This window comes from Podarcis tiliguerta, assembly GCF_965153285.1.
Source record: "Podarcis tiliguerta genome assembly, chromosome: 9".
Lineage (NCBI taxonomy): Eukaryota > Metazoa > Chordata > Lepidosauria > Squamata > Lacertidae > Podarcis > Podarcis tiliguerta.
In genome coordinates, this window is record NC_139542.1 from 6217558 (window position 1) to 6278505 (window position 60948).

Consider the following 60948-nt stretch of genomic DNA (forward strand, 5'->3'; position numbering starts at 1 on the left):
TTTCTCTCTCTTCCTCATCACACTAGATCTCATGGATGTCCATTGAAGCTGGATGTTGGAAGATTTGAGACAGATAAAAGAAAGTTTTGCACAATATGTATTCTTTGTAGAAACCTTAGTTCAACAAAGGCTCTATGTAGTTTTGAGAAAGGCAATGTCTCAAGGTAATGGGGCCTTGAATGGTTCACCTTAACTTTTAATATTTAAAACAATTGCATTTCAATTCTCTCCTTCCTTGGAGGTGTTGCAGGAATTTATGTATAGGTTGGGGGGGGGGGTTGCCCCTCCAGCAGATATCATGCACATGCAGCCCACTACCAAAATCAGCACAATCACTTTTGTGACTTTTGTGATTTGTCCCCATAAAACACTTCATCACAGTTTCTTCCTATCTATTCAAAGGGCCTTTGCTGCACGATACCAAATGTAAGAATTCACTGATAGATGTATCAATGTACGGGCTCACTGGGAAAACCTCAGAAATTCATATAGACATGTGAGCTCAGCTACTCAGCAGCTCCTCTGCCTGAGTGATAATTCCTGGCATCCTGATATGTGAGTGCCAGACAGGTAGCCATTCCAGAAATAACAAACCCAGATGAAGACAAAAGGGTGTGATTCACTTGGCTGGGAAAGAGGGAAATGTAAATATTTCTTTTGTTACACTTGATGGGTGTTTGGTGGAGGGCAAGGAGAACCATGGGGCAGGGTCCAGGATGTTCAGATTACTGCTACCAGAACTCCCCTTTCATGATGTAACCATGATGTAGTTTGGGGGAGGTGTAACATGGGGATTAGCAGGTAATAAAAGTTTGGGGGCTCTTTTGTTCAGGACTTCCATCTTGCTTCGTCTTGCAGTGAGTTGAACTCCTGTCGTGACATTTTCAATAAAGACCAAGCCTACTGGCTGCTGTTTTGCTCCAATTTTCCTGGTTGGTGTCCTTGCTTTTTTGTCCAAGGCAGTGGCGTAGCATGGGGGGTGCAGGGGGGGCCAGCCGCACCGGGCGCAACATCGGGGGGGGGGGCGCTCGCACTCGCAGCTCTCTGTCCCTACCTGGCTCACTCTCTCTCTCTCACTGCAGTGCTGGCTGTGCGAATCTGATCCGAGCCGCCAGGTCGCCGCCCACTGTGGAGGGGGGGGGGTGCCAGGCGTGCGGTGCGGTGCGGAGAGCGAGCGAGGGACTATCTGGGGGAGGGACAGTGCAGCGGGGGGCACAAATTACCCCGAGTTAGGGGGCGCGAATTACTTGCCTTGCCCCGGGTGCTGACAACCCACGCTACGCCACTGGTCCAAGGGAGCCCTCGGACTTCTCTGTTAACAGTTGTTCTTAAGGAGAGGCTGGACGGCCACCTGTCATGTATGATCAAGATAACATCCCTGCATTGCCGGGGGTTGGACTAGATGACCCTCAGGTTCCTTCCAACTCTACAATTCTATGATTCAGGTTTAATTTGGAGGCTCCTATGTGTTTTATATCGCTGTGTTATGCCCTGGTGCACTGCCTTGATTTTCTTTGGGAAATCAGGTGGGATAAGTAGTATTGTTTGGCTGGTGTTGGGAAAGAAAAGGTTTCTAAACGCTGAGTGGGTTCCAAGGGAGCCAGGTGAAAATGAACAGTGAGCAACAGAACCTGCTGCACTGGTGCAACCCTACACCCCAAGAGTAGATTATATCAACCTCCTCTAATGGGATTTCAGCCCTCTGGACAGGCCAGTCCCAAAACCCTCCCTCCCTCCATGCATCACCACAGTCAAAGGTGTCAGCACAAACTGCTATTGTGCCTGGCAATCATAGTGATGTGGCTCTGTGGCACGAAGAAGTAACTTGGCTCCAGGCTGTGCCATTAGGCGGTGCTTATGCTGAGTCAAGCATCAGGTGTCCATTGGCGCAAGCACAGCTGAACACTTTGAGAGACACAGAGCGGGCGACTTTTTGTTCCTTCTCTGTCTCCGTCTCCAAAGCAGCTTGTCGCCAGGACCTGTCTTGCGAGACTTTAGAGGGCTACGCCCAAAGAATCCCGTCTGCTCTCTGACCCTCCAGCTGTTCTTTCTACCTGGACAGCTCCATCCAGCTTGTCTCTGCATTTCAGCAACTTCCTTTCCTGTCCTGCTGGGGTTGTTGGTTCCAGCTCTTGCGACAAGCTGCGCCTAGACTGTCGGTGGGGACAGACTATCACCTATCAGCTCTGGTGCTCAAAGCCTTGCACTGGCTGGCCATGTGCTTTTGGGGGCAGGTTCAAGGTTCTTGTATTAATTCACAAGTCCCTTAACAACTTGGGTCCAGGACACCCGAAGAGACCAAAGGACTGGAGGACAAGTCCAAGGAATGGGAACAAACTGGACCAAAGGTCGGCCCAGGAAAGGTCTGGAAAAACAAAAACACATTTTCCTGGAGCCAAAACATTAAAGATGGGTCTCCCTGGGGGTGGTGTTTACTACAAAAAAGTCCGGCTGCAAACAGGGCCATTGGATTGGCACTGGTTACATCATCAAGAAATCTCTTCCCAGTCCCTGGAGCTGTTTTGCAACAGCTTTTAAAATGACCCCTTTTCATCTTAATAAACAATTGATGGAAAGATGTACAAATGTGGTGCTTCAGAAAAGGAACAGAAGAACTGGGTGGGCCAGCTGAAAGTCAGGTTGGCGGGGAGAGAATGAGAGCTAACCGAGGGTTTGACTTGAAGAATGCACATCTGTCATGCAGGCAGCAAAGCTGGGCTTGTTCCGATGGTGGAAAACCCACGCTGGCCTCTCTTGAAGTGTGACGTCTGCCTCTCTCCATCTTTATACCTTTTCCCCGTCTCAGCTGTTTGTGACATCATTCTTGGCAATGCTAGAGAGGATTGCGAATCAGAGGGGCATGTCTGAGTGAAGAATGAAACTTTCTTCAAGCGCTTCAGTGCTATAAATAAGGAGAAGCTTCGGATATCAAGGCGGCGCCATTTTCCTTCTAAACTTCCCCCCTGCCCTGGAGGAATCACTGGCGGTTTGAAATTCTGGTAGGATCGGTAGGGAGCAGGTATCATGTCATTTGCAAAATGCTGCTTAGCACCGCAAGGTAGAACAGATGATCTCCTTGGCCTCAATACATCCCAACCAGTACTAGCCGCACATTTCACCAGTATCAAGCCAGCTCGCCTGGTTTCTGATTCCTATGGGTGTGCTCATGTTGCCAGTTTATTGCTGGAATTACTGGGATCACTGCAGGCTTTGCTCTTGCTGCTGTAGCGTTTGCACCAGACGGCAGTAGCCTGGTGCTGCATTTGATTCCCTGCTCCTGTCGCTGCAGAATTTGCCCCAGACTGTGCTGGTTTGGTGTCCTATTTTCTTCTCAGCCCGAGGAGTGAGCAGAAAGAGTTCACTCTATAAGTGCCAGCGTGGACCATACAGAAGAAGCAAAGTATTTTCATACCAGGACAAACGACTGCTGTTTGATAAGGTAGGTGCAACCACATCCTTAACAGATATAGGGCACTTCCAGCCCGTTTGGGGTGGGATTCAGTCATGCACTGGTATATTCGGGTTGCACAATTAAAGCCGATTTGGAGCTGCTGTTTTGCCAAAAAATTGGGCTTTTTCCTATAAGGAACGCAACGGTTGGGAGAACTGCAGAATAGCGCCTGCTCTGATGCAATGTCATCTAGCCTCTCTGCAAACAAATCAGAACAAATGCTCCTTAAATAGCCAACAGCCTCTAATCTCCCTGCAAACAAATCACACTGAATGCTCAATGAATAGGATGCCTGGAACTGTCCTGTAGTTGGTAAGACTACTATCCTGCTGATACTTTCTTGGGGGTAGGGAAATGGGAAACTGCCTTATATAGAGTCAGGTCAATGCTCCATCTAGCTATACCAAACTGGAAACAGGTCACCAGAAGAGGACATTTCCAGAAATACTTGGACATGCCAGGAATGAACTGGGGGACTTATTTTTTATGCAACGCAGGATGCTCTACCGCCGAGCTATGGTCATTGGTTGAGCTCGGCAGGACTTACTTCCAAGGCTTGCGCTGCAAGAGTGTGGGCTATGAGACACAAAGTCTTGGGTTCTAATCTCAGCAAAATGAAATGCAGCTTGGGCCCATGAAGATTTACCTGGAAGGAAATCCCACTGCATTCAGCAATACTATTTGCACAGAAATCCTAAGTATATTTATGTAGTAATTGACATTAAAGGTAAAGGACCCCTGACAGTTAAGTCCAGTCATGAACGACTCTGGGGTTGCGGCGCTCATCTCGCTCTATAGGCCAAGGAAGCCGGCGTTTGTCCGCAGACAGTTTTTCCGAGTCATGTGGCCAGCATGACTAAGCCGCTTCTGGTGAACAAGAGCAGTGCATGGAAACGCCGTTTACCTTTCCGCCAGAGCAGTGCCTATTTATCTACTTGTACTTTGATGTGCTTTCAAACTGCTAGGTGGGCAGGAGCTGGGACCGAGCAATGGGAGCTCATCCTGTTGTGGGGATTCGAACTGCCGACCTTCTGATCGGAAAGCCCTAGGCTCAGTGGTTTAGACCACAGTGCCACCTGCATCCCTAGTAAGTGACATTAGGCAAACCATTATCTAAGCTGCAATTCCTCCCCACCTCCACCTCTATAGCATGGTGGTAATTATGCTAGCCTACCTTACAGGACAGTTGTAGATTACTGTCTGTAAGATGTTTGGAATAGTTGAAGGGCTCTAAATATAAGTCAGCTAGATTTGCGGGACTACAAATAATGGCAGACATTTGATTTTTTAAAAAAAATATTGGCCTCATCGCCTGCCTGCTTCCTCAAGGTTCTTCCAGAGAATCAAGTGCTTCAGTTTGGGGACCTGCAAAAATCTGTTTTAGATCTGCATGGAATTCTCTTCAAATCAACTTAGCTGCCAATGGAAATAAGCCATCCACCTGTATGAAAAAATAATAACCTTTCATTGGTTCTGGCATGCACGACGACTCATTTTATGCTGCCTGAAAGGGTTTTGGCACTGAACTGTTTTAGAAAAGAGAAATGACGACTTTGTATTCAGCAGAGTCCTAACAATTTTGTCGTTTGTGTACTAATGCATGCTGTTTGCTAAGATTAAAATCTGAGAATTAAGAAATTCCTTTGGTTACACTGTGGAGTTTGAGGAGGTCAGGGTGATGTGGCAATGGGACGGCCAACTCACATCCCGCAATGTTGCGTCTTGTACACACCCAGATTTTTCCCATCCCTCAAACTGGGATTCAAGACACCACTCCTTACCTGATAAGCATCCTTCCTGTTAGAAGATGAGGCTACCTTCAAAATGTGATTGGTTTTCTCTCCCAGTTTGCATAAGCACACTGTCAAACAATGCACATTTATGCCAAGGCTGTGCATGCTCCCATTTACTCTGCATCCAGTGTGCTCACACCGTTGGTTTGTGGCACTGTGTCCACACAGCATCAGCCTCAACCCACATCTATCCTGTATCTCAAGAAATGCTGTGTTCTGATGCATCCCAGCCTCTTTCCCAAATGACCTTTGATCGGAGTTGAAAATGTAAGCAGAAAATGAAGACACCCATACTACTTCTTTGCCCACAGGTGTGGATAGACAGTGGGTGACTTGAAAACACATCAAACTGTACCAATGTCTATCAAGATGTGCAATTGCTATTTGAAACACAGCGTGAAAAACTCCCTGACCTCCTTGCATTTATGCCGGTAATGTGTGCGTAGTCCAAAGATGTTTTGACAGCAACTTCCTTTTTTTTTAATCTGTTGTGCATACATCTGCAGGGGAAAGAAGGAGTCCCTCTAACAGTGAACTCCGGCCAACAGGACTGGAGCCAAAATGGGGCCAGTAAGAAACAAGAGGGTCTGCTTAAGGGAAGTACAAAAACTCTTTGAAAAAGACCTAAGTGGGCAAAAATCTCCCCAAAAGGAGCCCAGCAAGGACTGATCACGCCCTGTAGCCACAGAATGTTAACTGTCAGTTGGAAAAGAAAAAATAGAAAAGGCATGTATGCAATGGAATATCCTGGAGAAGGGCCTGCCTGCCTGGAACCCTGAACAAGAGAATAAGAGAATCATACAATTGTAGAGTTGGAAGGGACCACGAGGGTCATCTAGTCCAACCCCACCAGGCAGGAATCTTTTAGTCCAACATGTAGCTTGAACCCAAAACCCTGAGATAGAGTCTCATGCTATGCTGACTGAGCTAGCCCAGGTTCAACTCTTCTTAAAGGTAAAGGGACCCATGACGATTACGTCTGGTCGCGGACGACTCTGGAGTTGCGGCGCTCATCTTGCTTTACTGGTCGAGATAGCCGGCGTACAGCTTCCGGGTCATGTGGCCAGCATGACTAAGCCGCTTCTGGCGAGCCAGAGCAGCGCACGGAAACGCTGCTTACCTTCCCGCTGGAGCGGTACCTATTTATCTACTTGCACTGGTGTGCTTTCGAACTGCTAGGTTGGCAGGAGCAGGGACTGAACGGGAGCTCACGCAGGGATTCGAACCGCTGACCTTCTGATCGGCAAGCCCTAGGATTTGTGGTTTAACCCACAGTGCCACCCGCTGCAGATCCCGCTGTTAAACTTCTGTTTTTAAAAACAGACCTAGGGCAAACTCAGAACATGCTAAGAGGCACTTGTCCTTAGGTCCTTTCTTTGGTAGGAAACACACTTTGAATGAAGTGTGATGTAATAACTGGAGCGCACTGTGTTTGGATGCCGGAAACCCGAGATTCAACTTCCTCCTCGGCTCTGACGCTTGCTGAGTGAGTCACTCTTTCTCTGCCTAACTTCTTTCTCTGCCTAACAAAACGTTGTTCTGAGGTCCTTGAGAAACAAGCAACAGATGTAACAAACAAAGAACTGGTTCTGCCCAAGGGAATGGCACTTTGTGCATGCTCTGATGCTGTATCCTTGGGTCTTTTTCTTTCCTCTAGGAGGGAGAAACAAAATCCCACTTAGAGGATAGTCCGTGAGAAGGATGTGCTCTGAGCCACCAGGTCCTTAGGTCGTTTTCTGGAGAGGAGAAAAAACATTTATGGGAAAGGCATCTTTGCATGTGCCTGAGTCATACATAGGTGGGCAGACTTCAAACTTACTGGATATTTTTTGTTACTAGATCATTGAGATTCCCTAGCTGGATGCAGGCGGAAAACAGCGGTGGGGTATATTCTTAGAATTATAGGGCAGGGTGCCTCTGAACAGCGTCAGAGCTGAGTGCACAGTCTCGTCCTGCAAAAACCCACTCCTGGTTTTCACAACAAGCTTTCCACCTTCAGAGGAAGACTATTTTGCTGCTGCTTTTTCATTGGAATGGCTGATTTAGTCTGAAATTACCTGAGAGATCTATTAGCAGATCCTGATACACCTTCAGCAATTCCCATGCTTGATCTGAGGTACCTACTCAGCTCACCCAACATGGTAAAATCAGAGTTAATGATTTACCACGGTGTAAATGCACTGATCTTGGTCACTTTACTCTCTAGTTGCTCAAAGGAGAAGCAAGCAAGCAAGCTACAATCCCTGGCTTAGTCTTAGCATTCAGACAACCCACGACTAGCGAGCCAAGAACAAACATTGTCTACAGATCGTGGTGTTCTTGGGAGTAAATAAACTCCTGTTCGGATTTAACATGACTGTGGTTTATTTTCCCTGCACAAGCTTATTTGTAAGATTTCTCACCTGGTCCCAGGGTAGACTAACACAATATAGTATAGCTATGAAAACACATAGAATTGTTACGATCCTAAAAGAAGTAAAACCATTAGACATTGAAGCGAAGGGTATAAATTCAACGAAACAGGCAGGTCCCACAAAAATGAAACACCTTAACGTGTCAAAGGCCAAGGTAAAGAGGCAATTCTACAGCATATGCTGGAAGCTGTACAGTGAAAATGGTAGACACACCTCTGTAGGGAGGGAGTTCATAGAATCATAGTTGGAAGGGTACCCAGAGGTCATCTAGTCCAACCCCTGCAACGCAGGATTCTTAGCTAAAGAGAGATGACCACCCAACCTCTGCTTAAGAACCTCCAAAGAAGGAGAATCCACAACCTCCAAGGAAGGTGAGTTCCACACTTTGGGGGCTGCCACAGAGAAGGCCCTTCCCCACACTTCTGTGGGGAAACTGCTGAGAGTGCATGCTATGTGGATGATAAACCCTGCGGAGGTGGGTAGGGATGGAGAAGCAAACCAGGCAAGGCCGGTGCTTCTGCAGCAAGCCATTAATTGTGATTAAGAGTGGTAGACTCGTAATCTGGTGAACTGGGTTTGATTCCCCGCTCCTCCACATGTAGACACCTTGGGCTAGTCACACTTCTCTGAAGTCTCTCAGCCCCACTCAGCTCAGAGAGTGTTTGTTGTGGGGGAGGAAGGGAAAGGAGAATGTTAGCCGCTTTGAGACTCTTAGGGTTGGGATAAAGCGGGATATCAAATCCAAACTCTACTTCTTCTTCTTCATTTGGGACCCCAGTTCCAAACAGCCCGAGTCAGAATGGCCAATGGTCATGGAATGATGGAAACTGTGGTCCAAAGCCATAACAATAGAGGACCACAGGCTTCCTACCCAATTTAAGGGGGTGTGGGGTGGAACTATGGGTGTCCAAAAGTCCGGGAATTTCACACACACACACACACGGATTTGTAAATCTGTCTGTGCTTGGCTACCCAGAGCTGAAATACATGACCTTTCACGTGCCCTTTCAAGGGCATTTCTAGGGAATCCCGAACTTGGCAGAGAGAGAAGGCAGGTAGCAGAGCCACAACACACAACCATCCATCATGCGGCAATGGACCATGGATACTGCTTTCCCGGTGCTGGATCACACGCAGGTTCACATGTAGCCCAGAGGAAAAGATCCATGCACACGAAAACTTATGCCCAGATCAAACTTAGTTGGTCTCTAAGGACCAACTGGACAATTTTCTATATTTATTTATTTTTGGAAAAGAAAGAAAGAAAGAAAGAAAGCAAGCAAGCAAAGACCTGAAATATAGGACAAAACTGTATCCATGCAGGCCCTAGCATTTTACACTGAAATACGGGACAATCCTGTGTTGTAAAGGCCAGGTGGGTGCCATGTAGCTGCATGGCCCTGGCGCCAAAACACAGGGGTGCCCGGCCCCTCTTCGTGGGAGGTGGGGAGTTTTGTGGGTGCCCCCCCAAGGAGCTGGCACCTATGGGTGGCAACCGTAGGACTGGATTACCCTTGGGGTCCCTCCCCAGTCTTAAGGAAGGGCCCTGTGGCCGGCAAACCACCGCCAGAGGCGGGGGAACTCTGCACGCGCTCAGGGACCCCCGTGCGCGCGGATGCAGAAGAGGAGAAGGAGGGAGGCCGCTTGGCTGCGGCTCCGTCGGCTCCCTTTCTCCGCTTTTGCCGGCGCCACGGAGGCCCTTCGGAGCCAGGCCGGGCCCCGAAGCCGGGCCGGCGGCGGCGGCGGCGGGCCCGCCCGCGAGGAGGAGCCCGGCGGTGGGCGGTCCGTGGTCGGCGGCGGAGGCGGAGGAGGAGGCCGGGCCGCCGAGGAGCAGGCAGGCCGCCGGTCGTCGCCTCGCCGCCGCAGAGCCAGCAGCTGCCGTCGTCGCGGGGTCCGCAGGGCGACGCCGCCAGCACCGCCCGCAGCGAAGCCGAGAGCCCCGCTCGCCCCACCGACCCACCGCCTGCCCGGCCGCCCGCTTCTCCCCCGGCACCGCAAGAGAGAGGTAGAGGCGGACCCCGGGGTGCCCGGCACCCACAGCCGACTCCCCTCTCCTCCTGGAGCGCCCCTTCCTCCTTTCCTCCTTCCTTCGCCCCCTCCTCCAGGCAGCCCCTTTCTCTTCCCATTATTGGGGGGCAGAGGGGGAAGGGGCCCCCTACTCCCGCGAGGCAGGGGCGCCCCCACTCATTTCTCCGCAGGCTTGAGTCGCCCCCCAAAAAGAAACCCCCTCGAGGTACTCTCGAGGACCGTTCTGGGGCGTCCCCCAAATCTTGGGGTACCCCGGAGATAACCATTGTGAGTTGCCCACCCCAATCCTGGGGTGATCTTGAGGAGCATTCTGAGGACGACCACCCCTCAGTCTTGGGGTGCTATTGAGAACCGTTATGTGGGGGCTCCCCCAAATATTGGGGTGCCCACTGAGACCCTTTAGGAGGAGAGGACCCTTCCTGCCCACAGTTTTGGGGAAGGGGCTCGTTATCCTTTTATCTAGGGACACCCCCTAGATCTAGGTGTGAGTTTGCGTCGGGCAGTAAAGGCGCCCCCCTCCCCTCTGCTTTATCCTCAGCTTGGGTGGGTGAAGTTCTGTTTCTATTATTCCAGGGGTACCCCCTCCCCATTTCTAATACGATGGGGGATGTGTGGTGGCCTTATTCTCGCAAGAGGCAATAAAACTCCCCCCAATTTTCAGACTGGGGGTGGTGGGGGGAAAGAGTTCTCCAGTTATTTCTTTGGGGGGGGGGCGATGGGCTATGTAGCCCCTCTCCTCAATATCTCCTCAGTCATATCCGTGTGTGTGTGTGTGTGTGTGTATTTTACCTATTGTCATATGAGGTAGCAAAGCTCTCTTTCTCCCCCTTCCACTTTGATCACTTCTTAGGCTTTTCGCTTTGGGTGGGTGCGAGAAATGGGGATGTTCTTATTTATTTAAAAGGGGAGAGGGGTTGCTGTTGCACAGTTCCTCCCCCAGAATCTGCTTGGGAGCCTAGACTGCAGAGGGGTCCTGTTGGAGACTGCAGGTACCTATCCTCCCCTTTCTCTCCCACCCCTCCCCAATTTAATTTTTTTTTTTGGGGGGAGAATAGCATTCCCCTTATCATTTCAGGCATTGAAGCCCCTGCCCCCAGTATCTTCCATGCTCCCATTAGCTAGGGTGCTGTGCTTGGGGTGCTGCTGTTATTCTTTAAGACGATGAGCGAATCCTTTTGTAAATGATTCGTGAGCCTCACTGAAGTTCAAGGTTGTGTGTATGCTTTTTTGGGAGGGGGTGCATGGGGGCGGATGTTTGTTTTGTCCCTTACTGCAGACAAGTGCCACCCCATTTGTTTGACGGCTCGGATTGGGGACCAGAAACCTCCCTGCTTGCTTACACCCACAGAGGATCTCCTTCCTTTTCTTTTCACCTTAGTTCCTAATGACACATCTCTCTATTTTTCTCCCTCCCTCCCTCCCACCGCCCCACCTCCTGCCTTTTTTCAGGATCATTTCCTCTTTCTGTGTCTGCATGAGAGCATGTGAGATTCCAATAGCAAGAGCAACAACATACCCAGCCCTTTCCCAGAGAATAAAGACTTCTTTATCCTCGCGTTAATTGCCCTCTGATATTATTTCTCTCTCTTCCCCTTTCCAAATGTCACAAAAGATGAAATACGAGAGCAGTCAATTTCTGCAAGATAACATGTGTACGCTCATTTACAATCAGTTGCCCGGGGTTGCTTCTGCAAGGGATGCAGGCGCTCAAGATGATGGACACAAAAGCAGAAAGAGAGGGTTTGTGGTTTTTTTTTTTTTAATTCACATGCACCAAGCTCCTTCCCTGCCCCCACTAAATTTATATTAAAACCAGAACAAATGTGAGGTTCTGTGCTGCTCTTTAATAGGTAGATGGTATTTGTCAAAGCTGCAACGCTCTTAAGGGGTGTGTGTCTCTGTGTTTTCTCCTCTTCTGATTTCTCCTTTACACCCCGCTAATATTAGGTATCCCGTTTGCCTAAAATGTGAAGGAATCATTGAGCATAGTAGGAGAGATCGGTGGAGTGGTAGATTTCCCACCGTTGTGCTTTTCTTTGGGGTGTGTGTGTGTATGGATTTGAAGGAAGGAAAGAAGGCAGACATCTGCAAACAAAGCCTTGCTCCTCCCGCCCCCCAATAAGACTGCTAGAGGAGGGTTTCGTCACTGGCTTCAGCGGCATCAGCCTGGCATGCTTTGTGCTGAGATAATGTGCTAGCCGGGTGTATGTACAGCATTATGTGCTGATGGAAACGTTCCAGAGAATGCCTCATCTGCGAGACGGTTGTAGTTCAGCCAGCTCAAATTGCTGATGTATATGAAAACAGCAGACAAGAGGGGAAATAAGTCTGAGGCATACTCAAGATCTTCCATTAAATGTTTGATAACAAACTTAATCCGTCGGTCGCATCTAGTCCAGCGCTCTGTTTCCAGTAGCGGTCAGCCTGGAACCTCGGTGTGTGTCGTTTTCCTTTGTTATCCCTCAACACCCCCCAACATCCGGTATTCAGAGTGATGCTGTCTGCTGTGCCCTTTACCTGTCATTGCTAATAACCGTTGGAAGACAAATTCAAGCACGATGGACCTTTTTTGGGGGGAAGCCATGTAAGGTTCAGCCTGCATGTATGGGGAGGTGTATAGGTTCTGGCAGCTGCATAAGGTTTTTGGTTTTTTTAAGCATGATGTGACATCGTTGTTTTAGGGTTACTGTGCAAATAGCAACCATGGAAGTGGGTGGGTGGGGGGCACCCACAAAGCACCCACATTTTTCAGCTGTGCTTTGCTGAGAAAAGGTGTCTCCCTGTGTCGATCAAGCCCCAGCCTTGTTGCATGTGGGGATTTACATAGCACATTTCAAGTACACCTTTCAAAGCACTTGTACATAGGTAATCTCAGTATCTCAGTCATGCTAATGATGCTTTATTAATACAGATAAAAATAAGGGGTAAAATGGCCCAGATATATGGACTAGGCAGTTGAGCTGGGGTGTTGCACATTGGCTCTTATTTTATTTTTTACTGGCTACTTCCAACTTTCTCCTGGTATCCTCGTAACACTCTTTTGCAGTGCAAACCTATATATGTCTACTGGGAAGCAAGTCCTAGCAAGTGGGTCTAGGTTTGCAGCCTTATTCTCCCAGTAAGAACCTGAATTGCTGTGGATGACAAAGGAGCAGCTGGTTACCGTAATTTCACCTTACTTTTGATACCCCTGGATTTCCTAGAGTGAGTTAATAAACGTGGGTGTGTTTGGAGACCTTGTTGCGGATGATATCGTGATCGTACTAACATGTGCAGCCCAAGCGTAGTCACATTGAGTGATAAGTTCCACTGAGTTGGATGGGACTTTGCTCTCAAGCAAGCACACACAGGATTGCTGCCTCGGTCTCCTGAACACCATTGGTGTAAGGCAAAAATAACCGTGTGGGACCAGGGAAGGAGCTGTGATGGTGTTGGGGTGCTGTTTGGAGCTGAAAAGCACTCCTCTTCTCCCTCGTTTCTTCTCTGCTGTAAATCCCACATGCCATCTCGAAGCTGCTTTTCTTTCTTTTCATCTTTTGGAAGCAGCACCCCCTATTAATACATGCTTGCATGTCATGTGTGGTTCACCTCTTAGTATGCGCTCATTTGGAGAGGTGATATAATGCCTCTCTTGGCTTGCAGGTTCAATTCTTGGCATCAATGAAACCCAGACTGTGTGTCTGTGTGGGTGGTACTGACTGGGTAATAATAATAATAATAATAATAATAATAATAATAATAATAATTAATAATATGCCGCCCGTCTGACTGTGTTCCCCAGCCACTCTGGGAGGCTCCCAGCAAGGTATTAAGGTATAAGGGAGCTTCCTATTAATCTGCTCTTTTACTTTCTCATCTGCTACTAAGACCAAAGTTTAGGTCAGAAGGCTGTCCTCCTTTTCACCCTGTTAATCTCATGTTTGCATAGTGTCGCTTTGCTTGGTGTGAAGCACGTTAAATAATAACGTGTGGGGTTAAGTTAAGGACACAGTGGATCTATAGAATTTGGTAGGTTGTAAAAAAAGCTCGTGCTTCTTTTATATCTTGTTTTTGTATTGACGCTGATCATTCTTTGTGCTATGTATTGAGCTTTCTTTCGTTTTCAAACAGTGCCCTGGCCGGATAGGTGACAATCTGTAAATGATATTAAAAAATAATACTGTAATGCATTACTAATGGTTGGAGGTGGATCAGAACACTTGTTCCATTTTACAGACTGGGCTCAGAGCACAAGGGCTGCCGGCCCAATGACTGCACAGCTAATTTAGAATTACCACAGCTGATCTGTTGCGGCTGAAAGAATGCAGTCTTGTTTACAGCTGGTTAGATATTTAAAATATTACAGTATTTAAACATGTGTTGATTGGAGGTACTTGGTTAAACAGCACATTGGTGGATTATCCAAAACACAATGTCTGAATCAAAACAGCTGCACCAATCTGGCTGCAATTTTAAACACACTTGCTAGAGAGTAAGCCTTACTGAACTCTGGGGGAATATATTTCTGCATAAATGTGCTTAAGACCATGCTGCCAGTTGATGTTTTAGCTAAAAGTGGAAAATTGCAGGCGCTCGATGGCTGCTAAGTAATGTTTATGTTTAGGGATGTCAATATCTTTTGAACCCAGGTTTTAAATCAATTTTCTCACTTGGATATGGTGGTTTTTTTTTGGTGTCTTCTAAAAATAGAAAATGTGGTCTAACAAGCAAAAAAAAAAAAAAAAAAAAAAAGCCTTTGGTTTTCTGAGAGAGTGTAATCTAACTGAGCATCTAAACTCCTGTTCTCCTGCTCCTCTTGTTATACATTAACATTTCGAGAAAAGGTCAGCACATTTAAGTCAATTGATAGGTCAAATACTGTCAGTTGACCGGTCAGTTGGCCACCTGTTTAATGATCAGGGTCAGATATTGCCAGTATTCCACGAAGGCATGGATGTTCTGCTGTCGGATTGCCCTCGACATTTCATCATGGTCTTTTATTTTGCCAGCAAGGAGCCTTGTGAGAGCATCTTTCCCCCGAGTCAGGCAAACACCTAGCAGCAGTGGAAATCTTAATATGAGAGCAACCCACTTGGATTGGAATGAAGTCCCATCTAGTCCGTCGCTCTGTGTTTCCATTGTGTCTAGGCAGAAGCTGCCAGGAAGCCCAACGGCAGAACCCAAAGGCAATAGTCCTTGCCCCCTATTGCCACCCAGCAAAATCTGGGAGGCTCCATTTATCTGAATCTGTCCAATCTCCCTTTTAAAGGTCACCTGAGCCGTTATAGCCCTCGTCACATTTTGCGGCAACAAATTTGGTAAATTTATTATTGTGCTGTGTTCGGAAATATTCAACTTTGTTCTGAATTTATTGGCGGGCAGTACCATTGTGTGATTTGCGGAACTAGAGAGGGAGAAAAACTCACTGTCCACTTTCTCCATGCTATGCATCATTTTTGCACCCCCTTAGTCATTTCTTAAAAAAAAAATATACAGTGGTACCTCGCAAGACGAATGCCTCGCAAGACGAATGCCTCGCAAGACGAAAGAGTTTTTTGAGTTGCTTTGCAAGATGAATTTCCCTATGGGCTTGCTTTGCAAGACGAAAACGTCTTGCGCCTTTTTCTTAAAACCGTCAATGCATTCCTATGGGAAACTGTCAATGCATTTCCTATGGGAAACCGTGCTTCACAAGACAAAAAATTCACAAGACGAAAAAACTCGCAAAACGAATTAATTTCGTCTTGTGAGGCACCACTGTACCTCAAACACTTTAGCTTCCACTCTCTGATCATTTTTAGTTGCCCTCTTTCCACACCTTCTCCAGCTCTCTGATAATCTTTTTGAGATGGAGGGACCAGAACCACACGTTATATTATAAATGTGACTGCATTTATCAGTTTCACCACATTTTAAACTTGGTTCCATTGCAACACAGCCATAGTTAACTATTTTGCTTTTGCGATTAGCATGCACGATGACGGAAGTATTTAGTTATTGTTCTAATAAAATGAGTGCTTTAAAAATCCTTGCCTGTTCTTTAACTGATTCCGGAATACCCAGTACCAAATTATTTCTTGATGGGTTAAATGCCCAACCATATTTTGAGAGCATTTAGTGGGATGTATTATAACTTAAGATCAATTGAAAGAACCTAATGATTGATGTTATCTCATGTATATTTTGGCCTAAGGGGTTTGGCTTTTAAATTTACAATGCTACCCTATCCATGTCCACTTGCATGTAAGTCTTAGTGAGTTCAATGAGACGTACAGGTATGCTTGCATAGGATAGCAGCCTTAATTTAATTTATTTCATTGCATTTAACTTAGAGATGGAGAACCAGCCCCAGCAAGTATGGACAATATTTTGGGGGGGGGGGATGCATTTATTGTCCAACAGTCCCCCTTTCCAAGCTTAAGAAGAAAAGAGTCTGCCTCTTACATTAGGGTCTTAAGGTAAAGGTAAAGGTACACCTGCCCGTACGGGCCAGTCTTGCCAGACTCTAGGGTTGTGCGCCCATCTCACTCAAGAGGCCGGGGGCCAGCGCTGTCCGGAGACACTTCCGGGTCACGTGGCCAGCGTGACATCGCTGCTCTGGCGAGCCAGAGCCGCACACGTAAACGCCGTATACCTTCCCGCTAGTAAGCGGTCCCTATTTATCTACTTGCACCCGGGAGTGCCCTCGAACTGCTAGGTTGACAGGCGCTGGGGCCGAGCAACGGGAGCGCACCCCGCCGTGGGGATTCGAACCGCTGACCTTTCGATCGGCAAGCCCTAGGTGCTGAGGCTTTTACCCACAGCGCCACCCGCATCCCACATTAGGGTCTTAGATGCCATCTAATCTTGTAATATTTGCTGTGGCTCCTGGATTCTGTTTCCTTTAGGTACTTTTTAACTTCTAAGCCAGGGTTCTTAGCATTTCGAATCTATCTTTTCTACATGAACCACTTTTTCTACCCATTTAAATTCTTCTCCTCCTCTGAAAGGTGACCTTGTGACAGCTGTTACTGAGAGAGGGAGAGAGAGCGGCTTGTGCATATCTCACCAGTAATTTCCACGTCAGACGTGTGCTGTTACAAATCGAAGCGAATTTGAACGATGAAAAAAATACCTGGTGGTGCCCCACAGCCAAAGTGGTTCCTCTTCCATTTACTTCAAGGATTTGCTAGCCTCCTGGAAAAGCTAGTTGTGTTAAGACACAGCTTCAAAGGCATTCTGTTTAGGACAGGCAGGCATCAAGCGCAGTGGCTGAACACAGGGCTTTGTGTTTTGAGAAAATACGTCTCCTTGGGGCCCAGCTTTCTTCAAAGCCCTTGCGTAACCTCCACTCTTCTACAACCACAGCAAACTTCAACACACACCTTATTATGCTTGCTTCTCCCAACAGCCTCTTTTCTGTTCTCTTCTAACTTTATAGTCATACCTCAACAGTGTAAGCTTGTTGGGGCAGGGATCTTTTTTGGTGATGCTGTAAAGCACTGTCCCACTAAATCACGTTGTTCAAGGAACATTTATTTATGTAAGTGGGCAGTCATCACCACTTGCTATTGTAATCCAACCCCATATCATTGCGGCAGTTTTTGTCTAGTGTGACGCAGGGCCTGAAGTTACAGGCTGGTTCGTGCAGGTATCCACGAAGGTGAATATCTGAAGCCTCTGAGTGCCTGTAGCATCCACTGAGCGCCTTCTCCCAGCCCTCTGAGCAGCATTATTGCCTGGTCTGGCAGCAAAGAGAAATAAGGGTGCTGTGGAAGGCATACGAACCAGTTCCTCTCTGTTGTAAGAAGATTCCGGGTCCCAACAGAGGTTGGTTTATGCTGTTGTTGAGATTGCTGGAAAGGGGCACCCTGTGAGTGGCTGTAGCAGCTGTCAGAGCTGCTAGCTACTACAGTCAACCAGAGGCATCCAGATATGTGGAGTCTTGATCATGGGTTGCTGTGGAGACCATTTCTAGGTTATTCCGTTTCCATAAACTTACAGTTAAAGTGGGTGGACCTGGTACTTAGGTGTAGTCCTGTCTTTATATGATACTATATTAAAAGGTAAAGGCAAAGGACCCCGACAGTTAAGTCCAGTTGCAAACGACTCTGGGGTTGCGGCGATCATATTGTTTTACTGGCCGAGGGAGCTGACGTTTGTCTGCAGACAGTTTTTCTGGGTCATGTGGCCAGCATGACTAAGCCGCTTCTGGCGAACCAGAGCAGCGCACGGAAACGCCGTTTACCTTCCCGCCGGATTGGTACCTATTTATCTACTTGCACTTTGACGTGCTTTTGAACTGCTAGGTTGGCAGGAACTGGGACCGAGCAACGGGAGCTCACCCCGTCGCAGGGATTCGAACCGCCGACCTTCTGATTGGACAGCCTTAGTCTCAGTGGTTTAGACCACAGCGCCACCCGTATCCCTATGATATTATATTATAATTTATTAAATCTGAATACCCACCTGGATCTGTAGATCTCAGGGGGGTTCACAACATAAATAAAAACACAATAAAAACACCACCACCACAAATCATTAAATCCCCTTCCCACAAACACATTTAAAAGGGCATAGGATGTAAATCTGATCAACCGAAGGCCTGGTTAAAAAGGAATGTTTTTGCCTGGCGCCTAAAAGTGTATAATGAAGGCAGCAGGCGAACTTCCCTGGGGAGAGCATTCCACAGATGGGGAGCCACTGCAGAGAAGGCCCTGTTCTTGTGTTGCCACCCTCCGGACCTCTCGAGGAGGAGGCACATGAAGGAGGGCCTCAGAAGATGATCTCAGGGTCCGGGTAGGTTCATATGAAAAGAGGCAGCCCTTGAGGGATTGCGGTCCTGAGCCATTTAATTCAAAACCAGCACTTTGAATTGGGCCTGGAAACTAATTGGTAGCCAGTGCGATCGGACCAGGATTGGTGTAAGATGCTCAAACCGTCCTGCTCTGGCGAGCAACCTGGCCGCTGAATTCTGCACTAGCTGAAGAAGGGCCTCAAATGATCCTTGCAGGGTCCACATAGGCTCATATGGAGAGAGGTGGCACTGGAGAGCCAGTGTGGTGTAGTGGTTAAGAGCGGTAGTCTCGTAATCTGGGGAACCGGGTTCGCGTCTCCGCTCCTCCACATGCAGCTGCTGGGTGACGTTGGGCTAGTCACACTTCTCTGAAGTCTCTCAGCCCCACTCACTTCACAGAGTGTTTGTTGTGGGGGAGGAAGGGAAAGGAGAATGTGAGCCGCTTTGAGTCCCCTTAAAGGGAGTGAAAGGCGGGATATCAAATCCAAACTCTTCTTCTTCTTCTTCTTCTTCTTCTTGATTATGTTAGCAGGCTCCAAGGGGTGCTGTGGATTTAGTTGCCCCAAAATGACTGTGATCCCCTCCGTCCACAGACGGGACCTTAGCATCCCCTGCCTTTTGCTGTGTAAGCATAAAAGAGCAGGAAATGACCAAAGAACCACATTACTGTTGCAGGGGCATCAACGGCTAAGCGCTATGTTGCAACTCTTGCCAGAGTGTACAATTTTCAAACTGCTGATAAGCTCTCTGTGCATCGAAAGGGGAAGAAGCTTTAGTCAGCAGTCTCCTTGAAATGTTAGATATTCTAAAGGGGATTTTAAAAAAAGTTTAAGCATGTGATTTCCCTCCCCCCATCCTTATCACTCCCTTGATTAAAAAAACCCCCACAGTTCCCATTCCCAGGGGCTAAGGTGGTTGCCCTCTTTCAAATTCCTTTCAAATTTGGATAGTAGTTGAGCCACCCCTCCTTGTATTTTATTCAAATGAGGACCACCTGATCTAATTAGCTGCCTTATCAGCTGGGGGAAGCTAGCCAGGGATTTAGATTTGGAGCAATCTAAGGAGGAGGGTGGCACTGTGGGTAAAAGCCTCAGTGCCTAGGACTTGCCGATCGAAAGTCGGCAGTTCGAATCCCCGCGGCGGGGTGCGCTCCCGTTGTTCGGTCCCAGCGCCTGCCAACCTAGCAGTTCGAAAGCACCTCCGGGTGCAAGTAGATAAATAGGGACCGCTTACTAGCGGGAAGGTAAACGGCGTTTCCGTGTGCGGCTCTGGCTCGCCAGAGCAGCGATGTCATGCTGGCCACGTGACCCGGAAGTGTCTCCGGACAGCGCTGGCCCCCAGCCTCTTTGAGTGAGATGGGCGCACAACCCTAGAGTCTGTCAAGACTGGCCCGTATGGGCAGGGGTACCTTTACTTTACCTTTTAAGGAGGAGGGAGCCCACTGCATGAGCTCAAGGAGAACCCCAGCGGATGACAAGCAGCTGAGTGAGTTTGGCAGCAGGGCCAGGAGGCCGGGGCAATCTACCCTGCACCATTCGACCTAACAAATCCCACGCTCCCAAGTAAACGAAAGTTGATAAACTACAAAAAAAAGGTGCTTGGGGTGGGGCTTGCTTCAAGGAGGCTCGACAGCTGTGTGGCTTATGGCTGATGTCTTGCACAACAGGCCACACACCTTTCACCATTTTCTGCTTGCTTAAAATCGCCGTTCAGGGACGATGAGCATTTCCACAAGCTTACGGCCTCAAAAGGCTGCAGGCAAAACCCCGGAAAGTGCTCTGCTGCAGCTTGAAAGCTGCAATCCCAATTAACATTCTGCATCAAAGGCCCAAAACATGTCATTTAGGTTTGCTTTTTCAAAACGTCCCATAAAAAGAAGAGGAGCTGCTTGGACATGCTTTGGTCTTTACACGTGCGCGCGCGCGCGCACACACACACACACTTATACTTGATGTTTGTCGGCCTTGATCACGAAGGCTTGTGAGACTTCTGGAAGAGCTAAACTTGGTTTTTATCCTGTTCCTCACATCTCCCTATTTTGGGAGTGAAAACACTTTCTTGGAAGATGCGCCTGTTGAGTTACCTCATCTAATTCACATAGCGTGCTGGCAGCGTGCAGGTAATTAGGCTATTCAAGGAGGACAATCCTCATTTCAGCAGATAAAAGTGAAATATCGAGAATTATGGGGCAGTATTCTGGCGGGGAAGAAGGGTGCCTGGGAAGAAGGGTGCTCAGGCCTCTTCCCAGAGGAGAATGTTGTTGTTTAGTCATTCAGTCGTGTCCGACTCTCTGTGACTTCATGGACCAGAGCACGCCAGGCACTCCTGTCTTCCACTGCCTCCCGCAGTTTGGTCGAACTCATGCTGGTAGCTTCGAGAACACTGTCTAACCATCTCGTCCTCTGTCGTCCCTTCTCCTTGTGCCCTCCATCTTTCCCAACATCAGGGTCTTTTCCAGGGAGTCTTCTCTTCTCATGAGGTGGCCAAAGTATTGGAGCCTCAGCTTCACAATCTGTCCTTTCAGTGAGCACTCAGGGCTAATTTCCTTCAGAATGGAGAGGTTTGATCTTCTTGCAGTCCGTGGGACTCTCAAGAGTCTCCTCCAGCACCATAATTCAAAAGCGTCAATTCTTCAACGATCAGCCTTCTTTATGGTCCAGCTCTCACTTCCATACATCACTACTGGGAAAACCATAGCTTTTACTATACGGACCTTGTTGGAGTTGGTGTGGCTCTGGAGAACGCAGCCTTCGAGTCGGAGTTGGGTGTGAAGATCTGTAGTTTGGTCCCAGTGGTCGGTACACGTGCAGTTGCAGCCAGAATCGGCAGGTCCATCCAAACAGAAATGTATCACGGCTGACCTTTGGGCTTTTGAACGTGCAAAGCCCTTGCAGCTTTGAACTTGGCTGACCCAGCACCCTGTGAGTCAGGCTGCCATTTCTCTTCACGGTTTTCAGTGAAGCTAGGGGCAAGAGCTTGTGAACCCAAAGGCACCAGGCAAAAATCAGTGTCTTTCCTGCCTCCTCTATTCTTTTAAAAAACTGAGTAATTGTGGTTATAGCCTGAGGCCAACGGGAAGTTCGCCAGAACTCTATAGGCAAGATATGCTTATATATATATATATATATATATATATATATATATATATATATATTTGTTTTGCTGCTGCTACTGGAATAGCTCTTTCAAAATTGTGCAACCCAGGCGATCTCGTAGGATATTTGAAGGCGTTTTGGCTTTTCACTGACCCTAGGTGTACCATGCCTCCTTCAAGGGCCCAATTGCATAGCCGTCTTTATAAGATGTGGCATTATTTAGGGGGTCACCTTACCAGCAGAAAAGTGCATTGGAAAATGAAACATTGGTGATCGTAGCAATATGTAACAGAACCCAGAGACTGTCTAGAGTCAGCCGGAACAGCTAATCCGTGGCCCAGTGAGAGGAATGTGATAAATGTAATAAACAAAATCTCCTCTTACAAAAAAGGAAGTTTCAATACGACACACAGGAGTTTCTGGATAGGGAATGATGTTGATATTTGGGGGGCGGGTGGGGTGAGTGTGCTGATTTGGGGTTTTTTTGGATAGAAAATGTGCTGGTCTGAATCTGAAAGCCATAAAATGGAAGTGCCTTAGAAAGCATTGGGGCAAACCCAAGTGAGCTCTATGCACAGAGTGTTATGAGATGTTCTAGAAGGCCCAAGTGACTTTCATTTTCTTTTCTTCTGCCTGGTTGGGCAGAGCTTAGTCCTTTTAGCAGCTTAAAATGATTCGGGTGGAGATGTGTTGCCTTTGAAGCTCATGCCACATTAAAACTTGTTAGTTCCCAAGGTGCCGAAAGAGCAAAAAATAACATGTCTGTTATGGGGGGCTTTGTCAGAAGCCTTACCAAAATCAAGATAAACTACGTCCATAGCATCCCCCTGATCCACCACGATTGTAACTCTGTCCAAGCTTATTTAGGATCGTAATTTGTCCAGCTTCAGAAGGAGTTAGGAATGCTGGTTGTATATTGGTTTATGTTCTGTGCCTGCAGCTATGAGGTCAGATAGTTTTTAAACTAGTCATGGTTTGAACTAACTGCCTGACAGCCATAGGCAAATAGGAAATCCAAGCAGGTGAGTTAAGAGGCCTGGAATGCTCTTTTCGGAAGGAAAGTCTCTTTCTTTGCAACCAGCATCAAAATGCAAAGGTCAGGAGGGACAGAGTGGCTCCCCTCCTTTTAAATAGCCCGTTAGGAGGCTAAGAGAAGCCAAATGGGGAACATGGAAATGCAGGCGAATAGTAGGCTGCAAATTTGGTTGTCACTATTGGCAAGTAAACATTTGTCTGCTGAATGCAAAAAAAAGTGGTGCATTCTAAGGCTTGTAGAGATCTGATTGCACTAGAATCTAGAAATCATTGCTTTTTGTAGCGCTTCATAATTCCTTTCTAAGAACATTGAGCGTGAACAAAAGGAGAAGCTGAGAAGCTTTTTGGTTACTCTTAAGAGGGGAAAATAAAAGGCAGAGGAACAAAACAGAGCCCTGTTTGGCGTACAACAGTTGGTATTAAAATGCAAGTTCAAAAATGCCAAAAGGAAATAACCTAATTAACACATGGGATGTATCGCCAAGTAATGTGGTTGCAAGCCAAGAATTTAGCAGGGTTTTGATCAGATATGATTGCATAATCAGATAACATCCACTCCGGTGTATTTACAATGAGGAGCTGTTTCTGAGGGCATAAGAAGCGGCTGCGTCGGAAGACAAGCCAGGTTGTCTTCAAAGCAAGAGAGCATTTTCCCGGGGAACGGAAAACAGCAACTGCTTGGCTTTTGGCAGCGCAGCGAAGTTTGCCAAAACGTTTCCCATTAGAAGTGCAATGTGCAGGGTGATGCTGTTTCTCTCGCTTCTCTTCAGAACATCTTTGTAAGGTAAGGTAGGGCTATGCCTCTTAGGTAGATGGATACCTGTGGGCTGCTTCTTGGTCCGACTTTTCCTATGCATGCTTTTATTTAGGGCGTACATCGAAAAGGTGACTTGGAAGGAGAGTCAGAGTGGAACCTCTGAGCTACATATCCCTGCAGAACTTGGGATGCGGGGGAAAGTTGCAGGTTGGTGCATGACAGCCCTGCCCTGCCGCATATTGTGACTTTGGAATTTCTTGTAGCGTTGCAATTAATGGATGGGCCCTTGTCACTTTCTGCTGTACATTCTCTTGGAAGCGCCTTCGTTTTCTCACGCTTAGCTATACTTGTAGAAAAAGCCCGAGACTTTGCAAACAATGGGTTATACCCAGGTTTAGTCATATGAGTTGGCATGTTGAAATCCGTGGGACTGAGCATAGTCATCCCTGACTTAAATCCCCTTGATCTCGGTGGGTCTGCTGTAAGCATGGTTAAATCTGGTTTCAACTTGATTGCTGCAGTCTGGAGGAGTTCACCGAAAGCTTCAAACGGATGTGTAAGTACTTCTTTAGGGTTTTCTCTGCAGTGATTCACACACACAAAACCACAGCACTTTGTGTTTTAGAGACCTACTCAGGAACGTTAAGAGAACCTGGCTTGGTTCAGGGATTGTGACCGGTGAGTCTGGGAGCTTAAGAGTTGCATTGTAATAACACATCTAAGGGTTACCTGTGATTGTAGGAAATTTTGGTATGTGTGCATCCTTTTTTTTTTTTTGTAAGTTGTTCTGAGCAAAAAAGCAATTAACAACAACAACAATGCCAAGGCACTGTTACACACACTACTCTTCCGCAGAGAGTGTGACATTTTAGGGACACAGTGCTTAAGCTAGTTTAGTTTCTTCCGGAGGGAGAGATAATGGAATAATAGAATTGCAGAGTTGGGTCTGAGGACCATCTAGTCCAACTCCCTGCGATGCAGGAATATTTTGCCCAAGGTCAAATCCATGACCCTGAGATTATGCTCTGCTGACTGAGCTATCCCGACTGGAGCTCTAAGGTGCTTCCGTAATAGTTGCGTTTTTAACAACAAAAATACAAGCTGAGCATAGGTGGACGAGGTAGTTTAATCACTCCCTACAGCAGATTCACTGCTGCGCTTCAGAATCCCTACTGAGGCATTTCCCCCACAAGTCCTTTCCAGAACCCACCCCTCTCTACTTGCCTCGAGTCTCTAAACTGCAGTTTCTTTGTACATACCTACTAGGTTCTATTGTCTCCAGCTTGGAGTTGGGGAAAGGTGAGCCTTATTCAGAATATTCCATAAAGGTCTTTGTATTGAGAAATGGAGACCTCTTGTCCTGGCCCTTAACATTCATGTGTTAATGCTGTGATGAATCATCGCTCCAAGGCAAAATCCACAATGACCGCTGTTACGTCATGGTGATGGGATGTCATAACGTTGACCTTTCGATCTAGGCTTTTATTACTTGAGAATTGGTTCGGGGCAGTGCTAGGTGCTGTATAACTGCACCTGCCCTGCCCTGTTGTACCCAAGAGGGAGGAAACTGAATCAGTTGCTTGCCGAACCCTGCATTAATGTTTGTGCTACCCATAGTTCCTGTTGCAGCCCATCTCATGCACACTACGTGAACATGAGTTCCCTTGGAAGAGGGGTTGATAGTTAAACTGCTCTGGGAATTGTAGCTCTCTGAGCAGAACAGGGGTCTCCTAATAACCCTCAACAGATTCCAGTTCCCAGGATTCTTTGGGGGAACTCATGACTGTTTAATGTGGTATGATGCTGCTTTAAATGTATAGTGCAGATGGGGCCTGATTGCTGGTCCATCTGGCCCAGTATTGTCTACCTAGCCTTCCCCAACCTGGTGCATTGGACCACAACTCCCAATATTCCCAGCCAGCAGTGTTGCTCGCTGAGGCTTGCTGGGAGTTGTAGTGCAGAAAATCTGGAGGGGAACGGGTCTGGAAAGTTTGCTGGGTTGTGCCTGGCAGTGGCTTTCCAGGGTCTCCAGAGGTCTGCTACTATGGTCCTCTTGAACTGGAGAGGCCAGGGATTGAAATTGGGACCTTCTTCACATACGCCACATGTGCTCCACCACTGATCTGCTGCCCACCCACATCCAAACCACAATGCAGTGCTGCTCTTAACTCTTTCACAATCCCTGCTGCTCAATTTGGCCACCTGCAAAACATCCCAGCGGCACAGCTGAGTATCTGAGTCCACATGGGGCTTACACTTCTCCCTTCCTGCAAATCCTCTCCTTTCATAGCACAGAAAGCATCTGGATCTTAGTTCAAAGGTGGCTTTGAAGATTGGATTGGTGTAATGGTTTAATTTCGTTTGAGGCCGCACTTGTTTCCTCTTGATCTTTCAAGGCTGCCACGCAGCAGCTGAGAAGCCTGTTCATCTGCATGGTGTTTGGTGGCGTCTGTCTTTAAATTTGCCTTGGAACAGGTGATATAAAATTCCTGGATCTTTTCCTCTGTGCTACATGTGAACCTGGGTGTGATTCAGTGGTGGGAGAGCAGTATCCACAGTCCATTGCCAAATGATGGATGGTTGTGTGTTGTGGCTCGGCAGCAGAGAGCTCTACTCATATTTTTCTGCACACCATCTCTTTAAAAATGAAAAATCAGGGTAAGAGTGTCCTAGCACCTGAGTAGGGATGCAAACAGCTTGAAAAATAAAATGGAAAGGGAAGGAAAAAGTCACATGAAATGGTCAGGCATTTGCCTGTGCTGAGTTGGGGCGGCATTGCCCGCTGGAGCAATACACTGGGAGAGATCTCTGCTTCTAAAATAATCAGACTTAAAGTGATCATAAAATGGTGAACGATTGCTTATCGTAAGCTCCCAAGGAAGAACTTATCTGTGATTAACTTCTGGGATTTTCTGCTGCAAGGTGTCAGGATCGGCCACCAGCTTAGATGGCTTTGGGGAAAAGGTTGGGATAAATCATGGAGGATAAGTCGATTAGCAGTTGTCACTCATGTAAGTTCAGTGCTCAAGAGGCGGTAGACTGCTAAGTCAGTGGTTCTCAAACTTTTTTCCGCTGGGCTGCACTTTCAGAATAAAAAATTGCCTGTGCCACACTGATTTCTTAATTGATAAGAAATACACTGGAAAACACAACTAGGACTGTCCTCAGTATCATTTGATGCTCTTGCTCTCATTTTGAAAAAAAAACTTTCCATAGTTTGCAATTATATTTTTTATACTATGCTATACTATACTGAAATGTTTAAATGTTCTGTAGATTATCCTTGAATCCCCCACACTTGCTATCCTTTTCTGCCACACCAGTGTGGTGCACCATATCTGTTGAGAACCATTGCCCTAAGTGCTACACAGAATCACAGAATGCAGGAATCTCAACTAGATCAATGATAGATGGCCACCCAACCTCTGCTTAAAAACCTCCAAGGAATGGGAGCCCACAACCTTCCGAGGGAGTCTGTTCCACTGTTGAGCAGCTCTTACTGTCAGGAAGTTCTTCCTGATGTTGAGTCGGAATCTCCTTTCTTGTAACTTGAAGCCATTGGTTCGGGTCCTACCCTCCAGAGCAGGAGAAAACAAGCTTTGTTCCCTCTTCTATATGACAGCCCTTGAGATATTTGAAGATGGCTCTCATATCTCCTCTCAGTCTCATCTTTTCCAGGCTAAACATACTCAACTCCTTCAACCATTCCTCATAAGGCTTGGTTTCCAGCCCCTTGATCATCTTGGTTGCCCTCCACTGCACACATTCCAGCTTGTCAACTTCCTTCTTAAATGGTTGACAATGTTGGGAACCAGTAACAGGGCAGAGCTTCTAGGTGGCATCTACCCAGCTTCAGTTGCAAATACAAGTCTGGATTTGATGGAACTTTGCTGCAACCCAGCAGGACTCTTCTAACGTTCTTTGCACTCTTGGGATACGTGCCTGGGAGACTTTGGGCTCTGCACGCTCTCCTGAATAGCGATGGATGCGCTGACTGGCCTGGGAAAAGGAATGGCACATTCCCGGTAAATATTGTGATTAGAGCGCTGGGAAAACGTGATCTCCAGCAGTTCTGAAGAAAGTGTTCCATGCGACAGCTGTGTGTGCATTGGCACCTGCCGTTTCCTCTCGCTGGTTTCCAGACCCTGAGCATCTTGTGAACTCCACCCGCCTCGCTTCTTCCTCACACCCAGCTGATTTCACATTTGTCCCTGCCTTTTATTTTCAGCTGAGTCACAATGTTGAGCAGCAACGGTTCATTTTGAAATTTAAATGACTGCGCAAACAAGCAGCACAATTCAGCATTGCTTAGCTAAGCAGTTTTGGATGCTGCTTTTTTTTTTAAAAAAAGGCACTTCACTTGAGAATTGCTGCCAGCCCGTCCCAAAACCACCCTGTGGAAAAGGCCGGTTTTTGACTCCCTCTCCTTTCTCCCCGGGGTGAGGCTGGCAAAGGAAAGAGTGTCCTGTCACAGCCCTGCGGTCCCTTTGCGGGCAACCTTTCATTTTCCTAGAGAAGGTTGTGAAGGAGGACGAAAAGTCCTTTTATAGACTGGCAGACTTTGCTTCCTCCCGAGTCTTTAAAAAAGCGAGAGAGCAAAATGTCCAACTGGAAAGACTTCGTTCATGTGCAAATTTCCCTTCCCTTTTAAGAAATAATAAGGAAGTTGACCCCGGGGAAAGTCGCCCATTCTCTTTTGGGTCAGCGTTTCTACGGTTTGCTGCTCAAAACAAGGCAGGTCAGAATGGTCGGCCAGTAAGACGCCAAAGAAATGGCCACCACATTCATTGAGAGCCAATTTGCTCCAGTGTTCCTTCCTTTGAAGCACGACTTTATAAATAATGCATTATAGACTAGTGGGTGTTTTCAGACCTCAGACGACCCGGTGTGTAGAACAGGGGTAGCCAATGCAATGTCCTCCGAAAGCTCCCATCAGTCCCACTCAACATGGCCAATCATCTGGGATGCTAGGAGTTGAAGTCCAAAACAACTGTGGAGGACTACACTGGCTACCCCTCCTGTAGAATAAGTTACCGTATTTTTCGCTCTATAAGACACACCAGACCACAAGACGCACCTAGTTTTTGGAGGAGGAAAACAAGAAAAAAAATATTCTGAATCTCAGAAGCCAGAACAGCAAGAGGGATCACTGCACAGTGAAAGCAGCAATCCCTCTTGCTGTTCTGGCTTCTGGGATAGCTGCGCAGCCTGCATTCACTCCATAAGACGCATACACATTTCCCCTTACTTTTTAGGAGGGAAAAAGTGAGTCTTATAGAGCAAAAAATACGGTATCCTCTCGTTTTGGTCTCCTTCTCCCTCTGTGCATTGCTCATTCCTGTCTTTATCCTTTTCTTTGAAATGACTTAAACAAAGGAGAACGGTGATGGCATCAACCTTTCATTAGGTTCCGACTCACCAGTTGCTGATCCATGGAGTTGATGGGTGGAAGTCGGTGTTGCGCTAAAGCGGTTGTTCTATCAGTGTGAGCATTTCTGCTTCTCCGACTGAGTCATCTCCCCTCTCCTCCCCACTGTGCCCTCTTCCAGGGCATCTCCCCACCTAAGCAGATTTGGGGAGGATGCAAGGGTCGCAGGGGAGAAAGAACAGGGAGAAAGCCCTATTGCACTAGCCAGACTTAGTTACACTCTTCCATTAGCTCAGCAACTTAGCTGAACCCAGCCCGGCACTTTTTAAACATTTCCGTAGACTTCCAAATATGACGTGTTTCACCCATGGTACCGTAGATTTGGATAAAGGAACTCAAAGAGAGCGCCCCCTAGTTTGGCTCCCTGCCAGTGCAGGAGACCCACTGCTGCAGGATCCTTCCCCTCTTGCTGAAGAGATTGCACATAGAGAGCTGTATCCAACTAAGCTATTCTTGGAGTAGACCCATTTAAATTAATAGACACAAGTTCACCGTGCCCATTATTTTTGGAGGGTCTACTCTGAGCAGGACAGACAGTGGAGACAAGCCGTGTCTGCTCCTCTGCTTTTGCCTGAGCTGATCTCTCCAGTTCTGTTTCCTTTTCTTACTATGGCCCCCTTTTTCTTTTGGATTTTGACTGCAGCTACTGCCTCTTTCTCTCGTCTTCCTAATCCCCAGCTGGACTGGATAATGAGCTCCACTTTTGCTGCTAAGTGACCAGGCCCTGAACCCAGTTGTTGGCCCTCATATGTGCTGCTTTGCCAGAGGTTCCTCTAACTCGGGCCACTTACGTATCGTCATTTTCTGAGATCTGAGGGCCCTTGTAGAGCATGCCCAGCGACAGGAGGCGGGGGGTTATTTGAGTTCTCCAAAGACATGATTCATGCCTCTTTACCTGGCAGAACATGCCTTAATTTGAGTGTTTGGAGGCTTCTGCCTGTTCTGAGTAGTGTTTTTGGAAGTGCCCCTTGGCAGGTAATATGCTCTGCCCATATGGTAGCAATCAATTCCACCCTCGTAGTCGGAAGCGTTCAGACCATATGCCAACGCGCTTGGTGGCTTGTTAAATAAACTTCTGCTTGTCAACAACTTCGCTGGGGTTTTGTGTATGCGTGTGCTGGAATTGAAAGTGGCCTTGTGGTGATTTGGCTAGGAACAAGTTCGTTTTGCCCCAGGGGCATGGCACCAGTGAAACTAGGTGGAGAGCAGTGGTGGGAATCTGCAAGGCTTTGATCAGCATTTATATTAATAGTTCTTCAGCCCAGAAATTATTCATTTCCTCTCTCCCTTGCTCCTCTCAAGTAGTGAGTGCTGGTGGGAGAAGCTGCCTGTGTGGCATCTGATGCCAAAGGCTGGCAGAGTTGGGCATCTGTCGGGACCTCCCCAGCAGTTAAGGGGCCCACTCCCCAAGAGCATTCTTGATTCTTGCGTTCTTGATTCTCGCTTGACTCTAGGCCCAGTCTGGCTAAGCCCCACATGTGAGGTGCGTCTTCAAATCCTCTTTGTGTTCTTTGAGAGAACACTGGGGGCACTCTCTGAGTTTGCATGTGCCTCCAGGCTCTGCCACATCTGGACTGCTTATGGGGGCCTCTCAGGCAGAGATGCCCAAAGGCTTCCTAGAAGCTGACGCCATCCCTGGCTGATGAGCTTATTATTCTGTATTGGGTGGGAGTCAAGACAGTACAGGGTGCTTTACCGCAGACAAGACAAATAGAGCCCTGCCCTGACAAGCTTACAGTCTGAATTTCAACATCCTGTGTCTGAATGTTCCAGGCTGGGAAACAGTCAAACATCAATTAAAACAACAGGAAAACAGATAAGCAGATAAAGCTCCTGATATTTATATAAACAGCCTGTTATTTTTACCGGCTCTTTTTTATCTGTGTTTATATTGCCTGTGTTTTTGGTTTTAGAATTTTATGATTGCATCCCAGCCTGATATCATGTATTGATGAAAGGTGGCTTTAAAACATTTTCAATAAATAAATAGATTAAAAAAAATTATCAGCACATCAGCTGTAACTTAATACTCCATCCCAGCTGTTATTTATTTCATGCCCGATTCACTTTTCCTGTGATCGTGCTGGTCTGCCTCAAAAAATCATTCGTAAAGACATTTCCTCGTCGGAATGTGTTTATTAAACAGTTTTACATCCTGCCTTTTCCACCACTTAGGCCTTTGAGGCGGCTCAATGAAATTGCTTACTGTCTCAGCGGTGGGACTTCCACATGTAGATCTTATCAGTGCTAGAAATTCCCCAGGCGCCAGGCGCGTTTTGCAACTGGCAGTGGTCCAATGGTGACCACGTGGAGATACCTGGATGCCAAGCTGGCAACTGGCATCTCCATCTGGCTGGCCCATCCATCCTTCTTAAGCAGGTAAGCAGAAGAGCTTATTTATTGCATTCATATCTCACCCTTTGCCCCAGGGAACACGTGGCTCACTCCCCTCCTCAGTAAATCCCTACAACGACCCTGCGAAGTAGCTTCAGAGGCCGTGACTGGCCCAAGGTCGCCCAGTGAGCATCCTGACGGAGTGGGGATTCGAACCCTGATCTCCCAGGTCCTGGTCCGGCACTCTTAACCACTACACCACCCTGCCTTCTTATAATAATAATAATTTATTATTTGTACCCTGCCCATCTGGCTGGGTTTCCCCAGCCACTCTGGGTGGCTTCCAACAAAGATTAAGTATACATTAAAATGCCACACATTAAAAACTTCCCTGAACAGGGCTGCCTTCAGATGTCTTCTAAATGTTGGGTAGTTGTTTATCTCTTCGACATCTGATGGGAGGGCGTTCCACAGGGCTGGCGCCACTACCGAGAAGGCCCTCTGCCTGGTTCCCTGTAGCTTTGCTTTTCACAGTGAGGGAACCGCCAGAAGGCCCTCAGCGCTGGACCACAGTGTCCGGGCAGAACGATGGGGGTGGAGACGCTCCTTCAGGTATACTGGGCTGAGGCTGTTTAGGGCTTTCAAGGTCAATACCAACGCTTTGAATTGTGCTCAGAAACAAACTGGGAGCCAATGTAGGTCTTTCAAGACCGGTGTTATGTGGTCTCGGCGGCCACTCTCAGTCACCAGTCTGGCTGCCGCATTCTGGATTAGTTGTAGTTTCCAGGTCACCTTCAAAGGTAGCCCCACATAGAGCGCATTGCAGTAGTCCAAGCGGGAGATAACTAGAGCATGCACCACTTTGGTGAGACAGTCTGCGGGCAGGTAGGGTCTCAGCCTGCGTATTAGATGGAGCTGGTAGACACAGAACTGACCTGTGCCTCCATGGACAGCTATGAGTCCAAAATGACTCCCAGGCTGTGCACCTGGTCCTTCAGGGGCACAGTGACCCCATTCAGGACCAGGGAGTCCTCCACACCCGCCCGCCTCCTGTCCCCCAAAACAATACTTCTGTCTTGTCAGGATTCAACCTCAATTCTTAGAGTACTTCTGCTATGGGGCAGCTCTATAAATTGAGTAGGTAGGTCACTATGGGGAAAACAAACTGCCACATAGAGAAGGATCTGAAATGTTTTCCTTGAAGCTTGAATTCGTTCTGGGTTGTTTGCTCTGCCCCTGCCAGCCGCTTGCATGATCCCATGTCCTGCAGAAGGTTGTTGAGAAGGGAATGCAGCTCTCGGGCTGAACGTTTTTCCCCGCCCCTGCCTGAAAGCATCTGGAAAACTTGTCCTTGTGGGTTGTGTCAGTGCAGTTGCATCCTCCGCAATGGACTGCTTGTCCCTCTTAAACAGCCAGCGTTGAAAGTCAAAAGCATCGGATCTACAACGCAAAACAATTTCAGTTCACAGAAGCTTCCATTGCCCTTTTCACACTTTGTGGTTCCCGACGGCCACCCTGTTAGCATCTTCTCTTCCTCAGCATTCCTCACATTCTGCAACCTGCTCTGAAATGTTGACTTTTCCAACTTTCAAATTTCCCCTAATGTGGGGCGCTAAAAAGTTGTAACAGGACTTGGGGAGTTCAAAAGATATTTCGGTTAGATTAATATAGTTTAGTTTTGCTTGGCAAGTGTGATATGTGTAAAATTGCATGGAAATCATTAAGAATGATTGCAAAGTATTTGCAGTTATGTATGTATGTGTGTTTGTTTATCAAGCAATCAATTAATCATTACATGACATATTCTGAAGGTAAAATTAAAATTGTTTGGTTTTCTGAAAGCAATTTGTGTGCTTCTTCATCAAAGATAGACTTACTAAGCTAAATGTTGTCCACTCACAAAAACAACAGCAGATTTTAATTCCTCACACCCAAAAACGTTTTTAAGACCCTTCATTTAAGAAATATGCAAAAATTAAGCTTCGCCCCTTAAAATGACGCACCATACTGCAGCACAGTCCAAGGGGATGAACTTTCAGGCTTCTTTGATTCTCTTATTTTAATATGCACCTGTCCCTGACTCAGTATGTATATTTTAGACAGGATCTAAGCCGCCCGAGGTTCCTTGCCATGAATTCGTTTGCTACCCGGGGGTCGGCCAGTATCGTCCATCCTTAGTATTAGTTACTTATATTACAGGGTTGTCACAAAGGTGGCTACTATGAAGCATTTGAGAGTAAACTTGCACCTTAAAAATGCAGCTATATGGTCGTGGTCTTGCAAACATGTGTGCAAATTTTGGGAAGAGGTGTTAAAGGAAATTTCTGAAACAGTAGCCCTTTAGAACCCAAACTGTGTCAGTCTTGGATGCATCAAAGACAGACTTAGCATGTAAACCACTCATCGTTTTGCTAGCTGCTGGTTTGACCATATCAGAGGGCTGGGAAAAGTCATTGGGCTTTTCTCATTTGGTTCAATGTGGTAGCGTTTGTTTTTATTTCTGAGAAATTGACTCACAAGCTAAGGGTATCTCGGGGTGCAAAATCCATAGGGTTTTGCAGCTATTTGTTACGTATATAACAGGCCAATCAGGAATGGCAAGTGATGAAATACGGCTTTATATGGCATTCACAACACTTGTTTTGTGCTCTCTCTGTATCAGGCCAGTTTTTGTTGTAACATCTAATACATTGTGTAGTCTCTTGAGAATGACTTTGTTTTTATGAGGTACCTTGTGTGAACCTTGTGTGTCCCCCCTTTCCCTTTATTTCATTTCATATTTCTCTTACTGTTATTTTAACTTCGCAATAAAGTTTTGGAAACTAATAAAACCCTACATAGAACAATTCTGGCTGACACGTTCAGTGCGACAAGACTCGCAGCCTGCAGCAGGTGCCTGGGGTTCACCCAGGCTTCCTTTGTGGAATGCCGATTAACCCGGGAAAAGGGACATTGCACAAAATGTTTTATTTGTCATTCCTGGAGGTTGGAGGGCTGCCTTCAGAAGGAGGGAGAGGCAGGGCAGGATCCTGCATGTGTCTCTGCGCTTCTGTTGCCCACTGGTGAGAGCACACGGCGTTCTCTTCCAGGCAGTGTGCTGTTTGCCTAAAGAGACAACCTGCGATTTAAGTCCAGTGAGTTGATAATGACTTAGTACATTCCCATCCTGCCTTTCTTTCATCACAGAACTCCAGGCTGTTATATGGGGTTCCCACGGCAGTCATCCACCCAGGCGCTGGCCAGATCCAGAACTGGTTGCCTTCTGCAAACTGGCTGCATAAAGCGCCAAGATTTCATCACTCCTAAGAGCTTTTTCCCCCAAAGAGAATGCCAGACAGGGTGGACCGTGCTGCTCCTGGGCTAACTTGCCTAAGCAGGATGTGCGTGTGTCATATTTGTAGAGCTCGCTCCGTATGTTTGTGTTCTGCATTTGGGCGGATGAAACCTGAACAGAAGTGGTGTGAGCTGGCTGGAAGGGCAACCCCCCCCCCCGCCCCTTTACAGGTCAAAAATGCCATGCTTCTCAGCTGCAAGATTTAGAGCAGGCAACGGGCCACTGTTAGCTTAAAAAGCCCCTGGGAAAAAACAGAAGCACGGACCCTGAATTGGCCTTGGTTCTGGAGCCATGTCAATTCTGCAGTTCTGCAGTTTCAGCATGAGCGTGGAAATCAGCACCAAGCTCCCCAAGAATTGACTTCCACTTTGGGAAATGAAATAGAACACATTTGTATGGGAAGCTTCGGAATCAGATTGTTTTGCTCAGTCATGTCTACACTGGACTTTTTAAGGAGGCATTTTCATTCCTTGGCCTTTCTCCGCACCCCCTCCTTCGAAAACAACCTTGGGTTGATTGTCAGGAAATGCTTGGGGGCTAGTTGGGCAACTTCTTCCGCTTTTTCCTTTCCTGGTGGTCTTCTCAAGTTTCCAGGTGGCCTTATAGGAATCATCAGATAGGATTGAGAGTCGGATGCGACTTTGAACTCACTTTGGGCTGGACTCCTGCCTATCTGTTAGTAATGGAGCTGATAGCATTGTCTCTGAGTACCGGCTAATCTAATCATAGTGGAATAGAATTTCTCCAGCCCACACTGGAACTTTTAGCAAGTTGGGAAATGGTTACAAAACTTGCCAGCCCCCCTCCCTCATTATATTTGTCATTTGTGGCACATGGAATGCCTAGGTGGTGAGAGGGGAGAAAAAGAAACAACTTTCTTCCAGTTTGCTCAAAGTTCCCTACATGGTTTCCTGGAGGTGATTCCTACTTGCTGCAGGTAACCAGATGAGTGGCTGATTTGCAAGTTCATTAAGGTAAAGGCAAAGGGACCCCTGACCATTAGGTCCAGTCGCGGACAACTCTGGGGTTGCGGCGCTCATCTCTCTTTATTGGCTGAGGGGACAGCATGTGGCCAGCATGACTAATCTGCTTCTGGTGAACCAGAGCAGTGCATGGAAACGCCGTTTACCTTCCCGCCAGAGCGGTACCTATTTATCTACTTGCACTTTGACGTGCTTTCGAACTGCTAGGTAGGCAGGAGCAGGGACCGAGCAATGGGAGCTCACCCCGTCGCGGGGATTCGAACCGCCGACCTTCTGATCGGCAAGCCCTAGTTCATTATAGACCCATTATTTATTGAAAGCCCCTTTCTACAGTTTCACACTAACCCGCAGAACTAGTTGTGTGGAAAATACCCAGTGTGGGTGTACCCAGTGTGGGCACCCTGAAAACATTTTAAATTTCTCTCAAAATGTGAGTCCTCAGCTATCGCTTTAAACAACAATATTACATTTTAATGCAACCTGATAAGCCTTCAGTTTGTTTTGAAGCCAAGCCTCACCATAGTTCTTTCTGCAGCGTGATGCTGATATTGGAGGAGCTCGCTGGTCCAAGCTTTCAAATTCTTCCTTTGGGTTCTGATAGCACTTACGCAACAACGTCTTTTTAGGGTTCTTTTGATGTCAGCATCTCATTGTGGCACTCACGGATGTCTTGGGCAAGCCGAGCTTGTCTCACTGAATGAATTGGCCCTTGATGTTCTCCGCGCAATGTTTGTATTGATCGCCTCATTCCATTACTTTCCAGCTTTGTTGGCTAAAGATGGGTGAGATGAAGCAGGCTGTGAAAACACCGCTTTTAAAAACAACCCAAATCTGTCGCATTTGGTTGATACAGGAAATTGCACAAATGGCATTTCAGAAGCGTGATGTGTTTGCCAGCCGTGGTCTGGTTTCCTTTTTTATATTTGCGTAGCTTTTGAAAAATTTGTACAAACAGGTGGGGGCCAATGAAAAAACAGCAGAGGGTAGAGAGGAAGGGGAAAGAAAACATTTTCTTAACACCTCTCTGCTTTTGCCTTTGCACCTCACACCTGGGAGGCAGACTCTTTGGCTCTTCTTTTCTGTCTTCCGCAAGCTTCCTGTCTCGAGCAACTTTCAACATCCACATGGGATGTCTGTAAGACGTTACTTAGAATCATAGAATTGTAGAGTCCGATGGTCATCTAGTCCCACTCCCAGTGTCTAGCCCTGCAGCCTTTATTCAGCTGACATGTCTCTGGGATCTTTTCATATTGCCTGCAACTTTTCCCCAGGCCTCATCCTGCCCTGACACAACGCCTCCTGCAATATCTTTGTCCCAGCGAAACCGACAACTTCCTCTTCCCCCACAGAAGATGACCGCAGACATTCTCACAGCTTGGCCCCTTGAGTTGCTGCAATCCTGGGAGACACCCACGCGTTTTCTCCATTCGGAGTTGCAGCCTTTGCCGCTGCGTGTGCAATAATACTACACGGATCTGCAAGAACTAGTTGGGCTACCAATAGCCCAAGACCAGAAAGCAACAACAATTCCCCTTCATCTCAGGACTTGTCAGGCAGGGAGGATCTCGTCTCTTGCAGCACCTCAGATAACCAACAGCTGGGTGGGATTTTAGATGGGCATGCTATTCCAGGTTTCAGCTGAGAATTCTCTGCTACTGTGTGGTTCTTTATGCACTCATAAGCGTGGCACACTGTGTAATTTGAACTTGAAATGCTCCTGGCTCCAAGGCCCTATCATCAACTTAGCTTACATGCCACTTAACTTGTTTTAGAAGTTCAGACCTTTTTTTGGCACCGCGTCCTCAATTGTCTTTCCTGTGGATTTGCACAGCGAACGAGGAAAGGGTTGTGTCTAACCAACGGAGTCTTCCCTGTCTGGATCAGAGAATGGGGGGGGGGGGTATGGGCATCTTCTCTGTATTTATGGCCTGCCAACTTTCCCTCTGGTGTTTTTTTTTGGGGGTGGTGGTGGTGGAATTTCAAGCTGGCTTCATCAAAGCAGGGGGTTTAGTGGGTGCTGGGATGTTCATGGGTGCTGGGCTGGGCGCTGATAAATTGACTGCATTTGCTGCCTGCTTAAAACCCTGGATGAGAAGGGCACATGTCTCATGAGCTGCCTTTGGCTCTGGTGGGTGGGTGTGGCTGCCCCCCCCCCCAGTCCTCTTCACCCAAGTGATTGGCCCTCCTGGAGGCAGGGAGGCCTGTTAAAAGAATTTCCTGCAAGGTCCCTGGTTAATAAGTTCTCTTCTGGACTCTGAAATATTTCTGTGTGTCTCCCTTGTGACAATGAGGTCCTCTCCACCTGCTGCCTACAGCTTAGCACTGATAGATGCTCAGCTACAATTTCTCGTGTGAAGAGGCTGTGTGTTTTCATATTTAGCTTCCTTGCTCTTTTCCAACCAGGTCAGCTGCCATGCCCCTTATCTTTATGCCCCGAAGCTTATGTTTTGCGGTTGCCAGAGAGGCAGAAGGAAGGCTGAATCATTCCTTTGCTCTGCAGGTTTTTCACAGAATGTGTGTGTGTGTGGCGTCTGGGTTTTCCTCTACCGCAAGATTGGCACCTCGGGAGGGTCTATATGTCTATAAAAAGACATGCAAGGGCAAAAATGCATGTGAATTTTCTGAAAATATCATCTTTGATGACCGGGTGGATGCTTTTGTAGTCACCAAGCCTTTCATTCCCGCAGAATCAGAGGCATTTATATTCCAGGCCGGTCTTGCTTTCCTTTCATTGAGAAGGTTTGGCTCTTGTTTTGGGATCCTCGAGTCCTGGGACTCCAGTGTTTCTCCAGAATTTATTGCTGCGCTGGAACAGGGAGATTGAAAAGCGACCTGAACAGAAGGGAAAAGAGGGAGATAGGAAGAGAAAATTGCCAGCCTAATGCTCCGAAACTACTTTGTGTCCCCTTTCTTGGCAGGTTCCTTAGAAAGAGAGCTTGGACGGCATGCAAAGTAGTGAAATATCTGCAGACAGCACTGATGATCCTCTTAGTAGTGGCCTACGGAGAAAGCGACAGCCGCGAATAGTAGTTATCGGTGCTGGGCTCGCGGGCCTCTCTGCGACAAAAACCCTCCTGGAGAATGGTTTCACGGATGTGACTGTCCTCGAAGCGTCTGACCGAATCGGAGGCAGGATACAAAGCGTGAAGCTCGGTAAGCGAATCATTTCCTTGCAACGTGGCTTCCGGTTCTTGACCGGCCTTTGCATAATCACCATAAGAACAGGACTCAACGTTAAGGTCCGTTTAGCCCTTGCAACCTGTTTCTCATGGTGGTCAGTCTCTGGGAATCTCACGGGCAGCTGAGCATGACAGCCAAGAGCCCCCCTCCTTGATGTGTGCCCCTTGCACTTAGGCTTAGTGCCTCTGGACCTAGGGGCATTGAGCTATTGTCATCCCCCCTATTTATGATCATCAGAAGTGAGTGCCGTTCCTTATGTAGCCAGAAATGGCACTATCCATGTATGAGAGGGAGGAATTTCGGCAGGCGAGGCTTGTGGGGAAATCCCAAAGTAGGCAGACGTACAAAAACATATTTAGGGGAAGACCATATTGAAGGGGTGGAGGTTCAAAAATAACCCAAAGAGGAGGACCAAGTGAGTTTGGGGGCTGTAGAATGCTGTGGGGATTGGGGTGGTGGGAACGTAATGGAGTGTCCCGGAGGAGGTGCTGGCTGGCTGGCTAGAATGAACCCCCCTACATTTTGTGTAATGTCCTGCTTGTTACAGCTGATTGATGTGTCCTCCGTGAATTTGTCCAATCCGAACAGTGTAGGAAGATTCTCCCTCTCTTTTCCTAGCAAGACAGATAAATATTACTCAGAGTGTTTTATTAGAGGGTGGGGTCCTTTATGCCCAGTTGACTGGGCTCTGCAAAGTATCCCAGGATTTACCATGGCCTCGTGCCTTTTCCATTTCATTTTGCTTCAAAAAAAAAAAGTTCCTTTGCCTGTTTCGGTGGACGAGGATCATTGTAGTTGTTATCTCAAATGCCCTTTGTTTTCACACGTGGGTTTTCAAGCTGCACTTGCTGCAACCGGCTTGGCATGCAAATCTAAAGCCGTACCATTGGCCAGAATGGCGACGCGCAGCGTAAACGCCCCCCCACTCCTTCCGCATTTGTGTCCCTATAAATTGCACGCATTCCAGAGGGGAGCGGTGTTGAGTCTGTTACAGCAAAAACAAAGGAGCCTTGTGACTGCTTAAAGGCTTATCTGATCTGTGGCGGCAGAACCTTTCCCGGGCTGAAACCCACATCATCAGATGTGGGAAGCGTTGCTCTCTGCTGGCAGAGAAATATTCCTGAGCTTTGGGAAGGGAGATCACAGACTACCTCTTTCATATTATGGGCTGTTCCCCCCTCCATCTCTGTTCGTGTGTAGGGATCGATCTACAGGCTGAGGATAATATTTTGTGCTTGTTCAATAACACACCTGCCAGCCTCTTTTTATTTTGGCTGGCTATCCGGAAGGGCTAACAGAGACCTATCTAGCATCCTTCGGGCTCACTGGTCGAGCACCTGAGTGCCAAAGGTCCCAGGTTCCATCCCTGGAAGCTCCAAGTAGGGATGAAAAAGATTTCTGTATGAAACCTTGGAGCAGCACTGCCAGTCAGTGCAGGGCAAAACAGGATCTGCATAGGGGTGCCAGGCCTAATGAGCACAACAATTCAGGTGGTGCCCCGTGAAGGCGTTGCCGAGACTATAGGTCCCTGCCTCCCCACAGCCGGCTATGTCTCCTCCTCTCCAGGGACCCCCCCCCATGCAATCTGAGACTGCGCCTGTGTGTCTGTGTTTGCTCCTCCCTCTTCATGCCTCTCCTGGTTCTCAGAGGCCAGCAGGGAGGGGAACTTGTTGCAGCAGGAAGGGGAAATTAAAAGCCTGACCCATCTTTGGCCTCCCTGTTCTCCTGCTTCAGCTTCTGATTCTGGGCTTTTCTCTGCCACAGACTCTCCTTGCTCACTAAGCCCTGTTACCTCTTCAACTTCCGACACCTCCTCCTCCCAGCCTTCTCCCTCCGACCACTCGTTGTTGTCCCACCACTCAGAGCCTTCTTCCCTTGGGGGTTCCCCAGCTACTGCCTCCCACTATTCTTCTGCATCCATGATGCCAGCTATATTCTGCATCCTCCTTGAGTGTCGTTGCCCAGCTGAAATGTGTCCTTGAACACTTAACAATGCTTGTCTTGCACAATTCAAAGTGCTGGTCTTGACCTTTAAAGCCCTAAATGGCTTCGGCCCAGTATACCTGAAGGAGCGTCTCCACCCCCATCGTTCAGCCTGGACACTGAGGTCCAGCTCCGAGGGCCTTCTGGTGGTTCCCTCATTGCGAGAAGCAAAGCTACAGGGAACCAGGCAGAGGGCCTTCTCGGTAGTGGCGCCCGCCCTGTGGAACGCCCTCCCATCAGATGTCAAAGGGATAAATAACTACCTGACATTTAGAAGACATCTTAAGGCAGCCCTGTTCAGGGAAGTTTTTAATCTGTGATATTTTACTGTATTTTTTGTTTCTATGGAAGCTGCCCAGAGTGGCTGGAGAAACCCAGCCAGATGGGCGGGGTACAAATAATAAATTATTATTATTGTTGTTGTTGTTGTTGTTGTTGTTGTTGTTGTTGTTGTTGTTATTATTATTATCTAAAGGAAGGATAGAGAGGTGTTGGGAGGATGGGTGAAACTTTGCTGTACCAAGGAACAGTTAAAGTAAAATAATAATAATAATAATAATAATAATAATAATAATAATAATAATTTTATTTATACCCTGCCCATCTGGCTGGGTTTCTCCAGCCACTCTGGGCAGCTCCCAGTAGAATTAGTAGAATTAATAATAATAATAATAATAATAATAATAATAATAAAGCGATAAAACACCAGACATTAAAAACTTCCCTAAACAGGGCTGCCTTCAGATGTCTTCTAAAAGTCAGATAGTTGTTTATTTCCTTGACATCTGATGGGAGGGCATTCCACAGGGCGGGCGCCACTACCAAAAAGGCCCTCTGCCCGGTTCCCTGTAACTTCGCTTCTCGCAGGGAAGGAACCATCAGAGGGCCCCGGCGCTGGACCTCAGTGTCCGGGCAGAACGATGGGGGTGGAGACGCTCCTTCAGGTATACTGGGCTGAGGCCATTTAGGGCTTTAAAGGTCAGCACCAACACTTTGAATTGTGCTCGGAAACGTACTGGGAGCCAATGCAGATCTCTCAGGACCGGTGTTATGTGGTCTCGGCGTCCACTCCCAGTCACCAGTCTAGCTGCCGCATTCTGGATTAGTTGCAGTTTCCAGGTCACCTTCAAAGGTAGCCCCAAGTAGAGCGCATTGCAGTAGTCCAAGCGGGAGATAACCAGAGCATGCACCACTCTGGCCAGACAGTCCGTGGGCAGGTCATTCATCCACATTTTTGCCTCAACACAGAGTCAGGCCATTCGTTCGTCATTCTCAGTATTGTCTATACGGACTCTCCAGGGGTTCAGGTAAGTGTCTCTCTCCCAGCCCTGCATGGAGATCCTGGGGACCGAACCTGAGACCTTCCGCATGCAAGGCAGATGATCCACCACTGAGCCACAACGGGAGGATGCTCGGGGGGAACTTTGAGCAGAGCATGTCCTGGCTGCGCTGCAAATGACTTCCTTCTCTGCTTTTCTCATGGCAGTGAGCTGGTTTCCTTTACTATTTGGCCGTGCCCCTGTTATAATCACCGGAGAAAGGGGCCCTAGTCCCCCCCCCACTTCCTGCTCCTTGCAGAAGCCCTGACATCACGCCCTGCGGTTCAGTCGATAAACACACCAGCAGTAAATTAAAAGCCGAACATCTGAGGGAAGTGGAGGGGAAAGGATGCCTTGCAAGCCCAGCATCCGCCTTTTCATTCAGGAGTTGCCGCTCAACGCTTGGCACCGGCCTGTGGATGGGAAGTGGGTCGTCCACCGCCGATACGCCGTGTCAAAAATAGCCCCCCTGGCAGGGTGTGCTGCCAGACAGAAGGGAAGTGCTCCATGCTCCGAGCCCTTAAGGGAGCCATCGCGTCACTCAGCACACCTGCGGGACGTTTCCTGGCTGTGGTCTTTATATATAGAAGGCTTCTCTGTACACAAGAGGGCAGGAGCCTCGAAAAATAGCACAACTGCGCAGATTTTGTAGCGGACTCTGTGCGCTTCCTTGCTTTTGCACATTGGGGAGTATGTACAGTGGTACCTCGGGTTAAGTACTTAATTCGTTCCGGAGGTCTGTTCTTAACCTGAAACTGTTCTTAACCTGAAGGACCACTTTAGCTAATGGGGCCTCCTGCTGCCGCCGCGCCACCGGAGCACAATTTCTGTTCTCATCCTGAAGCAAAGTTCTTAACCCAAGGTACTATTTCTGGGTTAGCAGAGTCTGTAACCTGAAGCATATGTAACCCGAGGTACCACTGTACTGCCCTGGCTCTGTGCAACCCTCAACTTCGCGCACAAAATTCAGCATTCTTGTAGCGCCAAAGGGCATGGGAACAGCCACTGCTACAGTCCTCCGTCTGCAATAAACCTTTCAGTGGGGTGGCACCTTATACTTTGGGACTCCCTGCCTGTTGGTAATCTCAAACCTCTCCCGTGAGACCTGTCTGGCCCCCACCCCCATTTCTTCCTGTGATTGCAGAGGCCTTGTTTTAGCCATACACAAGGGCAGTTCTGGCAGAAAACTCCCGCCCTTGGGGGCGGGGTGCAGGGTTGTTTTGTTATAAAGGTAAAGGGACCCCTGACCATTAGGTCCAGTCGCGGACGACTCTGGGGTTGCGGCGCTCATCTCGCTTTATTGGCCGAGGGAGCCGGTGTACAGCTTCTGGGTCATGTGGCCAGCATGACTAAGCTGCTTCTGGCGAACCAGAGCAGCGCACGGAAATGCCATTTACCTTCCCGCCAGAGCGATACCTATTTATCTACAGTGGGACCTCGGGTTACATACGCTTCAGGTTACAGATGTTTCAGGTTACAGACTCTGCTAACCCAGAAATAGTATCTCGGGTTAAGAACTTTGCTTCAGGATGAGAACAGAAATCATGCTCCGGTGGCGCAGCAGCAGCAGGAGGCCCCATTAGCTAAAGTGGTGCTTCAGGTTGAGAACAGTTTCAGGTTAAGAACGGACCTCTAGAACGAATTAAGTACTTAACCCGAGGTACCACGGTACTTGCACTTTGATGTGCTTTCGAACTGCTAGGTTGGCAGGAGCAGGGACCGAGCAACGGGAGCTCACCCCGTCGTGGGGATTCAAACTGCCAGCCTTCTGATCGGCAAGCCCTAGGCTCTGTGGTTTAACCCACAGCGCCACCCGCGTCCCATGTTTTGTTATATTCCTCTGGAAATATGCATTCGTTCTCAGCTCAGGGAAAAGAAAAACAGCAGCAAAAGCATGCGGGATGTAGGTGATTGCAGCCTTTGCTTACAACATACCCACGACTGTGGTAGTTGTTGCATTAATTGCAGGATACTGCGTACTTTCCCCTCTCCATGCCTCCAAGGGGTCTTTTAGTCAGGAGGAGCATCTGTTGTCTAAAAGGATGCGATTAACGTCACACTTTGATGTTGTACGTTTGCACCAAGCTCATCTGCTTTGAGGACTCTGGCTTAATGAGTTAGTAAACATTACAGGTGGCCGCGGTTATTTTTAGCCCGACTCGTCCCTCTTCTCTGCTTTGCACATCTCATGCTGTACGGAAAGCCGGTGTCCTCGGCACTTCTGAAGCCATCGTGAGCATCCCCGGGCGCGCTGCGCTCCTGCCATCTTTGCAAGGCGAGGCAGATGGTGGCAGAGCCGATGGTCCCGCCGTCAGAGCGAGGGTCTCGCTTTCATGGATGCTTCCGCCTCAGTGCGCATGGCAATCCCCTTATTTATTTATTTTTAAATTTTATTTTTTACCAACCACCAAAACACAAACAGTGAAACCCCCCAGGCGTCTGATACATTGGGTATACAATACTCAATAATATACATATTCAATAATATTCAATAATAACATATACAGAGTACCCATATTCAAATTAACCATATATAGACTTCTTTATACCTTAACTCTCTTCCTTCCACAATAAGGCAATAAGTCGCCGCATTTGGGGCTTTTCCGTTAAGAGAAGCGGCGAGTAGCAGGTGACAGGACAGAAGTTTGCAAAATTATGTGTGGCATGGAAAAATTGTCATGGAATCAATAGAGTTGGAAAGGGACCACATGGGTCATCTAGTCCAACCCCCTGCAATGCAGGAATATTTTGTCCAACGTGGGGCTCAAACTCACAACCCTGGGATTAAGAAACTTCAGCTGGTGCAGAATTCAGCGGCCAGGTTGCTCACCGGAGCAAGATGGTTTGAGCATCTTACACCGATCCTGGTCTGACTGCACTGGCTACCAATTAGTTTCCGGGCCCAATTCAAAGTGCTGGTTTTGACCTATGAAGGCTTAAACAGCTCAGGACCCCAATACCTCAAGGACCTCTTCTTTCCATATGAACCTACCCAGATCCTGAGATCATCTTCTGAGGCCCTTCTTTGTGTGCCTCCTCCTCGAGAGGTCCGGAGGGTGGCAACACAAGAACAGGGCCTTCTCTGCAGTGGCTCCCCGTCTGAGGAATGCTCTTCCCAGGGAGGTTCACCTGACCCCTTCATTATACACCTTTAGGTGCCAAGCAAAAACTTTCCTTTTTAATCAAGTCTTTAGTTGATCTGTTTTACATCCTATGCCCTTTTAAAACGTGTTTTCTTTTGGGGGGGCGCTATTGGGTTGTTTTATTTTCATTATGTATTTCGTGGTTTTATAACTTGAATTTATTCTGTGAACTGACCTGAGACTCCCAGGTATAGGGCGGTATAATAATAATAATAATAATAATAATAATAATAATAATAATAATAATAATGAGAGAGTCTCATGGTCTACCAACTGAGCTATCCAGCAGCTAGTGGATAGAGAAAAGCTTTTCTTCCTTTCTCAAGACACTAGAACTTACGGACATCCGAGAAAACTTGAGTGTTGGCAGATTCAGGATGGATAAAATGTACTTGTTCTCGTAATTAAACTGTGGAACTTGCTTCCCGAAGAGACAGGCGTGGTAACCAACTTGGAGGGCTTTAAAAGAGGATTAGACAAATTCACGGAGGAAGAGAGGGCTATTGATGGCTGCTAGCCAGGATGGGAGTCAGCAGTGCTCTGTGGAAGGGAGAGGGCTCTGGGTTCAAATCCTGTTTGCTGGTTTCCCATAGGCAACTGTTCCCACACTGTGAGAACAGGATGCTGGACTAGATGGGCCGTAGGCCTGATCCAGCCAGGCTCTTCTTAGGTCCTTATGGCAAAGGCTAGTATTGGTCAATGGGAGGACGTGGGGACCATCTCTGTATGCAGCTGGTTTTCCATGACAGCCCTTGGCTTTGCCTTTACCTGAAGGAGTGTCTCCACCTCCATTGTTCAGCCCGGACACTGAGGTCCAGTGCCGAGGGCCTTCTGGTGGTTTCCTCGCTGCGAGAAGCCAAGTTACAGGGAACCAGGCAGAGGGCCTTCTCGGTGGTGGCGCCCGCCCTGTGGAACGCCCTCCCACCAGATGTCAAAGAGAAAAACAACTACCAGACTTTCAGAAGACATCTGAAGGCAGCCCTGTTTAGGGAAGCTTTTAATGTTTAACAGGTTATTGTATTTTAATATTTTGTTGGAAGCTGCCCAGAGTGGCTGGGGAAACGCAGCCAGATGGGCGGGGTATAAATAAATTATTATTATTATTATTATTTATTATTATTCAAGAATCCTAACGTGGGACGACTTCCTTCTCTCCCCCTCTCCATAGAAAACGCTACTTTTGAACTGGGAGCTACGTGGATCCACGGTTCCAATGGAAACCCCATCTATCATCTAGCAGAAGATAATGGCTTACTCGAAGAGACGACAGACGGCGAGAGGAGTGTGGGCCGCATCAGCCTGTACTCCAAGAATGGGGTGGCTTATCACCTCACCAACAACGGTCAAAGGATCCCGAAAGATGTGGTTGAAGAATTCAGTGATTTATACAACGAGGTTTGTCGCCGATGAGTTCCTAAAGCAAATTTGTAGGCAGCACGGACCCACTCGTTAGAGCTGTTTGCACGGTTTCAGGGTTGACCAGGGAGCTTTTCAAAGAAGGGGTCGCTGAGGTGTGTTCCCCCCACAGGGACACATCTGCATGTAATACCCCCCCCCCTGCTGAAATTATGCTTGAGCAAAGCTTCCTGCTATCAACAAAAGGCTTTTCTAAAGTGTATTGATGGCAGAGGGATGAGGGAATGGGTCGTTTTGGGATTCCCCCCCCCCCCGACAAAAAAACTGACCCAGTGGGCCAGAAATGGTGACCCCACTCCCAGCCACAATTTGAAGCCAAAGAAGCTTTGAATTGACTGCAAGAGAAGGCTTCTTTCAGGTCTAATAACAATCAGGGAGAGGCATTTTCTCCCCTGCTGCTGGTGTGTGTCTCAGCTGGGGGGGGAGTTAACTCTTTCCTTCCCACTTCCCTTTGCAGTTTGTGTCTCCCCTCAATTAACTGGGTGGCTCGCCTTATACTGAAGCCAACAGAAGGTCTTTTTTTTAGCCTAATCTTTGCAGTGTGTGTGTGTGTGTGTGTGTGTGTGTGTGTGTGTAAGACAGAGGGATCTTCCTGGAAACTGCAACTGCCGTTAGAAAGTTAACTCTTGCCTCCCCAGCTATGCTCTACAGGACAGTTATGTCCTACCCCCATCCCCAGTTAAAGGGACCCCTGACCATTAGGTCCAGTCGTGGCCAACTCTGGGGTTGCAGCGCTCATCTCGCTTTATTGACTGAGGGAGCCGGCGTACAGCTTCCGGGTCATGTGGCCAGCATGACTAAGCCGCTTCTGGCGAACCAGAGCAGCACATGGAATCGCTGTTTACCTTCCCGCCGGAGCGGTACCTATTTATCTACTTGCACTTTGACGTGCTTTCGAACTGCTAGGTTGGCAGGAGCAGGGACCGAGCAACGGGAGCTCACCCCGTCGCGGGGATTCAAACCGCCGACCTTCTGATTGGCAGGTCCTAGGCTCTGTGGTTTAACCCACAGCGCCACCCGCGTCTCACTCCACTTAAGAGTGGACGAGAGCAAAAGCACATTTTTCCAGGCCTATTTCACTTCTTGCACCCCACTTAATTGTCATTTTGCGTGCGGGGAGGGAAAACGCGGGTGTGTGGTTGTACACTGCTGCAGTTTGTGTGGTGTCCGCAACAGATTCTCCAGCTTGCAATTGTTGTTGTTATTGTTGTTGTTGTTGTTATTTAAGCTTTTCCCTGTTGCAAAACAAACATATAAACAGGGAAAGGTGCATCTGTGGTCTCCAGCCTGCAGTTGTTCGTACAGGCGCAAGAAAGTCTGGTGACCCTAGCAATCCGTCATGACCCACTTTGGACTGTGGCTCTTAAGTTTGTCTCCGCTGGCCTGGTGGGTTTCTCTTTTGGATACTCCTTTGGCCAGCCACAGTTCCAGCCCCCACCTGACACCCCTCCTGTCCAAGTTTCAGGGTTTTCTGAGGTCCTGTTTCTTGACTCGTGCAAATCTGCTTTGCTGTGCTTTGTCTCATTTTATCCTCTCTGGGTCCTCGAGAAAGTGGATTAGGTAGAGAGGTTGAGACGTGCATGAGGCCACCTAGGGAGAGACAGTTCATGAGCTCCATCACTCATAAATTGGCGCTTTGCTGCCTGTGCATGTGAAAGGGGGAAAGGAGCATTTGGAATCACACCAAATAGCTATGCTGTCTCTCCACAGCTGGAGGCAGCGTTGCTTCTGAACACCAGTGGCTGAAAGTTATAGGAGACAGGGAGGGCCACATATATATATATGCAAAATAGTTCTTTTAAAAGTAAAATAGTTGTTTATTTCCTTGACATCTGCTGGGAGGGTGTTCCACAGGGCGGGCACCACTACTGAGAAGGCCCTCTGCCTGGTTCCCTGCAACCTCACTTCTCGCCGCGAGGGAACAACCAGAAGGCCCTCGGAGCTGGACCTCAGTGTCTGGGCTGAACGATGGGGGTGGAGAAGCTCCTTCAGGTATACTGGGCTGAGGCCGTTTAGGGATTCAAAGGTCAGCACCAACTCTTTGAATTGTGCTTGGAAACATACTTAAAATAACATGAAGTGGTCAAGCCCTGTACCGTGAGCCAGACTTGATATCTGTCCTTTTCACCCGACGGTTTCTCATATATGTGTGTGTTGGGTCCCACGTTGGGCAAAAGATTCCTGCATTGACCCTCGTGGTCCCTTCCAGCTCTACAGTTCTGTGCTCCACAGTCCTATGTGTGTTTACTCAGAAGGAAGCCCCTCTGAGTTCTGTGCTTCTCCCTCCCATGTAAGTCTCAAAGGCCTGGAAACGATGCCTTATGAGGAACGGCTAAGGGAGCTGGGCATGTTTAGCCTGGAGAAGAGGAGGTTAAGGGGTGATATGATAGCCATGTTCAAATATATAAAAGGATGTCACCTAGAGGAGGGAGAAAGGTTGTTTTCTGCTGCTCCAGAGAAGCGGACACGGAGCAATGGATCCAAACTACAAGAAAGAAGATTCCACCTCAACATTAGGAAGAACTTCCTGACAGTAAGAGCTGTTCGACAGTGGAATTTGCTGCCAAGGAGTGTGGTGGAGTCTCCTTCTTTGGAGGTCTTTAAGCAGAGGCTTGACAACCATATGTCAGGAGTGCTCTGATGGTGTTTCCTGCTTGGCAGGGGGTTGGACTCGATGGCCCTTGTGGTCTCTTCCAACTCTATGATTCTATTCTATGATTCTAAGTCTGCCCAGGGCTCCTGCGTTAGAGGTTTCCAGCACTGAGCCTGCCTGTGAAAAGCTATGGGGGCTACTTTGGAGATGTATTAGTTAGATCCTCTTAGAACATTCCTAGCGCCACTCAAAATGCAGGGAATTAGGGTCATGCAGCTGACTTAAGCTCTACCCCTACTCCCTCCTCTTGGGGTTCTTCAGCAATTGGTTCAGATGAGTGTTTGAAGTTTTAAAAAGTGGGCCCTTTTTGTACAAAAGGAAAAGGGAAGGGCAGTCAAAAACAGGCTGTGGCTAATTGAGGCTCTGCCCAGTTACTTAATGTATTTTAATGTGGTTTTGCTCTTCTTGTGAACGTGCAATCTGCTTACGGCCAGCGAGCGGCTTATGCAAGCTGCCTGGCGTTCTGCTGAAGCCAAGGGTTGCAACGACTTTGATATCTTCGTGTAAGCCAGGGGTTCTGACCTCCCCAAAGCAAGAGGGGTGGTCCCCGGTGAAATCCCCCAGTTCCATTTAATGCAGTGGGAGGAGGAAGCTGGGTGCCCAGCCTCTAGTTGGAAATACCAGGCCCTTGATCATGTTTCTGTAGCTACGTGACCAAGGTCACATCGCCCGCCTTGGCTGATTAGTTCCCTCGAATTACTGGCCATCAAAGGTTGTTTTTCCCTCTCTGCTTACCATGCATGTTGACACAGAGCTTATTATCCATGTTCCGGTGGCTAGTTTCATGTGGAGAGCGAATCGGGATGGCAAGAACTCTGTCCATGGAAAATGCCCAGAGTGTTTAGAATTGCAACACTGTTTGAGCTAAAATGGCCCAGTCTGGGCTGCGTTGCTGCTTTTAAAAGATTGCATTTGCTTCTGCGGCCCAGTTAGCCTGAAGGATGGGTTGTTATAGGGTGGGATGGAGCTTCTACGGTGTCAATTTGGGATTAAATATGTGAAACTCTTTTGAGTTTCTTCTGGCGGTTCCCTCCCTGGGAGAAGCAAAGTTGCAGGGAACCAGGCAGAGGGCCTTCTCAGTAGTGGCGCCCGCCCTGTGGAACGCCCTCCCACCAGATGTCAAAGAGAAAAACAACTACCAGACTTTCAGAAGACATCTGAAGGCAGCCCTGTTCAGGGAAGCTTTTAATGTTTGGTGTTTTACTGTGTTTTATATATGCTGAAAGCCGCCCAGAGTGGCTGGGGTATAAAGAAAACAACAACACCACTCAAGGAAGCACTATATAGATGCAAAGTATTTTGTATAATTAGTATTTATGTTACAAGGTAAATGTGCAGTTTCCCCTGGGTTTCCTCTAAATCCCAGGCAAATAGTTTATACAGTCATACCTTGGAAGTTGAACAGAATCCATTCCGGAAGTCCGTTCAACTTCCAAAGCGTTCGGAAACCAAGTTTGGGTTCCAAAGAATGTTCGCAAACTGGAACAATCACTTCCGGGTTTGATGTGTTTGGGAGCCAAAATGTTTTACTCGCAAATTATTCCACTTCCAAGGTACGACTCTATCTGCACAAGCAAAAGCAGGCATTCATCAGTTGGACTTACATTTAATACTGTTTTTAGTGTCTGGTTTGCTCTAAGGTAGCCGTGGAACACACAACACATCTGACGCATTGCTTTCCTTGCTAATGTAGCCGTTTTACAATGTTGTGTTAATATATTCCTAGCTGCAAACATGGAAAATATTTGTATGTCCATGACTAGTAGGTTCTTCCGCTAACCTATAAGCATATTTAATACACTTGTCCCATAATAAAAGAAACTTTTCCAACAACCATTTCCTGAAACAGCTGTGCAGTTTGCATTCCCACCATGTCTGGACGTATGGTGTTGTTAACCCCCTTTGTGTGTCCCCTCTCCCTGTCTTGAGACAGGTCTATAACCTGACTCAGGAGTTCTTCCAGAGTGGTAAACCAGTCAATGCCGAGAGCAAGAACAGCGTGGGCGTCTTCACGCGAGATGTCGTGCGCAAGCGCATCAAAGCTGATCCGGACGACTCGGAGACGATCAGGAGGCTGAAACTTGCCATGATCCAGCAATACCTTAAGGTATGGACAGCGATGGTGGGGGTTTGCTTGAGACGTTGCAGCACCATATAGCATAGGCTGGCAATAGCAAGTTGGCATGTGGCTGAGATTTTCAAAACCCATTTGTGGAATTCTCTGCCCGGGGCGGTTTGACTGGTGCCTTCATTATACACCTTTAGGTGCCAGGTGAAAATGTTTCTCTTTAACCAGGCGTTTCCTGATTCACATTCATTGCCCTTTTAAAATCTGTTGTTGGACAGAGGAGTTACTGGGTTAGAATCATAGAATCATAGAGTTGGAATAGACCACAAGGGCCATCGAGTCCAACCCCCTGCCAAGCAGGAAACACCATCAGAGCACTCCTGACATATGGTTGTCAAGCCTCTGCTAAAAGACCTCCAAAGAAGGAGACTCCACCACACTCCTTGGCAGCAAATTCCACTGTCGAACAGCTCTTACTGTCAGGAAGTTCTTCCTAATGTTTAGGTGGAATCTTCTTGTAGTTTGGATCCATTGCTCCGTGTCTGCTTCTCTGGAGCAGTAGAAAACAACCTTTCTCCCTCCTCTATGTGACATCCTTTTATATATTTGAACATGGCTATCATATCACCCCTTCACCTCCTCTTCTCCAGGCTAAACATGCCCAGCTCCCTTAGCCGTTCCTCATAAGGCATCGTTTCCAGGCCTTTGACCATTTTGGTTGCCCTCCTCTGGACACGTTCCAGTTTGTCAGTGTCCTTCTTGAACTGTGGTGCCCAGAACTGGACACAGTACTCCAGGAGAGGTCTGACCAGAGCAGAATACAGTGGCACTATTACTTCCCTTGATCTAGATGCTATACTCCTATTGATGCAGCCCAGAATTGCATTGGCTTTTTTAGCTGCCGCGTCACACTGTTGGCTCATGTCAAGTTTGTGGTCAACCAAGACTCCTAGATCCTTTTCACATGTACTGCTCTCAAGCCAGGTGTCACCCATCTTGTATTTGTGCCTCTCATTTTTTTTGCCCAAGTGCAGTACTTTACATTTCTCCCTGTTAAAGTTAATCTTGTTTGTTTTGGCCCAGTTCTCTAATCTGTCAAGGTCGTTTTGAAGTGTGATCCTGTCCTCTGGGGTGTTAGCCACCCCTCCCAGTTTGGTGTCATCTGCAAATTTAATCAGGATGCCCTTGAGTCCATCATCCAAGTCGTTGATAAAGATGTTGAATAAGACCGGGCCCAAGACAGAACCCTTTGTCCTTGTCTTTATTCCTGTTATGAATTTTGTGTTTTTTCTGTTGTGATTTTCTGTTGTAAGCCGCACTAGGAGAAAAACAGCCCCCATGTGAAAGCCCTTCTTCTCTGCCTGCTTTTCCCTAGGTGGAGAGTTGCGAGAGCAGCTCCCACAGCATGGACGAGGTGTCGCTCAGCGAATTCGGGGAGTGGACCGAAATCCCCGGGGCCCACCACATCATCCCATGTGGCTTCATGAAGATTGTGGAGATCCTCTCCCGCGCCATCCCAGAGTCGGTCATCCAGCTGAACAAGCCGGTCAAGTGCATCTACTGGAACCAGTCGGTCAGCAAGGAGATCGAGGGGGTGGCCGACCACAACAGCGACCGCACGGGGGAGCGAGACGTGGGCTACCACGTCTGCGTGGAGTGCGAGGACTGCGAGTTCATCCTGGCCGACCACGTCATCGTGACGGTGTCTCTGGGGGTGCTGAAGAAGCACCACGAGAACATGTTCCACCCCCGGCTGCCCGAGGAGAAGGTGATGGCCATCCAGAAGCTGGGCATCAGCACCACGGACAAGATCTTCCTGGAGTTTGAGGAGCCCTTCTGGAGCCCCGAGTGCAACAGCATCCAGTTCGTGTGGGAGGACGAGGCCGAGGCTGAGAGCCTCACCTACCCCGAGGGGATGTGGTACAAGAAGATCTGCAGCTTCGACGTCCTCTACCCGCCCGAGCGCTACGGCCACGTGCTGAGCGGCTGGATCTGCGGGGAGGAGGCCCTGATCATGGAGAAATGTGACGATGAAACCGTAGCAGAGACTTGCACTGAGATGCTGCGTAAATTTACAGGTCTGCGGCTGCCCCCACTGCCTTTGTGTTTGGGTCTGGAGAGTGGAAAGGTCTGGGCCAGGTGGGATGGTAGGCAACGCATTTAAAGCCGTCGTGACTTTCCCAGAGAATCATGGGAAGTGTAGTTTACTAAGGATGCTGAGGATTGCAGCTCTGTGAGGGTTCTCCTAGCAACTCTCAGCATCCTTCACGAACCACAGTTCCCAGGGGAGCCATGATTATTGAAGTGGCACGGGACTGCTTTAAAGGTCTGGTGTGGATGCGACCATGGTAAAATAAGGATGTGGGTTAATGTGTCATGCTCAGATTTTAGCTTTTCTACACACTTAATGGGTTGCCTTAGGCAAACATATGTCTCAGCCTAAAGGGGTGGTACTAATTGCAGGTGTGCGAAGCTCTGCAATTGAGTTCTGCCTTGGTTCGTCATTATTGATCTTCTCATTACTTAGGACTCTTGGTAAATTTCAGAGGACCCTGGTGCGCAGCTTGGAAAATGCTGCCATGGCTCCTCCTGGGAAAATTATCCCATGAACTTCGCCTGCGGACAGGGTCAGAGCTAGACTCTGTCATCTTTTCCATTCGTGATCACTTTTGCTTGGTGCCCCTTTCATCCCAGAAACTATTTATTTAGGGGGACTTTGATTTCCCCCACATGTTAGCATAATGGATTATTTGGATTTGCTGTCCAAACACCCCGAACTTCAGGCAGCCTACGAGGCATTGACAACTGCGGCTCTTTGTAAACCTGATTAAAGTGGTGCCTCATTCAAAACAACTCAGTTTCTTGTACACAGCCTTTGTCGGCTAAGCCCTCGGATGTTAGGTGCCTGGATTTCAGGGGAGCCAGAAGCTTTCAAATTCACAGGATTGCTGTATCTTCTGGCTGCTGCCCAACCATTCAGGTGCTCACGGGTGCAACTGTGTTCCTGAGGATGATTTTAGCCATGCTAAAATCCCAGCTCTCCTTTTGATCTTTCCACGTTGCTGGTCTTCTGTGATAGTACTCAGACGGCTTCAGCATTGGAATTGAGCCACACCTTTGGTCTGAGGTCAATAATCAGTTGCCACAAATGTGGTTGCCAGCAGGCCACCCATCTTTGAGTGTGGTGATCTCCTGTTCCATTGCAGAGTGGGGCTCATCTGAGGAAAAGGCTGTAGTTCAGAGATAGAACATCTGCTTTGCAACATCCAGCTTCAGTCACCAGCACCTCCTAGCAGGACTGCGAATGTCTCCTACCTGGAAACCTGGACAGCTGCTGGTCTGACCTGATAGAATGCAGTTTCCTATACAGTGGTACCTTGGGTTAAGTACTTAATTTGTTCTGGAGGTCCGTTCTTAACCTGAAACTGTTCTTAACCTGAAGCACCACTTTAGCTAATGGGGCCTCCCGCTGCTGCCGAGCCGCTGGAGTACAATTTCTGTTCTCATCCTGAAGCAAAGTTCTTAACCCGAGGTACTATTTCTGGGTTAGCGGAGTCTGTAACCTGAAGCGTCTGTAACCTGAAGCTTCTGTAACCCGAGGTACCACTGTATTCCTTTCTGGAGTTGGAACAAAACTTAAATAGTCATATAAACAATAGATTAATCTCATGTTAATCAACGGACAATAAAATTAAGCAGTGCACTGATAATTCACAATAAAGTCTAAGCATAACACTTTGCTGCTGCAAACACAGCGAAAACAATCCGAGAGTTGAAAACTCAACTTGATTGGTGTAAGGGACGAGCGCCTCAGGTTGTCTTTGTCGGTGGGAGAGATCATCGTGTCTCACTGGTCAGCTACTGCCAGTCTTAAGATGTGCAGTCCCCGGTCCAATAAGTCCAATAAGGTCCTGCCACTGTCTGCCTACTTTAGTGGGTGCATGGAGCTCAGCGTATCACTTGACAAGAGAACTGAATTTCTGCACCAGCCAAAAAAAGAGCCCAAAAGTTTTACTTCACCCCCAAAGGTGCACCCCTCTGTTGTCTCCTGAGATAGACGGGTGATAAAAATACAAGAACGTAATCAAGGTGGCACCTTTGAAACTAAGTCTCAACCCCAAGAAAAACCCTGAAACAGGAGATGGCAGAGACTGCACCTGCTACAGTCCAGTCCCTCCATACTCTAACCCAAGATAAAAACTCATACTAGAAACATGGATTGCAGTACACTGATTTCCTCCAGAACACGACTCTTTCAATTAATCCATTCAATGTTTATCTGAACCACCAGGAGTCACTGTCAGTGAAGTGTGTGCGCATTTTCACAGGGCCATGCAATATGTATCTGGTTAGCTGAACTTGGATTATTTTTCCAGGCCTCTTCCCCTTACGACTTTGCGCCTTCTCTTTCGGTCTAGGGAATCCGGACATTCCGAAACCTCGGCGGATCTTGCGATCCTCGTGGGGCAGCAACCCTTACTTCCGCGGCTCCTATTCCTACACTCAAGTTGGGTCTAGCGGAGCGGACGTGGAGAAACTCGCAAAGCCACTGCCTTATACCGAGAGCTCCAAGACGGTTGTAAGTATTATCCCGGAAACGAACCCCTTGAAAGTACGCTCATTTGAAAAACGGGGCCGTTGGGTAGGAAAAAATCCGCAACGAATTATTAAAACTAGGAAGAGTGCAATTTTTTTTGTCTGGGGTGCAGTAGTAAGGACCAAGGGCAAACAGTCACTTTCTGTCCTGTTGCCAATATTAAACGAATTAATTGACGTAAATCCTTTCTAGTTAGCATTTAAAACGGCTTGAGAATTGTAGGCCGGATCCTCCAGTCCCTAAATCTTAGCCCCAAAGAACATGCGAGGGCGATTGCAGGATCCAAGCTACGCGTTGGTCGATGGAACCGCTGGGCTAAGCTGTCTTCATAGCATTTATTTAAGATAGTATTTTTATGCAGCCATATTATAAACTATCAGGGCAGTGTGTAGTAGTTGTAGTAATTAAGGTTTAATAAGTTAACTCTTTATATTTGGACAACTTTTCTGCTGTACTTTCTTGGAAGGAGAAAAATAATCATTTCCTTAATAACAATTTAAACAATTCATTTAACTAAAGCAATAACATTATAGCGTATGTATCCGTGTTTGTTAACTGATGTGGTTAAACAGTTTAAAAACAAAACTTTGATTGAGTTTTAGCACACATGCAGAACTTAAAACAAATCCTTATTTCCTGATGAATAGCCTTTGGACTATAATGTAACTTAAGTAGAAAACTATCTTTAGAAAGATTTTTCCTCCAAAAGCATTTCATTTTAAAAATCCGATTTAAATTAAAAAAAATTAAATAGATTTTTTTTCAAAAAAAAATCTTTGGTTTTATCCACCCTGATTTTCTATGCAATTTCCCACACGTTTTACTCAAATTTTAATTCAACCAAAACCTCTTTGGACTTCCTGCGTCATGTTACAGTGTTTATTTTTACACCCCTCGTTTTTGGAATTTGAAAAGTTCAACACACCCCACTCAGGCAGTAGTATCCTTTGCCCAATGTGTTCAGGTCTCCCCCCCCAAAACCCCCCCCCACACACCATGTGTTCACAGAACATGGTAAATTTGTGTTTGTGTATGTACAGTGGTGCCTCGCTAGACAAATGCCTCGCAAGACGAAAGAGTTTTTTGTTTTTTGAGTTGCTTCGCAAGACGAATTTCCCTATGGGCTTGCTTTGCAAGACGAAAACATCTTGCGCCTTTTTCTTAAAACCGTCAATGCATTCCTATGGGAAACCGTCAATGCATTTCCTATGGGAAACCGTGCTTCGCAAGATGAAAAATTCACAAGACGAAAAAACTCGCAGAATGAATTAATTTCGTCTCGCGAGGCACCACTGTATCTGCAAAGGGCTGTTCTCTTTCAAGACGCCTTTGGCTCTGCACATCTCATGAAAGACCTTTATTGCATGAATGGAGAAGCGCCAGCATCCATGCCGTTCCGTGTGTGTTTTTGCCTGTGTCCAGTCCTTGCCTCCCCCTGACATTGTTATCTCTCCAAATACCTTTTCCTGACGTCTGTTCTCTCCTCCTTCCCCAACCTCTCCCCTCCCTCCCTCCCTCCCTGGATCTCCAGCCTATGCAGGTGATGTTTTCGGGCGAGGCCACCCACAGGAAGTATTATTCCACTACCCATGGTGCTTTGCTTTCTGGCCAGAGGGAGGCGAACCACCTCATTGAAATGTACCAAGACCTCTTGCAATGCAGAAACTGAGAGGGGCCTGAACCACTCACTCGTGATTCCTTTTACGGTTGTGTGTTTAAAGAAGTCTTTCTTTTCTTTTCTCCTTTTCTAAAAAAACAAGCGAATTAAAAAAAACAACACATTTTTATCTTTTTATATCTCTATATCTCTATAAAAGTCTTAATTCTCTTGACCCGTAGTTGACTGATGGTAGTTTATTTCCATGTACTGTATCTGTCAACAGGAAAAGGTTGCTCTTCCTGTCTGAGTGAAAGCTATCTCTTTTTTTTCTTTTCTTTTGGTGTAATTTTGATTTCTGATTGCACATCTGGTGCTTCTCTCCCCCCCCACCTCTTCCCCAGGTCCCTGGTATTGTAAGTGCCTTCTATATTTCAATAAATGTTGTCATAACCACTGTGCTCTCGTGTGGCTCCATTTCAGAGGGCCTTGTCCGAGACTAGATCACACTCGTCAGCGTTTTCCTAGGTCAAAGCATAGCAATGGCATCCTCGGTGGTGATCCTGTGGCACATTGCTTTCTTTGCCGAATTTGGTTTTGCAACTTCAGCCTTGCAGTTGCTGGAAGCAACAGGTGGGAAGAGCGGCAGTTAGGTCCTTTTTGCATGCTTCCTGCAGGCATCTGGTTGGCCACTGTGAGACCAGCATACTGCTGGACTAGTTGAACCATTGGCATGATCCTGCAAGGCTCTCCGTATGTTCCTGTGCCCCTTTGCCTTGGAAACAGAAGGTCAGGCCCTGTATTTGGGTATAAACCGTGCCGGGATAATCTCTCTAACCCTTAATTGTTGTGCCTAGACTCACAAAGGGGATGCGGGTGGCGCGGTGGGTTAAACCACAGAGCCTAGGACTTGCCGATCAGAAGGTCGACGGTTCGAATCCCTGCGACGGTGTGCTCCCATTGCTCGGTCCCTGCTCCTGCCAACCTAGAAGTTTGAAAGCACATCAAAGTGCAAGTAGATAAATAGGTACCGCTTCGGTGGGAAGGTAAACGGTGTTTCCGTGTGCTGCTCTGGTTCGCCAGAAGCAGCTTAATCATGCTGGCCACATGACCCGGAAGCCATATGCCGGCTCCCTCGGCCAATAAAGCGAGATGAGCGCTGGAACCCCAGAGTCGACAACGACTGGACCTAATGGTCAGGGGTCCCTTTACCCTTTACCTAGACTCACAAAAGCGGGTTGAACGGCTCCTCCAGCAAGCTAGACAACACCTTTTGTGACGTCCTGTTTGGGCTAGCTTAGTTCCCATAGCTGAAACACTGGCTATGCACAGCAGTTCTACTAGAGCTGGGCGATACCTGGTTTTCAACATCGTGATACATCACATCGCGATATACTGATATATTACAATGTCTGAAATAAGGATGGAGCTCTGTAGAGGCATTGGCTGGATTCATGGTTTTCGCTGTATTGTGATATTTGTGTAGCATTCATACATACACACATCACGATATATTGCCAGGTCCAAAAGATGAAACCGATATCATGATACACACTTCAAACTGGTTTGGGACGATATATCAATATATCGTCCAGCCTTGCACTCACCCTTTGGGGTTGCGCTGTGTGCCAAGCTGATATCCTTTTCTTTGACTCCTTTTGCTCCGCTTTTTGCAAGGAGATGAAACATCAGTCCAGGGAGGTGGCTGGCAGGGATTTAGGGCGTTGACGTTCTTCCTCTTGTTTAGTTGTTCTTCCTCTTGTTTCGTTGTTTATGAAGCAATGGCTTAGAAACTGGCTGTTTGCCTTTTTAGTCTCATCTCCCATCATCTGTTTCTATACTGCCTCCCTACAAGATGCCAGAAGCACCTCACTACATCTCCAAATGAATGGTGACAATTCAAAACATGTTAGAAATGGTGATCAGTAATCAGCAAGCTCAAAAAATCGGTCTGTACAAAATTGGATGAAACGATACAAACAAGACAACATAGAATCAAAGATGATTAGAATCAGCGAGAACCGCCTCTGCGTTGCATTATTGCTGCTGTCTCTTTAAAAAAAAAAAAAAAGTTCCTAATCTGGTTATAAAGCTTTGGCATTTCGAACCCTACCTGTGGTTCTGCTTTCGTGTCTCTCTCTGCCCCCACCTTCTTTTTGTATAAGCAAATGTTTGCCAAGACACATGTTCCCATTCAACGGCGCGAGGCAAAAGTCAACACGGAAATCCGAGCTATCGTAAGTAAATACATATTGAATGTTGAGCAGCTGTACAAGATCATCTCAACGTGGGCCGGGCAGCTAGAACTGGTAACGTCTCGTCGAGGCTTTTGTAACGTGGTGTGTGGCAGCCTTCAGCCCAGGGTCCAAAAGCGGCTCACTATGGCTGTTGGGAGTGTGGTAACTCTTATTGCAGCAGTGTGCAGAAAGCAAGAGTCCCGGCAAGACTGCTGGTTTGAAGGGTTAAAGGAAGTGGGAGCTGCCCAAATATAACCAGGATTTTAGCGTCACTGGGACTGGGCTGCATGTCGCAGCCAAAAGAAGCAAGCTTTCCTGCGGAATCTTTATTTTTTTTAATCGAGAGCGTTCAAATTTTAAAGCCCAGCAAGTCTGCAGTCAAATCAATGAAGCATAAGTTTTGTTGCCTTGCAGTAGGGACCGCCTCTCCTGGTATGCCCTGTGGAATCATAGAATCATAGAATCATAGAATCATAGAATCATAGAGTTGGAAGAGACCACAAGGGTCATCGAGTCCAACCCCCTGCCAAGCAGGAAACACCATCAGAGCACTCCTGACATATGGTTGTCAAGCCTCTGCTTAAAGACCTCCAAAGAAGGAGACTCCACCACACTCCTTGGCAGCAAATTCCACTGTCGAACAGCTCTTACTGTCAGGAAGTTCTTCCTAATGTTTAGGTGGAATCTTAGGTGGAATCTTCTTAGGTGGAGGACCTTAAGGTCCACAAAAGGTCCAACACTTTGGAGGTCCGAAGCCACAAGGTGGTTAGATTGGTCTCAACTAGGGCCAGGGCCTTTTCAGTACTGGCCCCGACTTGGTGGAACGCTCTGTCACAAGAGACCAGGGCCCTGCGGGACTTGACATCTTTCCGCAGGACCTGCAAGACAGAGCTGTTCCGCCTGGCCTTTGGTTTGGACTCAGTCTGACCCTTATGTTTCCCTCCCCTTATGGTTTTGATCTATAGGCGACTTTTAAAATGAGGCTGCATTTTAAATTGCATTTTAATCTGTATTTTAAATCCCCCCCATTATGTTTTTATTGTAATTTTACTGGTGTTAGCCGCCCTGAGCCCGGCTCTGGCTGGGGAGGGCAGGGTATAAATGAAATTATTGTTGTTGTTGTTGTTGTTGTTGTTGTTGTTAGGATGCTGGATTTGGGGTTGTGTGGGGTTTCTTAAAGTAGGTAGCCCTTCGTTGCAAGAAAGCTAGACCCACCTCAGCCCGCCTTCCACTGAAAATATTAGCGGAGAGCTGCACTAAAACTGGAATCGCTTGAAAGGTTTTTCTTACAGCCAGCGGAATATAAATTTCATCAAAATAAATTAATTTTTAAATGTCTTAAAACTTA

At 47.5% G+C, this 60948-nt stretch overlaps 1 protein-coding gene across 4 annotated transcripts; it reads left to right on the forward strand.

Annotated features, from left to right (window-relative positions):
- Window positions 1-9429: 9429 nt before the first annotated feature.
- On the forward strand, window positions 9430-57820 carry SMOX (spermine oxidase). 4 transcript variants are annotated; one of them, XM_083398468.1, is made up of 7 exons: window positions 9430-9663; window positions 38326-38560; window positions 46201-46427; window positions 51053-51208; window positions 52545-53247; window positions 55588-55748; window positions 57298-57820. In XM_083398468.1, the coding sequence occupies exons 2-7, from the start codon at window positions 38353-38355 to the stop codon at window positions 57433-57435; spliced, it is 1593 nt and encodes a 530-aa protein (XP_083254594.1). In that variant the 5' UTR covers window positions 9430-9663; window positions 38326-38352; the 3' UTR covers window positions 57436-57820. The 4 variants fall into 4 exon arrangements, with proteins under 4 accessions (XP_083254594.1, XP_083254592.1, XP_083254595.1 ...); XM_083398466.1 differs by having other exon boundaries at window positions 9445-9663; window positions 51035-51208; XM_083398469.1 differs by having other exon boundaries at window positions 9471-9663; window positions 51031-51208.
- Window positions 57821-60948: the final 3128 nt, after the last annotated feature.

Coding starts and splice junctions, on each gene's coding strand:
- SMOX (XM_083398466.1), top strand. CDS start 38,353: ATGCAAAGTAGTGAAATATCTGCAGACAGCACTGATGATCCTCTTAGT. Junction 38,561..46,200: donor GATACAAAGCGTGAAGCTCG/GTAAGCGAATCA, acceptor CCCTCTCCATAG/AAAACGCTACTTTTGAACTG. Junction 53,248..55,587: donor GATGCTGCGTAAATTTACAG/GTCTGCGGCTGC, acceptor CTTTCGGTCTAG/GGAATCCGGACATTCCGAAA.